The 71,493-nt window shown below is 47.8% G+C and overlaps 3 protein-coding genes across 3 annotated transcripts; 2 read left to right on the plus strand and 1 right to left on the minus strand.

Moving 5' to 3' along the window:
* Positions 1–4,036: 4,036 nt before the first annotated feature.
* On the plus strand, positions 4,037–23,519 carry LOC130126296 (probable carboxypeptidase X1). Its single transcript, XM_056295748.1, has 13 exons — positions 4,037–4,400; positions 5,620–5,729; positions 7,494–7,633; positions 8,914–8,998; positions 10,621–10,771; positions 11,580–11,668; positions 11,882–12,005; positions 14,833–15,029; positions 15,842–16,021; positions 19,834–20,128; positions 20,810–20,949; positions 21,877–21,979; positions 22,563–23,519. The coding sequence occupies exons 1-13, from the start codon at positions 4,097–4,099 to the stop codon at positions 22,886–22,888; spliced, it is 2,244 nt and encodes a 747-aa protein (XP_056151723.1). The 5' UTR covers positions 4,037–4,096; the 3' UTR covers positions 22,889–23,519.
* Positions 23,520–28,261: 4,742 nt separating this feature from the next.
* Positions 28,262–45,111, minus strand: wdr32 (WD repeat domain 32). Its single transcript, XM_056296074.1, has 7 exons — positions 44,064–45,111; positions 41,626–41,739; positions 40,969–41,166; positions 38,690–38,892; positions 37,620–37,700; positions 33,254–33,399; positions 28,262–30,544 (listed from the first exon to the last, which is right to left on the minus strand). The coding sequence occupies exons 1-7, from the start codon at positions 44,537–44,539 to the stop codon at positions 30,173–30,175; spliced, it is 1,590 nt and encodes a 529-aa protein (XP_056152049.1). The 5' UTR covers positions 44,540–45,111; the 3' UTR covers positions 28,262–30,172.
* Positions 45,112–53,322: 8,211 nt separating this feature from the next.
* Positions 53,323–61,296, plus strand: hhipl2 (HHIP-like 2). Its single transcript, XM_056295440.1, has 9 exons — positions 53,323–53,667; positions 54,447–55,099; positions 55,600–55,743; positions 57,261–57,592; positions 58,385–58,511; positions 58,812–58,957; positions 59,046–59,127; positions 59,364–59,446; positions 61,232–61,296. Exons 1-9 carry the CDS (start codon positions 53,323–53,325, stop codon positions 61,294–61,296), a joined length of 1,977 nt encoding a protein of 658 aa, XP_056151415.1.
* Positions 61,297–71,493: the final 10,197 nt, after the last annotated feature.

The following is a 71,493-nucleotide window of genomic DNA, read 5'->3' on the forward strand; positions in this document are numbered from 1 at the left end:
TTCTGCCTCCTTGCATGCATGACACGTTTGAGCTCTCTACACAGATTTTCAATCATACTGCAGCGTTCACCGCTATTAAAAAAGACACACTTTGAAACTTACAACTAAGCATTGCTTTATTCACAGCTGTTGTCGGCCACAGCCATGCCGTATACACCACCATTAAGCCCAACTCACAGGTCATCTCTCTCTACCTAGTCCTGACCCACTAACCCTTGACCCAGCAACAGTGTACCCCCCAGAACTGCAAAACATCTCTCCCAACTATATGCAATGAACACTTGTACCCCCTCGGTGAAGCTGAACACACTACAGTATACAAGTCTGGGGACTTTGGTGGCCATTCCAAAACCTTTATCCGTCTTTCCTGGAGGTACCTCGTGGTTGATTTCGAGGTATGCTTTGGCCAATACCTTGCTGGAATACCCTACCTCTCTTCAACTCCAATATCTGGACTGACCTTCGACCATGAGCCTCTAGAAGTTCTTGATTTATGGTGGAATCAATTCTTCCTTCCAGCAGCACAGTACTTCCTCTGCCCCCAGCTGCCACACAACCCCAGAGCATTATGGCTCCACATCCATGTTTAACAGTTGGCAAGGGGTTCATCTCTGCAAATGTTTCACCCTTTTTTTCTCCAAACATACTACATTCTTTGGGTGTGGCCAAAAAGTCCCATTTTGGTTTCATCAGTCCAAACCACATCATTCCAAAAGGCTTCAGGCTTCTCAAGCTTTTTTCTTGTTTTTTTTTTTTGCATACTTCAGATGCTTAATTTTGCATCGAGGTTGTAGGAAAGGCTGCTCTCTTTCTGACAATTCTGCCATGTAGGTCTTTGTTGTTGCAAGTATGTTATATTGTTGTCCTGTGAACAACAAGACCTGTGTCTGCTAATCTTTCTTGCAGCGATGCGTGACTTCACCTGAGCAGTGAGGACAGTGAGTCCGCGGTGGCGTAGCGGTCTAAGCATCGGCTTTGTGTCGATGCAGTTGCCCACTGGGGACCGGGGGTTCGCGCCCCGGTCTCGTCAGATCCGACTATGGCCGGACTCGATGAAGCAGCAATCATTGACACCGCTGTCTTCGGGAGGGGGGCGGAGTCGGCCTGTGTTCGTCACGTGCGTGTGTCGCAGTGGCATAACGACTGAAACCGGCGATCGGTTTCATATGCACATTGCTGTGTCCATTCACTAGAGTTACAATGGCCATGTGTACTATTCACAGAGGATCAGGGAATAGGTGCAATCACAGATGGTGACAGATGTACTCTTAGCCCCCCCCCCCCTCAGTTCAGGGACGGTCGTTCCCTCCTAACATAGATGGCCTCTTTGACTCCCCGTTCGGACCAGCGTTCCTCCCTGTCAAGGATGTGCACATCCTCGTCCTTGAAAGAGTGGCCACTGGGCTGTAGATGGGTGTAGACTGTGGAGTCCTGGCCTGACATGACGTGTCAGCTCCTCTGTGCTGTGCCATCCTCTTGGCCAGTGTCTTTTTAGTTTCCCCAATGTGCAAGTCACAGTAGCGAAAGTTGTTTTTTTTTAATGTCATTTCCATGACTAGGGTGCCTGCCAGCATTCTGACCAGACTCTGGCAGAAAGCAGTGGGAAAATCGAGATGCTGAACCAGCGGCTAACCGCTGCAGTGAGGTCTCACTCTGGAGCCCGAAGGACGCTTTGCAAGGAGAAGCTTGAATCCGCTAAGCTGCGAGCAGAGCTGATGAGGATGAAACATAATAGACAGCAAAAGGGTTAAGGATGACGTCATGACCTGTCAGACATCACAACAGGACTCTTGAGGGAAAGAAAATCACGTTCTAGAGATGGCTATAGCTCGTGCTCTCTGGAACTGGCATAAAAGACCACTCTGGTCACCCGGCAGATATACACAAAGGGTATCATGGCTGACACACACAAAAAAGCTCAATAAGTAGGAGTCCCTTTACTGTGTCACTGTTTAAGTTGTTGATACACCCCAAGACCAATTCACCACTGCATGCATGTGACGTCAGAACGGCTCCCTTAAAATTAGTCTGTTGTTTTGCGCGTCCGGCTGGCGGGGCGGTCTATTCCGCTGCCGACCAACACGGGGGTCGCCGGGTCGAATCCCAGTGTTACTTCCGGCTTGGTCGGGCGTCCCTACAGACACAACTGGCCGCGTCTGCGGGTGGGAAGCCGGATGTGGGTATGTGTGCTGGTCGCTGCACTAGCGCCTCCTCTGGTCGGTGGGAGCGCCTGTTCAGGGGGGAGGGGGAATAGCGTGATCCTCCCACGTGCTACGTCCCCCTTGGTGAAACTCCTCACTGTCAGGTGAAAAGGAGCGGCTGGTGACTCCACGTGTACGGGAGGAGGCATGTGGTAGTCTGCAGCCCTCGCCGGATCGGCAGAGGGGGTGGAGCAGCGACCGGGACGGCTCAGAGAGTGGGGTAATTGGCCGGCTACGATTGGGGAGAAAAAGGCTAGCAATGGACATCAGTGTATGGGTTCAATGCAGTCCACATGGACTAGTTTGAATGAATGAATGAATGAATGAATGAAAGCCACTTTATTTGACATTGTATTCTTACAATGAATTAGTTCTGTAAACTACTAATAAGACACGTTAGCCCCTAACTAACGGGTCTGACCCTTTAGTCGAGCGGTTAGTGATGTCGCCTTGTGGTGCAGTACACCCCGTATCAAATCCCGCACCGGGCAAGAAAATAACCGGTTACAGTTTTCTACATTTAACCCATCTTGTATGGGAGCAGTGGGCAGCTGCAGCAGGGACCAACTCCAGTTCTTCTTTCCATTGCCTTGCTCAGGGGCACAGGCAGGAGTATTGACCCTAACATGCATGTCTTTTTGATGGTGGGGGGAAACCGGAGAAAACCCACGCAGACACGCGGAGAACATGCAAGCTCCACACAGACAGGGCCTGGGACGGCCTGGGGTTCGAACCCGGGACCTTCTCGCCGCGAGACCACTGTGCCACTAAGTGCACTTTCAGTTTAACAAAGCATATCAACTGTCAAGATCAAATAGTTAAAATTGATACGATGGTCGATAGACCACTGCCCCCGCTATTGTGTCACAATATCTTGAAGCACGTTCTGGACGTGCCTGTGTGTACTGATGTGTCATAAACTACACCGCCAACCAGCGGACTCAGCAGCACTGCATCAGAATTTCTGTGATTCTTGACCACCACGGCTTTGTTACAGGCCAGGAGAGACCAGAACCACAACAACACAGTGGAGAAGTGGAACAAGAAAAACTGAGGAAGGCACGGAGGGAGGGAAGACGAGAAACCAGGCCAAGCCAAACAGAGGAAGGAGGCTGTCACGCGAGAGCCTCCATTAAAACGTGCCTGCTGATGCTCTGATGGAGGGAACGTTCAGCCTTCGCATTCGATGCGCATGTCCGTTGTTTGACCGTTTGTTGTGGGTCTCTCTCTCTCTCTCTCTCTCTCTCTCTCTCTCTCTCTCTCTCTCTCTCTCTCTCTCTCTCTCTCTCTCTCTCTCTCTCTCCCTCTCCCCCCCCCCAACACACACACACCTTTTCCACATATGTTGGGGGAGGGCTGGGGGGTGGGGGGGGGGCACGGTTTTGAGGCGAAGCGCGCAGAACAACGGATCCCCACACCTCAGTGACGTCATCACATTTGCCATATAAGGGTCTGCAGCCTTACTTTTCGTTAATATTCGCTATTCTTCTGTGTGTGTGTGGTGGACTTTAACACGTGGGATCTAATGGATACGTTTTACAAAATCCAGCCTTGGTAAAAAAAAAAAGAAAAAGAAAAAGAAAAGAGAGAAAAATCGTGTAGTTGGCAGTTTAGCGTGATTTTATCATACACATTTTGAAACATGACACACCTGAGCACGTGCTCGTTCATCGCCATGACCTACATAACCCACGTTATGTAAACGAAACTCTTGCATTTGCCTTTTCTGGGGGGTTTTGTTTCGCAGGAGGAGGGGGGGGGCTGAGGAGGAGGAGGGGAGGCGGCTGAGGAGGAGGAGGAGGAGGAGGAGGGATATACATGGGGTTTGGGTCTGTCATCTGAACATTAAGTAAGACTGCATTTTTCACTCCTCTGCTGCAAACAAAGAGCAAAAGATGGAGAGGTCCCTGTGCATCCTCCTCTGCGCGCTGTTCACTGCGCCGGGCTGGGCCGGTGTGGGCGCATCGATCAGCGGCGCGACGACCGGGCATAACCCCTTCAACACAAGCGCAGCCGCTACTTTTACCAGCGGCACCACTCCGTCCGTCCCACTGGCGACTGTTACTGGCCGCCCGGGCAACACGAGCGAGCCCGCGGCGGGCCACGAGCAGAACAGCACAGAAGCTGGTGGAGAACCCCACACCGGCAAAGACCGGAACCGAACCGCCGAGAGCAAGACACCAGATCCGAAGAGACCAGGTAGGCTACCGCTCAGGGGTTGCTTTTGGACTTTTGCCCGGTGGGCCACATCTACCTGTTATCTGCCCACCTTAGATACCCCTAATTAACCCCCCCCTCCCCCCACACACACACACACGCACACACACGCCTCATCTTAATTGCCAGAACGGGTGTGCGGGATAAATTGGGGGAATGCGCCTTTAAGCCGTTCACCCGCTTCTTCGTGCTCCATTCGAAACGGTTCGGCCCGGGGCTGCCTGGCTTTAAGGCGGTGCAAACCTGCCGGGTTCGAGACGTGTCAGTCAAGTAAACCCGCTATCTGCTCTTGTTCGGCCGCTCGCTGTTGTCCGTCTCCAAAAGTAACTCTGTAATAAGTTCACGGAAATATGTGTGGTTTTGGATTTCAATGTAAACTGCATGACACTGATGCCCAGCACATAGACTGGGCCACATGCAACCCTGCAAACTTAGATTTACTTGGAGTCACTTGGGGGGGAAGGGGGGAAGGGGGGGGCATTGCACCCAGTTTTCCACACCTACTTAGGTTGCGATTCAGTGGAATGCACATGCACAGAATCTGCAGAGAGGGTCCTGAATCAGGCAGCCTCCCTGCAGACCTTCCCCTTATGCGTCTGCTTTGTTTCGTTTAGAGGTGAAACCCCGTCGGTTTGCTTACACTTGGTGATTGATGGGAATGGTACCGCTCAGTCCTAAAGACGAAGCCATAACACCCCGCAGCTGCTTTTCTTTCTTTTTCTTTCTTTTTCTTTTTTTTTGTCTTCCTCTCTCCTCCGAGTTGGACACGACTCCCACCGGCCCCAGAAGCCATGTCTCCAATTACATGCAGGCTCTCTGGCTTTCCACGGGTTCACTTATCGGAGGTCCACCTTCCTCCACTCCCCCATATGTGGAAGGGGGTGGGGGTGGTGTGGGGCTGCTGGAGCCCCGAGGCGTCCATGGAACTGACCAGCAAAATATTCCACAGAGTGTGTGTGTTTGTGTGTGTGCGTGTGTGTGTGTTTAACCTTCTGACTGTGTTTTAGCGCTGGAAGTTGCATCAGATCTGAAGCTGCTTACTCAGAAGCAACCAGATGTGCACATTTAACCCTTCCACAGACGGTCCAGGGCATTTTCCCACCGCCTGACACTGCCTCACATCGGGCTCTCTAGACAAGCACAGACACGGGCGTGTACTGAAGATGTTATCTGGTCATGCTTTTTCCCCCCCCCCGTCCAGATTGTCCTCCTCTTGGCCTCGAGTCCCTGCGGGTTGACGACAGCCAGCTCCAAGCTTCCTCCTACCAGCGGACGGGCCTGGGGCCTCACAGGGGCAGGCTAAATATCCAGGTTTGTCCCATTTACCTTCACTGTCAGGAAACGAGAATTCACAGATGTGTCTCGGCGACACATCGACAAGTCGTAGAGAGTCGCGGGTGCCTATCGACACCTCCTACAGGGCGTAGCGAATTCAGGGGGCAGCCTGGAACCGCCGCAGCCAGGACGCGAACCCGGCTCTCCCGCACCACGGGCGACTAACGTTAACCGGTCAGCCAAAGGGTCCGACCCACGATCTCACCAGCCCACTTGTGACACCAGTGTAGCCCAGGTAGCAACACTGCTGTGGCCCGGACCCGCCCCACACCCGACACTTTCATCCGGCCCACATACCACGTGAGATGATGGCACTTGGGCGGCCCGCTCCTGTTTGCCAGATCTGGGCCAGAACCAAGCCATAGCAATTCCGTATGTGCCACATATTTGCCAAAGGTGGCCCATATTTGTGTTGTGATATTTGGGCCATATTCACCATTTACCACACGGGCCACTTCAGGGTCACATCCAGATTACATGTTGCCGACAGCACCGCATCTTCTCCAAAAAAGGCCCACATTTGATTTGGCACATTTGGGCCATATTTGCTACTATACATGTGGGCCACTTCAGGCTCACATCCATGTTGTCAGGGGCCAGAAGAAGGCCGTCAGTGCCGCATCACTGCCTGAAGTGGCCCACATCCGGATGCTGTCTGGGAGCAAATTCAGGGGGCAACTGGGACGCGAACCCGGGTCTGCCGCGCCACAGGCGACTGCACTGACCAGTCAACGAAAGGGTCCGACCCGTTAGCCAACCGGCTAGCGAGTCTACTCATTCATGCTGGTTACAAAGGACAAGAGGAAGCAGAATCTCTCAGACAAAGAGTCCCTATACACAGCAGACTATATAAGTCTGTGTGCAGTATGGAAATCAGTAACTGGACACAAAGGGGGGGACAACGCAGACTGTATTGATCAGTCCCTTCCTATTAATTCTACTATTCTGAGAGGAGACGCTACCGAGGGCCTCACGGTTTTCTGACAGAAAAGGGATCGGCGACCCTCCCCGTCACACCGACTTTGCTCGATAGAGGGAAACCAGTGCCGCAGTTGACGAGAACGGGTAACTTTTCCACAGGAAGCGTGCCTGGTGGGATTTCAGTCCTGTTGGTGTCGCTGCATCGCACTGGTTGCGGAGTCATGCAAATCATGCAAAGTGACCAAACGTGTAAAGGAATAAAGGGTTATTAAAACTCATTTCCTCATCCGCATGCCTTTCATTCTGAGGTAGACAACCACCTACAGCATTACATCTTACCATGGTCAAGTTATTGTATAGCTTAGTATAGAAATCTGTGTATGGGTGGGGGGGCGGCTGGTTGGCATGGCGGATATGGGTATGTGTCCTGGTCGCGGCACTAGCGCCTCCTCGGGGCAGCTGTTCGGGGGGTGGGGGGTAGTGTGATCCTCCCACGCGCTACGTCCCCCTGGTGAAACTCCTCACTGTCATGTGAAAAGAAGCGGCTGGCGACTCCACATGTATGGGAGGAGGCGTGTGGTAGTCTGCGGCCCTCCCGGATCGGCAGAGGGGGTGGAGCACGGCTCGGAAGAGCGGGGTAATTGGCCAAGTACAATTGGGGAGAGAAAAAAAGGTGAAAACAAAAAAATCTGTGTGTGGAATATAGACGAAGTCTGGAAACTCTGTGTCTGCTTGTTGTTTTTAGGATTTGATTTTTTTTTGGCCTAGTGGACCAAAAAAAAAAAAAAGAGTCCCTTTAACCAGAGCATGTATTTACAGTCCGGTATTGAGGATGGGGATCTGTACGACGGGGCCTGGTGTGCACAGTACAAAGACCAGAACCAGTGGTTTGAAGTGGACGCCATCCATCCCACCCTGTTCACCGCGGTCATCCTGCAGGGCAGGAACTCCATCTGGAGGTCAGGTGGTATCAGAGGAGCACCCAAAGAGCTCCCTTCCAAAATGAAATACCCACTTTTGGAAAAGAGTGACCGTGCTTTTTTACTCAGTAGTAGGTCACTTAAATCTTGGGTTGGCAAAAAAAAAAAAAACCCAAACATGAGCACACAAAAACCAAACTGACAGACCGAACCTCATTCCAGAGATATTGCATTTTAAACACGACGTAATGATTTTTTTATGGGTGTGAAGCATTTTGGAAATAAGCTCTTCTTCATTTCATCTCGATTGATGCCTTTTTGTATACTACTAATAAACATTCAGCTGAAGATGAAAACACATTTTTTGTAAGGTCTGGCCTCATGCTAGTCCATATTGGCAAGCTTTATGATAATATAATAATAATAATCATTATTATTATTATATCATAAAGTTTTATGATATTATTATAAATATTATTATTATACTGTAAAGCTTTATGATATTATTATCAATATTATTATATTGTAAGGCTTTATGATAATATAATAATGATTATTATTATTATACTGTAAAGCTTTATGATATTATTATTATTATTATTATTATAATTATATTGTAAGGCTTTATGATAATATAATTATTATTATTATTATACTGTAAAGCTTTATGATATTATTATTATTATATTGTAAGGCTTTATGATAATATAATAATAATAATTATTATTATACTGTAAAGCTTTATGATATTATTATTATTATTATTATTATTATATTGTAAGGCTTTATGAGCCAGTCTGCAGCCTCGTGTCCTCGGGCCAGGCCTTCCTCGAGTCTCCGAGGCTCTTCAACAACCCTCCTGATGAGTTTATTAAGCTAGCCAGTCGGTATCCTATTTTAAATCCCCCCTGAAAACCTACTGTTAAACACTTTTTGGGTCTTTATGGTACTGATACGAAAATCTACCCAGCTTTGCTACAGTCTGATTTACTTTTTACTCACCAACCACTGCTGTCTTTTAGGGGGGGGTCCATTGCTGTCTTTTAGGGGGGGGGGATCCACTACTGTCTTTTAGGGGGGGAGGGATCCACTGCTGTCTTTTAGGGGGGGTCTACTGCTGTCTTTTAGGGGGGGGTCCACTGCTGTCTTTTAGGGGGGAGGGAATCAATGATGGCACGTTTTCATTTGATGACGTATACGAGGACTAAGTGTAATACCGATCATATGATGGAGTACTCCTCTAATAGCCCGGTGCTTGTTGGCTTAATGACTCTGTGCTTCTTGCACTTCATCTACCCTGTTGGTGTTTTTCTTTACAGCTGGGACTGGGTCCATACTTATAAAGTCCAGCTGAGTAATGACTCAGTGAACTGGGAGACCTGCATGAACGGAAGTGCGGAAGCGGTAAGGAGCGGTTTTGGGAGTCAACGAGGCGCCAACGACACAGCGCCCACATGTCATGCGCAAAGACGTGGGAGACGAATGGGGGGGGGGGTTTGCCTCATTGGTGTTTATTTCTTTCAGAAGGGCTTAAGTGGGCTAGCTATCCATTTGTCTTTTTTTTTTTTAGTATTTTTGTTTATTGATGTAGTTTGAAGGCAGAGAGTAAGCGAGGGGCGCGGAAAGTAGAGTCAGTTCATCTGGCACACAACATTTATTGAGAGAGAAACGTTTCATCGTTGGGTTACAATGGCCCTGTGTGCCGCTCACGGAGAGTCGGGGAACAGCTGCAATCACAGCCTTGCGAGATGGTGACAGATGCACTCTTAGCCCCGCCCCCCCCCACCCCACCCATCTGTCTCCATCTACCGTGGGGTGATTGGCGATTGGGACCAGGTGTGGGACGAGGACGAGCCTCGCTCGTTCCCGCTGCCTCTTTGCGGCGGGAGCGCAGCTCTCTGGCAGCGCGCGCCGAGGTCCCGGGAACGCGCGCAGAGAACGCGCGCTAGGAGAGGGCCAAGGGGGGAGGCGGCGGAGCGGAGTGGGCAGTAGAGACCGCCGTAACATGATGGAACATTTCTCAATAAACCTCGTGTCCAGATGAATTTATTCAACTTTCTGCGATTCTTTTTTTTTTTTTAACCTGGATTATTGAGCATGCACAAAGGCAGAGTAAGAGAGGGACTTGGGTCGTGCAACGGTTGGGCTTTAACAGTACAGGGGATTGGATGTGTCAAATTGGCATGATAACCCCTCCAAAAAAAAAATCTGTATACTTATTGAGATATTAAACCTTTATGCGATAAAATCCCCATAGAAATCAACGGCAGAATATTTGAAATCTCTCACTGAGGAGCGGATTGAACATAATACCAGTTTAAACCACTGGCGCCACCTTGCCAACATTTCCAGCTAGCACACACATTATCTCCAGGAAATATGATTCCCAGTCCTTACCCCCAGTATGGCAAACAGACTTTTTACCCTGTTTATATGTTAAATCCTAAAAAATACATGGATGGATTCTAATGAAAGTCTGTGAGCAGGTCAGGCTTTGGGCGAGTAGGAATTGATTAGATTTTGGGATTTGGGATTTTTTTTTAAAGATTACAATTTATAAAAGTGATCCATAACAGCTGATACAGATTTCTGCCATTTATGCCAATTATTGTTTTCTTTTCATATTCTTAGAGACAAAAGATGATGTCTTGAATCCAGCTTTCAGGCATATCTTTTCAAGGCAAAAGGATATGATTATGTGAAAGAGTAAAGGGCAGGGGGGTTCATTGTGGGGGTGGAATGTTACTGGGGAGTTGTGCTGAATAGCTGTACTGTTCAGCCTTGGTGGAGGATTTTGCTGTTCAAGGGCTCTTGTTTATTCCTTTCTTTAAAATGGATAGCCTTTAGGAACCAACCAACCTCCCCCAGGATGTTGTTTTCATTTTCAAATGCTGAACAACGCCCCCACAAAGCCAAAATCAAGATACACATCACATTTTTTTCAGAGTTAACCATAGACAAGAAATTTTTTGTGGGGGCCCCTTGAAAATGGCTCAGCCCATGCAATGTAACATTGTCTTGTGCAGGTATTTGAGGGGAACCAGGACCCGGAGACTCCGGTTCTGGGTGTCCTGCCTGTTCCCAGAGTTGCCAGGTTCATCCGCATCAACCCCCAGACCTGGTTCATCAATGGCACCATCTGCCTCAGGGCTGAGATACTGGGCTGCAGCCTTCCAGGTACTGGTTACTGCACTGGGAATGGTTTGTTACAAGACATGCTCCAGGACACAACCACACACTGATTCAATAGGAAACATTCAGTGATCGTAATAGGAATTAGAGTGAATTGGTTAGTGCTGTCACCTCACAGCAAGAAGGTCCTGGGTTTGAACCCTGGGGTTGTCCAACCTCAGGAGTCATCTCAGGTCGTTCCTCTGTGTGGAGTTTGCATGTTCTCCCCGTGTCTGCGGTGGGTTTTCTCCGGGTACGCCGGTTTCCCCCACCATCAAAAGAAAAATGCATGTTAGGGTTAATACTCCTGTCTGTGCCCCTGAGCAAGGCAATGGGAAAAGAATTGGAGTTGGTCCCCGGACGCAGCCCACAGCTCCTAGCTACACAGATCACAGCTAGGATGGGCTAATGTGCGGTAACTGCATTTCCCCAAGGGGATTAATAAAGGAAACTTCATTAATAATAATTATTTATTTACTAAAACAGTTTTGTCCTAAGCAAACCATGACAAATAACACAAAATAAAAACTAGGGATGATCAAGGAGAGGTTGGTTACGTATGTCCATTGTTGTCCATCATTAAAAAGGTTAAATACGTTACCAGCCTGGGTTGCTCTGTATCTTGTAAATATTAAAGCATTAAATTCAGGAAATGTTGGTATTTTTTTGTCCAAAATGGAGGTAGGAAATTAATATTCCATTTGTTGCCTTTTGCTTGATATACGTCCGGATCAAACATCCAATTTACTTATGGTTCACATTAAAATCAAATTAAATCTCTTAATTGAAATATTTGACGACTGTCTCCACACAGATCCGGCCAACGGCTACTCCCCCAAGACAGAGTCAAGATCAGGAGACGACCTTGACTTCAGACACCATAACTACAAAGAAATGAGAAAGGTTAGAGCGCTTCAGTGAGACTCAGTGAGTTACTCAATGAGTTCCTCTGACCTCAAAACTCTCATTGCCCCAAACCTCATGCCTGCATCTTTATTCAGTCTATACAGACCGTTTGCAGATTTCCTTTTTAACAGTGTGGATTTAATCCTCTAAAGGCTTGAACTTTATTTTCCCCACCAAGTTCAGCCACTAACTGTCTCCTTAACCCTAAAGCTTATGAAGTCTGTGAGTGAGCAGTGCCCGGACATCACCCGCATCTACACCATAGGGAAGAGCTACACGGGCTTCAAACTCTACGTCATGGAGATCTCTGATAATCCCGGCAAGCACGAACTTGGTAAGAACACCTAAACTCAGGATTTCATCGTCTGTCTCTACCTTACCCCTAAGCCAACAGCCTCTGCGTCTGACGTAGAGAACTGGGGTCAGATCTTCAGAACCAACCGTCCATAATGTTAGTTGCAAGTGATCAGGTCAGACGGGATCATTAACCCATCTGCACTGGCTGGTGTGGTAACATCATAGACATATGTAGGCTAGCCGGAACCAAAAGAAGCTGAAGGCCATGAAGAATGAAGACATATCCTCCTGTTCTTCACAGCAGAACAGTGTCTATTCACGGTGCAGAGCTCCTCCGTCGGACCGGACAGTGTCAGCAACTTTGTTGTGTGCTGCAGTCACTGCTCAGCTAGAGATACGGTGCCATATATGTTGCACTGGGAGTGACGTAAAGGACGGTTTGACACCCGGTTTGAGCATCCAGGCTGAGGCACACATCAAGAAATCCCATTTGAACCGCATTTCAAGCCACCTTTGCATGTGTTTGAAATCTGTTTTGCGAAAATCTGCTTCACTGAGTTTCATCCACTGATCCCGACCAAGATATGCCCAGAATCAGATATGAGCTGCCAGTCACAACATAGACATGGGCTTTCATTCTGCCCATGTAGTGGTAGTGGTGGTGGTGGTGTTGGGGGGAGGGGGGGTAGTTTAATATGTTGGTTTAGCATTAATCAAGTTGTGTGTGTCAGCCGGCATGGAGAATTGTTTGAATTATTCATCTGTTGGCTTTGAGGATCTGGAAAAAGACTTAGTAACTGAGTTCCAGGCTTTTCAAAGACTGTTGTTTCAATAAGTCACACAAGTTGGAGTACCGTGTTCAGTTTGCCCCCCCCACCCCCACCCCCACCCCCACCCGAAGCGCCTTAACCCTGCCACATTTCAACTCGCGTTACCCCAGTATTGTGCGGCTCAGGGGCCCAGCTGAACTTCCCCGAGTGTTTACACAGGCTGTGCTCCACAGCAGGGGCCGGATAGCCGACCCCGGAGCGTCTCCGAGAGAAGACCTCCGCTTTAAAAACAAACTGATAATGGTTTGAAATTCAAGTCCGTCCGCTCCCTCACCAAAACAAGAACGATGTCTTTGTTGTATTAACTTCACGTGCATATTTTTATTTTATCCCAATATGCTGCAAGTTGGCTGTGCCTCCCATGAGCGGAGTCCAGCCTCTCCGCCTCTGTCCAAGAGTGGATAGAGTACATGGAGTGTGCCGTTTCTCAGAAGAACAACGTCAAACACATTTTGAATTTACTCCCTTTTTTGAAGGGAACGATGAAAATGGGAGTTTTTTTTATGTGTTTACGACTAATATTTTTCGTGGGGGTTTCACGGGTAAGTGAATCCCGGTGCCAAATTTTTTTCATTTTGGGAGGACAACTGCTGAAAAACCGACGTTGCGCATTTTACTTGTGCAAATTCGTTTGCTTTTAGGGTGTGTGACTCTAAAGAGCCCCGTATTCTAAGGGTCCTACAAGAACTCTGCACCGATTATTTGAGGGCGAAGTGCATTTGAAGGGGTTGTTGATAAATCACAGTGCGGGCCCTGGTGTTCTTAAGTCCTCTATAGTCAGGAATGTTCGGCATCATGTCTGGCCCAAACCATTTATAATCGTTGGCAAGGTACCGCGCTTCGACTATGCACTGTTGCTAAAGCACAACACACAAGGCTTGACGGTTTTATCTGAAACGCAGCATGTGTTCCTGGTATACCTCTGAGCTCTCGCCAGTGGACAAGGAGTCAAGGCCAGCGCTTCAGACGTTTGACATGTTGTGTGGCCAGTACACACATTACTCACGTGGCTTGCATGTCAGCACAGATTGTGTCTTTATGTTCTTGATGTGTCGTTGCACAACTGTCCCTGAGACAACTTGTTCTACGGTAGTGTTATTTGTGGTACCTGGTAGATTAGCTGTTTTACTTAAAAAGGCCTTTTCCTTCAGGGTTCCCATTCAACTTAACTGGATCCTTCTCTCTTTCTCCCCGTCACACATAATCCATTTGCACCATAAATGACATTAGCAAGGGGTGTACGGGTGGCGTGGCGGTCTATTCCGTTGCCTACCAACAAGGTGATCGCCGGTTCAAATCCCCATGTTGCCGCCGGCTTGGTCGAGCGTCCCTATGGACACAACTGGCCGTGTCTGCGGGTGGGAAGCCGGATGTGGGTATGTGTCCTGGTCGCTGCACTAGCGCCTCCTCTGGTTGGTCAGGGCACCTGTTCCGGAGGGGTGGGGGTGATAGTGTGATCCTCCCACGTGCTACATCCCCCTGGCGAAACTCCTCACCGTCAGGTGAAAAGAAGCGGCTGGCGACGCCACATGTATCGGAGGAGGCGTGTGGTAGTCTGCAGAGAGGGGGTGGAGCAGCGACCGGGACGGCTCGGAAAATGGGGTAATTGGCCAAGTACAACTGGGAAGAAAAAGGGGCAACTCCTCCCCCCAAAAAAAAGACATTAGCAGTGCTGCTACTTAGCTCTCAGAGCTCAGTACAGTACAACATCCTCAAGATCTGTACGTTTATCAGTTTGTCCTTTCTATTCCGGACTTCTGCAGCTTCTGCTCGGTGCAGTCGGTCAGACACGGTGCACATGTAGTATTAAAGAGATGCCCAACATTTCTGTATATTGCTATGTACTTGCTCGTTGCGTGTTTCTTATAAACTACTTCTGGAACGTTGTTCTTTCTGTGTTTAAAGTTGTCAATTTGAGCGACCCATTCTTTCCATTTCCTTGCACATGTGCACTTCCCCGGCTGTTAAAACCACCTCGGATGACTGCTGCCGTGCCATCTGATATGGAGTCTCTCTAATCGCCCCTCTTGGCAGGTGAACCAGAGTTTCGCTACGTGGCAGGGATGCACGGGAATGAGGCTCTTGGCCGGGAGCTGATCCTCAACCTCATGCAGTACATGTGCCAGGAATACAAGAAGGGCAACCAGCGCATTGTCCGGCTGGTTACGGAGACACGAATCCACCTGCTGCCCTCCATGAACCCTGACGGTTATGAGGCAGCCTACAAAGAGGTTCAGGGACTGGTTTATAACTCTGTGTGTGTGTGCGTGTGTGAGTGTGGTATTAGACTTCTAGAAGTATGTTTTCTTTCTTGAGACACTGCCAAGGCTGAGATGCAGACACAGCAGTACCAGAAAAGGGTGCAACTGTATCAATAAAAAGAGAGAAAAAAGATAAGAATAAAAAGTATGGGGCGTCCGAGTGGCGTGGCGGTCTCTTCCGTTGCCTATCAACACGGGGATCGCCATTTCGAATCCCCGTGTTACCTCCGGCTTGGTCGGGCGTCCCTACGGACACAATTGGCCGTGTCTGCGGGTGGGAAGCCGGATGTGGATATGTGTCCTGGTCGCTGCACTAGCGCCTCCTCTGGTCGGTCGGGGCGCCTGTTGGGGGCGGGGAATTGCGTGATCCTCCCACGCGCTACGTCCCCCTGGTGAAACTCCTCACTGTCAGGTGAAAAGAAGCGGCTGGCGACTCCACATGTATGGGAGGAGGCGTGTGGTAGTCTGCAGCCCTCCCCGGATCGACAGAGGGGGTGGAGCAGCGACCGGGACGGCTCGGAAGAGTCGGGTAATTGGCCAAGCACAATTGGGAGAAAAGGAGGGGGGGATTAAAAAGTACAAAGAGTAATTAACAAAATTGATGAATGGTGTACATATACCACCAGTTACAAGAAAGTTGTAACCAAAGGTGTCATACTTTAACATGACAGCTGTTGGCAGTAGTTTCACCATGTAACATACAGTTTGTCGAACCGAATCCTAGTCTCTTGTTGCTTGCGGCCGGTGAAGTTATTCTGACCCCAGCTGATGTTGTGCTGCAGGGCTCAGAGCTAGCTGGATGGGCTCACGGGCGGTACAGCTTTGAAGGGATAGACCTGAACCACAACTTCCCAGACCTGAACAACATCTTGTGGGACTCCCAAGAGGTGGCCGCGGAAAAGTCCAAAGTCTCCAACCACTACATCCCCATCCCAGAGTACTACACTAAAGAGGACGCCTTCGTACGTACAGTATCCCCCGTGCTCCGTTACACAATCTCAGGAACGAGGGCTGGAATGTAATCTACCCAAGGAGGGGCCTCCTCTGTGGAAACTGATAGCACATGTTGACAGATAACAAACAGCTACACAGCGAATGCAGGGGGGAAATTAAAGGAGGTTAATGAAATCCAGACCAGGGTGTCTGGTTAGCGTAGCGGGCATCGCCGGTTCGAATCCCCGTGTTACCTCCGGCTTGGCCGGGCGTCCCTACCGAAACAATTGGCCGTGTCTGCGGGTGGGAAGCCGGATGTGGGTATGTGTCCTGGTCGCTGCACTAGCGCCTCCTCTGGTCGATCGGGGCACCTGTTCGGGGGAGGGGGAACTGGAGGGAATAGCGTGATCCCTCCACGCGCTACGTCCCCCTGGTGAAACTCCTCACTGTCAGGTGAAAAGAAGACTCCACATGTATCGGAGGAGGCGTGCGGTAGTCTGCAGCCCTCACCGGATCGGCAGAGGGGGGTGGACCAACGACTGGGACGGGTTTGGAGAGTGGGGTAATTGGCCAAACAGAAGTGGGGAGAAAAAGGGGGGAGGGGGGGAATTACATCCAGATCAGTGTGTCAAGATGCCATTGTAAATACACGTCCTCTTTCACCAAACACCAACAATGTGCTACACTATAGAGCAGGAATGAATGAATCTGGTAACACGGCAAAACTGTTTTTCTTCTTCTTTATTTCTGAGGAAACTTAAGAGGTCACGGATGTTATGCAGAAGAATAGCCTTTGTGAGAAATGCTAATTATATTATCCAGAAAAAATGTATGATATAAGATAGAGACAACCGATTAATCTACAACTGTAGGACAATACTGTTCTTTTTTTTTTCTTGGGGGAGTTAAGGGACATCTTAAGGCAGTTAAGGGACATCTTAAGGCAGTTAAGGGACATCTGAAGGGAGTTAAGGGACATCTGAAGGGAGTTAAGGGACATCTGAAGGGAGTTAAGGGACATCTGAAGGGAGTTAAGGGACATCTGAAGGGAGTTAAGGGACATCTGAAGGGAGTTAAGGGACATCTTAAGGGACATCTGAAGGGAGTTAAGGGACATCTTGAGCTGCAAACAAAAAGAAAGGGTGTTTTCCTACTTGAGGGGCATGCCGAGCTCAGCATTTCCTCAGAACAGGAAATGGAGCTGGGGCCGCAGAAATTGAATCCCCAACTGAGGTTTTTGTGAAAAAAGAAAAAGGAAAAAGAAAAGGCGTACAGTCACCCGGCCTTCTGGTAACGTCCTGCTGTTAATGCCAAACATCTGCTGGAACGCCGCCTCTTGTTATGAAAGGATTTCACAATTTCCTCCGTGACTTATCTCCACTGCTGACTGAGAAGTTATTCAATTTAAAAGATCAGTGTAGTTTGTTGTTTGAGGCTCGAGTGCTCTGGTGCACGAGGCGACATTAAGTCTCACGATTACACATGATGAGGGACCTGGGTGGGCTATGGACCTTCTGCGTGGTGTTTGCACGCTCCCCCCATGTTCTTGTTGGCTTTCCTTATAAGGCAGCGGTTCTTGTTCCGGTCCGCAAGGACCCCAAGTACAAGCGGGTTTCTGTTCTGCCAGGTAGTTAAAAGGAAGAATGCACTACAAAAAAAAAAACACAAAAGCAAAAACGAAAACAAACAGTGGGCACAGTAATAGGGCGCCATATCGGTCTTTCGGACTTGGGCCGTTTCCAAGGGCAACGCGACGCCGGGCGCCATCTTCCAAGGATCAGAGGCATTGTGACATCACGACCGAAAGACCGGTAATCATATAGATGATGGCGATTTGCTTGAAAATACTTACTCCGTGTACATAGCTAAATCATTCTGTTTGCACCGCCAAAGGATAATTTATCAAATGACGTAATATATTTAAACTACAGGAGAGTGAGTCGATTCCGTTGCCAAGCAACACGGGCATCGCCGGTCCGGTTCGAATCCCCATGTTGCCTCCGGCTTGGTCGGGCGTCCCTACAGATACAACTGGCTGTGTCTGCGGGTGAGAAGCCGGATGAGGGTATGTGTCCTGGTCGCTGCACTAGCGCCTCCTCTGGTCGGTCGGGGGAGGAAGAGGAGGAACTGGGGGGAACAGCGTGATCCTCCCACGCGCTACGTCCCCCTGGTGAAACTCCTCACTGTCAGGTGAAAAGAAGCGGCTGGCGACTCCGCATGTATCGGAGAAGGCATGTGGTAGTCCGCAGCCCTCCCCGGATCGGCAGAGGGGGCGGAGCAGCGACCGGGACGGCTCGGAAGAGTGGGGTAATTGGACGTGTACAATTGGGGAGGAAAGGGGGGGGGGGCAACAACAACCATAACCATCCGCAAAACAACACATCTTCTGTGTGTTTGCCTCCCAGGCAGCTCTACATTTCAGAACTGCTTTTTGTTGTTGAGGAACGGCGGTGTATTAGTACGCACCGGAGCCTTTTCACCATGGAGATCACGCCGCCCGTCAGAGGACGTTTTAAAATTGAGCAGAGGAAATGTGCTTTATTAGCCAATCTGTGACCACGGGACCCTCGACCAACGTAATGTCCATGCATAGATAACACTAGCAGTGAGTAAGCCAAAACACCCTGTGTCGATCAATCCAAACTACCCTTGAAATAGGCAATTTGAAGGGGGTTGGACGTAATGTGCGTTGTCCGACGGACGAAAGAGAAACTACAGATTTTCGCCCTCAAAGCAGCCATGTGATGCGTCTCTTTCTTCTGGATCCCCCCCTTTTCCCCCCAATTGTACTTGGCCAATTAATCCACTCTGCTCCACCCCCTCTGCCGCTCCGGGGAGGGCTGCAGACTACCACGTGCCTCCTCCGACACACGTGGAGTCGCCAGCCGCTTCTTTTCACCTGACAGTGAGGAGTTCCACCAGAGGGACGTAGCGCGTGGGAGAATCACGCGACCCCTCCGTCCCCAAAACAGGCGCACAGATCGACCAGAGGAGGCGCTAGACCAAGCCGGAGGCAACACGGGGGTTCGAACCGACGATCCACGTGTCGGCAGGCAAACGAATACACCGCTATGCTACCTGGACGCCTGAGTCTCGGGTTTTTTTTCGTTTAATTTGTCATTAGAGCAACCGATGTTACCATGCTAGCTCCATACCCGCTGGCTGGCGGGTCGGACCCTTTAGCCGAGCGGTTAGCGATGTCTCCTGCGGTGCGGGCGATACGGGTTCGCTTCCCGGCCGCGGCAGTTTCGGTGGTTGTGTTGTCCCCCCAATTCGCTACAATACCAACGTGTTTTCAGTTCAAAAACTATTTTCAAACATTATTTTTACTTCCCCTTAATAACATTCCCCTACTGTGTCAGGGATCCCAGCCATCCACTCAATAAGATGAATGTAATGAACTACCTGGTAGAACAGAAAACTAGCGCTACTGGTGGTAGCCGAGGACCTGATTGAGAACCTCCACTTTCCCTCCCCCAGGTCCGAAGACGTGCACATTTTGGTGGAGTGGAGGATGAATTGTTCTGGATGGCGTGTAGGTTATTGTGGGACGAGTCAATGTGATAGACGGGCAACCTGTCCACGGTGTCTTCCTTGGTCCTACTCAGTGCCTGCTGGGCGGGACTATCCCAGCAGGTACTGGGTGGGATAGCCCCCCCCGTGCAACCATTAAATGGCTAAAGATATTACACATACAATTTTTCAAATATTTGCCTGAATCGACGCCCTTTGAAGAGAAATTGTCAAATGAACAAGAGAGGGGTTTTGAGCCACCTTTCTGCTCCTTCGGCAGCGACGGATGGCGCCATTGATCACTAACCCCATGAACCCTCCATCCCAGGTCAGTCCAGAGACGCGTGCGGTCATAAACTGGATGCAGGAAATTCCCTTTGTGCTCAGCGCCAACCTCCACGGGGGTGAGGTGGTGGTCACCTACCCCTACGACTGCACCCGTGACTGGGCTCCCAAGGAGTACACGCCCACAGCGGACGAGAGCTTCTTCCGCTGGCTGGCCACGGTCTACGCCTCCACAAACATGATGATGGCCAACCCCGAGCGCCGCATGTGCCACTATGAGGATTTCCAACAGCACAACAACATCATCAACGGGGGGGCCTGGCACACCGTTCCCGGGAGTGAGTATTTTCAATCAAATATGTTTTCCGAGTATTCCTCTCGTGCCCGTGTGTAAAGAAAAAAGAAGAAGAGTCTGCTGCACGTGAATATGCATTTTAAATAAAATGGTGGCTATCTGGTTAAGAAATTCATCATTCGTCGTCTTAATGAAAGTTCTGGAAACTGAGCGCCCTGTCATTAATGTCATTTTAAGACTTGTGCATAGGACGTCCGGGTAGCGTAGCGGTCTATTCCGTTGCCTACCGACACGGGCATCGCCGGTTCGAATCCCTGCGTTATCTCCGGTTTGGTCGGGCGTCCCTACAGCCACAACTGGTCGTGTCTGCGGGTGGGAAGCCGGATTGTGGGTATGTGCCCTGGTCGCTGCACTAGCACCCCCTCTGGTCGGTCACGGTGCCTGTTCGGAGGGGGAACTGGAGGGAACAGCGTGATCCTCCCACGCGCCACGTCCCCCTGGCGAAACTCCTCACTGGAGTTGAAAAGAAGCAGCTGGCGACTCCACATGTATCAGAGAGCCATGTGGTAGCCTGCAGCGGCCGCCCCCCCCCCGGGATCAGCAGAGGGGGTGGAGCAGCGACCGGGACGGCATGGAAGAGTGGGGGTAATTGGCCACACACAATTGGGAAGAAAAGAAGGGAGAAACAAGCCACAAAAAAGACTTGTGTATATGTTTCCTGCAGGTATGAACGACTTCAGCTACCTCCACACCAACTGCTTTGAGGTGACTGTGGAGCTGTCCTGTGATAAGTTCCCCCATGTCAGCGAGCTCCCCGTCGAGTGGGACAACAACAAGGAGTCTCTGCTGGTTTACATGGAGCAGGTCAGTGCACTCCTATCGGTACAGTCCTCTCTGTGTCCCATCCTCTTCATATGTCTATCTGTGCATCTGCCCTTCTCAACGTCTTCATGTTTCTATCAGTCGATCAGTCCATTTATCTGTGCAGCTTCCTTTTTGCGTCAATAAATCCACATCTGACCATCCACGTCAGTCAGTCTTACCAAGAGGTGAGTTGATCCTCAATCTCTCTATACACCCCGTCCGCCACCTTCATTTATCAGGAACACTTTATTTGTCATTTTACTTCATGCGCTTGAGTACATGAAATGAAACGAAACGCCGTTTCCCCCAGCCCACAGCAGCACAACACAACGACAAAAACACATCCAAAAACTACAAGAAGACACATGCCCAAACTAACACATACCAAAAAAATCACCGTCCAAGGGAACGAACGCCAGCCAGGATGACTGTCGGAACCGCCGGTCTGCATGGGTTAGCAGTTAGCTTAGCCCGCCCTGCTTCCGCGTCATGTCAGTCCTGTCATCAGGTGGTCCCTGGGCCCACCTGACCAAGCAGACCAAGCTCTCCCAGCCGATCCAGCGCCAGCTCCCCCAGCCAGACATCCTCGACACACTTGCCCGCACTCCTCACGACGACATCAAAAACACCAGTCAACGCCAGGCAAGGCCGCCGCCAGACCGCCCTCGGTGTTATTGGTACTGCCAGTCTGCATGGGCTAGCAGTTAGCTTAGCCTGGCCCGCTCTCTCAGCCATCAAACGAAGACAAAACCTAGATGCAGACATGGACAAAGACATTGCATGGACGACACTGGGTGAGGCCGTTGCAAATGCGAATTCGCGCAGCCATCTTACCCGCACCGGAAGTGGAAATGTTACCGAAATGTTACCAAATGTTATCAGTTTCTTATTAAAATTCTGACCATGCGGTCTTTCCTTGCCACTTAGATCCACAGAGGGATCAAGGGCGTTGTGAGAGACAAGATCACCAGGCAGGGCCTGGCAGAAGCGATCATCAAAGTAGAGGACCATGACCATGACATTCGATCAGGTTGGTGGAGTCTGCATTTTTCTCGTGGTGTTTGTGAAGGCTTCCTCCAGGTTCTGTGGTTCTCTACCGCACTTCAAACTAATGGAATTGGATGCTCGGTAGTGCCGGGAAGGCGTGGATGACATGTGAGCGATAGTGCGGGCCCTGAGATGATCTCCTTGCTTCCCGCCCAATGTTTGCTGCGATAAGCCACAGCTCCTCGTGACCCTGAACTGTGTCAAGCGAGTATAAATAATGAACTAAAGAATTAATGGATTTCATGTTAATAGTCTTTCTAACTGACCCAGATGAGAAACCCAAAAAGGCCACCATACTCTGTGGCCTTTTTGGGTAACTATTATTATTTTCTTGTTCTTTAATTAACAGGTGTTGTCAGTCCACATTTCTTAGTATAATGTCCTAATAGATAAAGAGGGAAAGAAAGGGGGAGATACACATTATGGAAGACATAGTAGAAACGGCTCTGGTGTGATCCTACATCAGCAGGGCGGGGAGTCTTAATCCAGTACCACCACTATGGAACCTCACAGAGCCACCATCTTGACATTGAAATTTGATCTTGTCCTTTGTCCCCATCCCACAGCTGCGGACGGCGATTACTGGCGCCTGCTGAACCCGGGAGACTACAAGGTGGTCGTGTCGGCGGAAGGATACTTCCCGTCCGTGCGGCGGTGCCATGTTGGCATGGAGCCCCACGCCACCACCTGTGACTTCAACCTGATCAAAACGCCCCAGCAAAGGCTGAAGGAGATAAGGGCCAAGGGGGGTAAGATCCCCCAGGACCTGCAGCTTCGACTGCGTGCCATGAGGCTGCGTAAGCTCCGCGCCAGCACCAAGGCCCTCAACCGCCGGCGAGAGAGTCTGCAGCAGACGAGGAGGGCGCGGTCTACTCGGGCCCAGAGAGCCTGAGAGTCCTGTGGGGAGTAAGGTGGAGTGGCCCACCTATACAGTAGTGTCTGTATTACTGGTAAATGAATGTCTGTGGTTCAGGTTAGAGGTTGAAGACATGCTTTAAAACGAGATGCCCACAATCTATAAAGAAAGGGACCATCTCAAAATGATTGTTTGCACACTGTTTCAACTCGTTTCGCGGTGCCTGTAAAATAAGACACACCCAGTCGTACAAAACACCGGCGAGGGTCTCAAAAAGAAAAATAAAGTCAGCCACTATTTGGAACAAACTATATGCAGTACGCTCCTAAAATGGCTGATAATTGAATATATGGACCTCTGGACAGGCACCCATTTACTGACGGGACATTTTTTGTTTAACTTCACTTTTTTATGGTTCAAAATGGAAAATTGTCATTTGTGAACTGTCAAAGACTTCTGCTTGGCTCGATGATTTTTAACTGATTTTGCATTCAGTGATCGAGGTTTGTTTTTGTAGAGACTGAGTTGAGGGTTATGGGTTATGCGTCAGCTGGTCTGATTTGTGGCACACGTTTTCCATAACACTACAATCGTAGGCCTGTTTTATAGTGACTAATCTATCAGGAGCACAATGTCACAAATAAACATGCTATTATCTTCCACCTGACGTCTGTGAATTTGTACCTTTGTGCAGAGATCAACAAGTTAACACAAATGATGAACAGTTCCTAAAATTCTGGACTGAGTGTAATCCATATATCTTGTACTCCTACTACTACCTTCAGCTGCTCCCATTAAGGGTTGTCACAGCGGATCATCTGTTTCCCTCTCTTCCTGTCTTCTGTATCCTCCTCTGTCACACCAGCCACCTGCATGTCCTCCCCCACCACATCCATAAACCTCCTCTTTGGCCTTCCTCTTTTCCTCTTTCCTGGCAGCTCCATATTCAGCATCCTTCTCCCAATATACCCAGCATCCCTCCTCCACACATGTCCAAGCCATCTCAATCTTGCCTCTCTTGTTTTGTCTCAAAACCGTCCAACCTGAGCTGTCCCTCTAATATACTCGTTCCTAATCCTGTCCGTCTTTATCACTCCCAATGAAAATCTTTGCATCTTCAACTCTGCCACCTCTACTGCTTGTATCCTCACCATTCTACCGTCCTCCCTTTTGTTCACACATATGTATTCTGTCTTGCTCCTACTGACTTTCATTCCTCTTCTCTCCAGTGCATACCTCCACCTCTCCAGGCTCTCCTCAACCTGCACCCTACTCTCGCTACAGATCACAATGTCATCCGCGAACATCATAGTCAATGGAGACTCCTGCCTGATCTTGTCCGTCAACCTGTCCATCACCACTGCAAACAAGAAAGGGCTCAAAGCCGATCCTTGATGTAATCCCACCTCCACCTTGAACCTATCTGTCATTCCAACCACACACCTCACCACTGTCACACTTCCCTCATACATATCCTGCACCACTCCTACATACTTCCCTGCAACTCCCGACTTCCTCATACAATACCACACCTCCTCTCTCGGCACCCTGTCATATGCTTTCTCTAAATCCACAAACACAGTGTAACTCCTTCTGACCTTCTCTATACTTCTCCATCAACATTCTCAAATCAAACATCGCATTTCTGTGAGGAGTTTGCATGTTCTCCCCATGTCTGCGTGGGTTTCCTCTGGGTGCTCCAGTTTCCACCCACCATCAAAAAGACATGCATGCTAGGGTTAATGCTCCTGTCTGTGCGCCTGACCAAGGCAATGGAAAGATGAACTGGAGTTGGCCCACAGGCGTTGCAGCTGCCCACTGCTCCTATATTATAGGATGAGTTAAATGCAGAGAACAAATTTCATTGTAACGTGTACAATGACAAAAAAAGTGGCTTTCTTCTTCATCTGTGGTGTTCTTTCGTGGCATGAAACCATACTGCTGCTCGCTGATTATCAGCTCTCCTCTTAACCTAGCTTCTATTACTCTTTCCCACATCGTCATGCTGTGGCTGATCAACCTTATCCCTCTGTAGTTGCTACAGTTCTGCACATCACCCTTGTTCTTGAAAATTGGTACCAGTATGCTTCTTCTCCACTCCTCAGGCATCCTCTCACTTTCCAGGATTGTGTTAAACAATCTAGTTAAAAACTCCACTGCCACCTCTCCTAAACATCTCCATGCCTCCACAGGTATGTAATCAGGACCAACTGCCTCTCTACCCTTCTTCCTCTTCATAGCTGCCCTCACTTCCTCCTTGCTAATCCACCGCACTTCCTGATTCACTATCCCCACATCATCCACCCTTCTCTCTCTCTGTCTTCATTCATCAGCCCCTCAAAGTACTCCTTCCATATTCTCAACACACTCTCCTCACTTGTCAGCACATTTCCATCCATATCCTTGATGACCCTAACCTGCTGCACATCCTTCCCAGCTCGGTCCCTCTGTCTAGCCAATTGGTACAAGTCCTTTTCTCCTTCCCTTAGAGTCCAACCTCTCATACAACTCACCATACGCCTTTGCCTTCACAACCTCTCTCTTCACTTTACACCGTATCTCCTTGTACTCCTGTCTACTTTCTTCATCTCTCTGACTATTCCACTACTTCTTTGCCAACCTCTTCCTCTGTATACTTTGATGTACTTCCTCATTCCACCACCAAGTCTCCTTGTCTTCCTTCCTCTGTCCTGATGACACACCAAGTACCTTCCTAGCTGTCTCCCTCACTATTTCTGCAGTGGTTGCCCAGCCATCCGGCAACTCTTCACTACCACCCAGTGCCTGTTTTAAGTCCTCCCTGAACTACACACAACAGTCTTCCTTCTTTAACTTCCACCATTTGATCCTTGGCTCTGCCTTCACTCGCTTCCTCTTCTTGGTCTCCAAAGTCATCTTACAGACCACCATCCGATGCTGCCTAGCTACGTTCTCCCATCGCCACCTTGCAGTCCCCAGTCCCTTTCAGATCTGTCTCCTACATAAGATATAGTCCACCTGTGTGCACGTTCCTCCACTCTTCTAAGTCACCCTGTGTTCCCCCATCTTCTTGAAATATGTATTCACCACAGCCATTTCCGTCCTTTTTGCAAAATCCACCATCTGTCCTTACACATTTCTCTCCTTGACATCATACCTGCCCATCACCTCCTCATCACCCCTGTTCCCTTCACCAACATGCCCATTGAAGTCCGCTCCAATCACCACTCTCTCCTCCTTGGGTACCCTCTCCACCACTTCATCCAACTCACTCCTGAATTCTTCCATCTCACACCCAACTTGCGGGGCATATGCGCTGATAACGTTCATCATCACCCCTTCGATTTCTGGCTTCATACTCATCACTCTGTCCGACACTCTCTTCACCTCCAAAACAATGCTGACATTCCTTCTTAAGAATGACCTCTTCCCATTTCTCTTTCCATCCTTCCATCCTTACTCCCCTTCCACCTGGTCTCTTGCACACACAGTATATCGACCTTCCTTCTCTCCATCACATCAGCCTGCTCTCTCTCTTTACCAGTCATAGTGCCAACATTCAAAGTTACGACTCTCACCTCCACACTGTTACCCTTCCTCCTCTCCTGCTGCCTCTGGACATGCCTTCCTCCTCTCCTTCTCCTTCACCCAACAGTACCATAGTTTCCACCAGCACCCTGGTAACCAACAGTACCGCTGGTGGTCGTTGGTAACCCGGGCTTCGACCAATCCGGTATGGAAATCTGATTTATGATCCGCATATTTGATTTGGCAAAGGTATTACGCCGGATGCCCTTCCTGACGCAACCCTCCCAATTTATCCGGGTTTGGGACCGGCGCTACGAATGCACTGGATTGTGCATCCTCAGTGGCTGAGTGTAATCCGCATATAAGATGAAAAACAAACAGGGCCCACAATCTTTTGTTAAAGCGAAATATGTGTGAGAGCATATTACTGCAGGATGCGTTCCCTCTGTATAAACTGGCTTTCATCCCTGTGATCATGACTCCCACCTAGTGGTTGGTTTAGTGCTTTACACTACGCCTGAACGTGTCATGGTAGAGTAGGGTGCAGCAAGAAAAAAAAAGTTAACTTTTATACCCATAACAGTGAGTATCAGTACAGTTTTAGTATCAATGGTGCGGTTACTCATACTCATGTAAAAACAGAGTATGTCTCGTTCGCCCCCTAAATTAAAAAAGCAGTGCAACGCTTCAGACGTTCACTCGAAACACGTGTTGTTTGAACACCACAGCAAGACAGAAACTTGACCAAATGTGTATTAAAAGAAAAACAACCGTGGTGGTCTATTCCATTGCCTACCAACATGGGGATCGGTGGTTCGAATCCGCGCGTTACCTCCGGCTTTGTTGGGCGTCCCTACAGACACAAAATGTCTATGACAAGAAACACAATTTACAGTATGTCTACTACTACCTTCAGCTGCTCCTGACTTCACCATACAATACCACACCTCCTCTCTCGGCACCCTGTCGTATGCTTTCTCTACATCCACAAAGACACAATGTAACTCCTTCTGGCCTTCTCTATACTTCTCCGTCAACATTCTCAAAGCAAACATCACATCTGTGGTGCTCTTTCCTGGCATGAAACCATACTGCTGCTCGCTGATCGTCACCTCTCCTCCTCTTAACCTAGCTTCTATTACTCTTTCCCAAATCTTCATGCTGTGGCTGATCAACTGTATACCTCTGTAGTTGCTACAGTTCTGCACATCACCCTTGTTCTTGAAAATCAGTACCAGTATACTTCTTCCCCACTCCTTGGTCATTCTCTCACGTTCCAAGATTGCGTTAATCTAATTTTCAAATACTTGAAATTGTACATTACAATTTACAGTAACGTAATGGACAATATTTTGGGAGTTATGTGGTACTCGCTACTCATCCACATTATTCTGTACCACTCTCAAGGCGTGTGGAATACACTTCCAGGATGGTAAACCAGCGGAACAACACCCATACCCTGGTTACTGCATATGGGATATGACCATCATTTACGTTCGTTTCCATTTTTCCTTGGAGTTTCCATAGGTGGAATTCATTGCCTTCACGACATTTACAATTTAGCACGAGAGTCTAATTAAAATGCTCTCCAAATTGTCAGTTTCATGTGATTGTTTTTGGTTTAAATGTGTTGTATTATCCTGTCCGCTGTCAGGGGATAATATCATCTGGTGGAGGGCCAGAGCCGGACTAAGGCACATCTGTAGAAATTGGAATCGCATTTCAAACGACCTTCAAATGTGGTTTGGACCCAACTTGCAAAAATCGCATTTCATGTGGGTTTTTTTTGCCATCCAGACTTTCTAACATCAATCTGGATACAATCTAGATATGCCAGACACACGGATTTGGGTTGGCTTTCTGAACAAAACTAAAATTAAGTTAAAATTAAGTTTCCTTTATTAATCCCCTTGGGGAAAATCTGCAAATGAACCCATCCTTGCTGTGATCCGTGTAGCTAGGAGCAGTGGGCTGCCGCCTTCATGCTGCGCCTGGGGACCAACTCCGCTTCTTTTCCCATTGCCTTGCTCAGGGGCACAGACAGGAGCATTAACCCTAACATGCATGTCTTTTTGATGGTGGGGGAAACCGGAGCACCCGGAGAAAACCCACCGCAGACACGGGGAAAACATGCAAACACCACACAGATGACGACCTGGGATGACCCCCCAACCCCAACCCCAACCCCAACCGAACCCAGGACCTTCTTGCTGTGAGGCGACAGAGCTAACCACTGGGCCACCGCACCACCCAAGGCATAACTAGATTCATTTCCCTCATTGTTATGTCATGAAATCACGAAATGAGGGGGAGGATGTTTTAATTGGGAACCGACTGAACTGAACGTGAACTGAACTGTCAGAACACATTCTGAGCAGGTCAACTGAGATAAATGGCTGTACAAAGTTTCCTTCCATGTTGCAGAAGCATATATTTTGCGTGACAATATTGTATCGATATACGAACACCAAGTATCGATCTTTTATTACATAAATTGCTAATACGAATTAAACTTTTGTACAGTACTACAATAATAAAATCAACTGCTTTTTAGTCCACTAGATGGCGGTGCTGAGTTTCTTTCTGGTGAGGTCATATATAAAACAGACGGTGACAAAGGTTTCCTATGGGGACATAAATTGCAGTTGAAAAAAGGTAATAAATCGCAATATATGCATCACAATACTCATCATATCGCAACATGTTGAAAATCGCAGTACTATTGTGTTGTGACTTGAGTATCGTGACAATACTGTATCGTGGGGCCTCTAGTGATTCCCACCCCTAGTGAATAGATGTTGATGGAGAGGTCCTTTCGGCAAGGGGTCAGAGTTCAGATTGCATGAAGCAGAGAAGCACTACCTATAGAAAGCCATGAAGCAGTGGAAAACGGCTACATGTTCAGTTCAGGAGGACGCTGAATGAGCCCGTCAATGACAGCGTAGGAGATAGGGGGGTGTACATCCTTTTCCACTTTTGTCTGTTCTTGGTTCTTACCTGTCCTTTGCATTCTTAGCTGGGTTTTTTTTTCTTTTGTCTCCCAGAAAGGAGCTTGTAACTTGGGTGAGCTACTGCTGTAGTTGTGGGTCTAGTTCATTAGTATGCAAAAAGTGGCAGGACACTGACAGACATCAGTTTACTTTTGAGAGATGAGGTTTTGTAACTCTTGATCTCAACAACGATGACCAAGAGATGCGAGATTCAGACTGCCAAAGTCCTTCCCTTGTTTTAAATTGGGCTTTTTAGCCAACCTTCAAAGAGCTGCTGCCCACTTTCTTGGAAACAGTTAGTTTTTCCACTTTTTAATCGGTTCAGGGTCATAAAGGTTACAGTTTTTATGGTTGGTTACAGCCTGACCTGAAGACGACTGCTGCAACCAGTCTGCTTAGGATCATCAGATGGTTTTCACCCCTTTATAACTTTTTTTTCCCATTTAGGTTTCCCACCTCCTGATGGTTCCAACCCACAGCTGAAGTCAGTGTAGCAGACGTGGGCCATTTTGTAGATGCAAATATTCCAATGGTTTATTTTATCATCCGTCAGGTCCAAGATGGGTGTAATTTGACACCAAAAGTAGGTGCCACAGTTTGCCAAAATGACACCAGAAGTATCCAAAAGTAAACTTAGTATACTGTGACTAACAAAGAACATGGCACTAGTTTATCTAATTAGCCGAACACAATAAATCCCTCACTCATCTGCTCTGCCAAGAACAGTAAATCAACCCCCAAAAACATCAAGAACAATCGCAACTAAAGTTCGATTCCAGTCCGGGATAGGGTCCCTCTTTTGACAGCCCCCCTTGTCCTCAAGCTAAAATTTGGGCTGGTAGAGGGCCACACGCCCACTGAGACACCCTGAGGCTAGCTGGCAGTGAGTCGGGGAGAACTTGGTGGTGAGCACCACATCGCTGTGTGAGTAGATGGAGCGCACCTCCTTAAGGCAGCTGGTCTGGACGGGCAGGCAGTCGGCCAGCTCTGCACAGCGCTGGTCGAAAGCCAGGAGGCGCACTCCGTAGCCGTAGGGCGAGCAGATCAAACGGCCATCGGGGCTGAAGCACAGCTCCTTGATGTAGCCCCTCCCAACGTTGGCCTCCTCGATGTAGTGGGTGAGGCGGAGGGAGCAGCGCGGGGAGACGGGGGGCCGTGTGGGGGCACCCTCCTGAAACTCATACACGCACGTCCACTGGAGGGGGAGAAAGCGAGGGGTTAAAACGTAAACTCACTCGTATACCTATACTTTAGAATTTGTTGTTACAATACACTTGTTCCTCTTCTTCAGGGAACGTTCCAATGTAGCTTCAACACAAACACCACCAAAATTACCAGGGACAAAAGGGGCACAAAGGTCAGGGCCTCAGTGTCCTTACAGAATATCATAACCATTACTCACAGAACACTATATTCACCTTCTTGGGCTGTATTTGTCTTAACCTATGTCTGCCTTATTTTTTCTACTACCTTCTATATCTGATTTTCATGATCTCATATTACCCCACTCTTCCGAGCTGTCCCGGTCGCTGCTCCACCCCCTCTGCCGAGCCGGGGAGGGCTGCAGACTACCACATGTCTCCTCTGATACATGTGGAGTCAGTCGCCAACCGCTTCTTTTCACTTGACAGTGAGGAGTTTCGCCAGGGGGATGTGGCACATGGGAGGATCCCGCTATTCCCCCCAGTTTCCCCTCCCCTCTGAACAGGTACCCCGACCGACCAGAGGAGGCGCTAGTGCAGCGACTAGGACACATACCCACATCCGGCTTCCCACCCGCAGACACAGCCAATTGTGTCTGTAGGGATGGATGCCCGACCAAGCCGAAGGTAACACGGGGATTCGAACTGTTGATCCCCATGTTGGTAGGCAACGGAATCGATCGCTATGCTACTGGGACGCCCCTTAGGACTGATTTTTTAAGGGAGACCGGGGTCTCCCTTGTTTGTCTCAACCTCCCAAAAAGCACCAGGAACAGCAGAAGGTTCAGGTAATCTCAGCAAAGTCTCTCTTATTGTACAGCATCAGCTGAGTAGTTGAAATAATTTCAAAGGCCACAGTATTTACAGTGCTGCTTGAAAGTTTGTGAACCCTCCAGACAGCGTCACTGTTTTTGTAAAAAACATTAAAATAAGCTTATTACACATACATCCAAATCCCAATTTGTAAAGCACACCTTCCAAATAATGGACACACACACAAAAAGAGATATATTTTCATTATTTAATTCAACAAAGGTGGTTTTTTTCACAAAAACTGAAAATTTAACATGTGCAAAAGTATGTGAACCCTTGTATTAGTAGCTTGTGGCTCCTCCTTTTGCAGCCATTACTTCAACCAAACGTCTTCTGTAACCACTAACCAGTCTCTCGCATCTGCTTATGGGGATTTTTGCCCACTCCTCCTTGCAGAACTCAGCCAGTTGAGAGAGGTTGGAGGGACATCTGGTATGTACCAACTTCTTCAGGTCTCGCCACAACATTTCAATTGGATTAAGATCCGGACTTTGACTGGGCCTATCCAGAGTACGAATCCTCTTTCTCTGAAGCCATTCCTTTGTAGTTTTGCTGGAATGCTTTGGGTCATTGTCTTGTTGCATAATCCATTTTCGTCCCAGCGTCAACTCCCTGACTGATGGCAGGAGATTCTGGTCAAGAATTTGTTGATATGCCGGAGAATTCATGGTTCCTTGGATAATATGGAGTCGTCCAGGTCCAGAAGCAGAAAAGCAGCCCCAGACCTTCACATTTCCACCACCATGCTTCACTGTTGGGAGGAGGTTCTTTTCCTCATATGCAGTGTTGGCTTTTCTCCAAACATGTTGGTTTTGATTGTGACCAAATAATTCTATTTTGGACTCGTCTGTTCAGAGAATGGACTTCCAGAAGGTCTCTGGTTTGTCCAAGTGCTCTCTGGCAAAGTTGAAATGGGCAGCTTTGTTCTTTTTTGAGAGCAGAGGCTTCCTTCTAGCAACCCTCCCATGAATGTCACGGCTATTCAATTTTCGTCTGATTGTAGACGCATGCACATTTGTCCCAGATGCTACCAGAGAGGTCTGCAACTCTCTAGAGGTGATGTGTGGGTTGGCCTTTACCTGATTTATTATTTTTCTGGTGCTTCTGGGTGATAGTTTTGATGGGCGTCCACTTCTAGGCAGAGTTGCTGTCATGTTGAAGGCCCTCCATTTGTAAATTATTTGTCTTACAGTGGATGGATCGAGCTGGAATCTTTTGGAGATGGTCTTATATCCCTCCCCAGACTGATGGGCTATCACTACCCTCTTCTTCATGTCCTCGGATATCTCCTTTGCTCTCGGCATTGTTGATTTGTATGGGACCACAGTGGTTTGGTTGGTTTCCTCTCTCTTTTAATTCGTGCAGGCCAAACCCTTTCCCAAGGATGTCTCATTTCATTGGTCTGCTTAAATGATTAATTAAGCACCCAAATGTGTTTCACTCGAGTCTGTTACCTGCTTGACTTAACCAATGCAGCTGGGGGTTCACTTACTTTTGCACATACACTAATTCCATGTTTCATGTAGTTTTTGGGCTACTTAAACAAGTCCCACTAAACAAGTACATGCAACTGATAAACATATATCTGACATTTCATACATAAAAACTGGTGATGATAGAATAAGAAAATCATGGTAAAACAACAGAAAAATCTAAACTGCTCAAGGGGTTCACATACTTTCAAGCAGCACTGTACATAGAATTCAACACAGGATACCCTTCCGAGCCTTTGTTCCCATGTCAATTTGAAACTCATATGAGTTGATGGTTGATATAAAAGCTGCTGTTTTATAACTGGACATTAAAAACATAACAATGTTTGAAAATGGCAACCGTGGCAGTCACGGTTTGTGATATTGGGCTATACAAATAAACTGACAGTCACTCACCTCCTGGTCATCCATGTTGCTGGAGCAGCGGATGAGCGTGGCCCAGCCTTTGGGGTGGAGCTGCAGGGAGGTGATGCAGTTGCCCCTGTCCCTCTCTCCGGGGATCTCTGGGGTCAGCACCTCCAGACTGTTTCTTGGAGAAAGACCTGAGAGGAGTCAAAACGGACTGATCATCAGGCTAGAAAGAAGCCATTTCCATCATTCTCGACATTTCCAAACACATTCAGCTCAACATTTCAATGTGAAAACGGTTGGGCATTATGGCGTTATACGCCTTTTTGATATACTTTCCTTACCTAGGTTTATAGAGACTCTTCTTTTTAAAGTGGCAAAATAATGCTTTTTGGGGTTTTTCCCTTTCCTTTAGTGTGTTATATAGCTGAGAGGTGCACGTAAAATGTCTACAGGGTTACAAAGCCCAAAGTCCACACCAAAGGGAGTTATTCTTGCCGACAGAAAACTGCCTAAAACGTCTTGTCGGTAGTCCAGCGTTTTCCTCCGTTACTCATCTCTGTCACTATGTAACACATTTTCATCATCCCTGCCTAGCTGCTCGTTTGGCCCACCCTCAACCAGAATTAGGTACAGCGCAGGTGGGAGGACTCAGTTTGGTTGAGCGGAGGCCAGGAAGAGTGTGGCTAGTGGGTATCGCAATGTCGAGAAGATGGTATTTTCTTCAGTGCGAAGGCAAATTCCCTTTGTATGGACTTCCAAAGAAAGGCAAAATGAAAAAGAAGTGCTTAAAATTCCTTTTTGCCAAGGCGATCGGGTGGCGTAGCGGTCTATGCCATTGCTCTATCACCATGAGGATCCCGGTTTGAATCCCCGTGTTACCTCTGGTTTGGTCGGGCGTCTCTACAGACACAATTGGCCGTGGGGGAGGGGGGACTGGGGGGAGTACCGTGATCCTCCCATGCGCTACGTCCCTCTGGTGAAATTCCTCACTGTCAGGTGAAAAGAAGTGGCTGGCAACTCCACATGTATCGGAGGAGGCATGTGGTAGTCTGTAGCCCTCCCCGGATCGGAAGAGAGGGTGGGGCAGTGACCGGGACGGGTTGGAAAAGTGGGGTAATTGGCCGGATACAATTGGGGAGAAGAAAGGGGAGGAAATCCAAAAAAAGAAAAAGAAAAAATCCTTTTTACAACTATTCCTCAGCAGTACAACGCCAACCTTTTGTTGTGTTCCTGTCATTTTACTGAGGACTGCTTCCTGAACCTGGCTCAGCTCAATGCTGGACTTCCGCTTTGTTTGGCTTTCCTGAAGAAGAAAGCGCCAGACAACACTGGATACAGTTTCTTTTTCTGGCCCACTACAGCCATATGCCAATGCCTTTGTTTGTTCACGTCTCTCTCCCCAACAGAGCCCAGTGTAAAGCTGGATTTTCGGCTTTCGGCTAGGCTAGTGCTAAAAGACGGGGCTGTTCCATCTGTAAAGGGCTGTGTTGAGGAGTCAGAAGAGCGAGCTGTAAGTAAAATTATATCACTGAAATGTCTGTCTTGATCGGACCAAAAGGCCGAATACAGTTTCAGTGCAGACAATTGGCTTATACAATGAAACTGAAGTTATGTAGGTAGCCAACGGTGACTTGCACAAAACAATACAGCTGTGCACCGAGCAGTCAGATATATTACTTTATTTCAACCATATCCGCTCAAAATCCCAGTGTTATTTTCACAACGGCCGAGGATAAACGTCCCCATCCCCCAAACACCATTTTTTTTTTCAAATAATAAGCGATCAACGATAATCTTTATGATACCGAAAGCAGCTACGCTCACGCAAAGATATTCCAAAACAAAGGCTTGTCAAACTACGGTCTTCTCGGTACACATTCTCACAAAACGGTCTACTTGAGTAGTATTATAGGCTTTTAATGTACTCCAGCATACAGATAACTGATGATGCAGGGAGATACTATACAGTCGTGTGGGGAGAGCAAAATAACATTTTACTCGCTACGCAGCCTTTATTTCCTGACAGCAGACGTTGTCCACTTCAGTCGGCATTTTAGCGAATTTCTCACACGTACACCGATAACAAGGGCATATATAGAACATTTTTTACATAAGGCTTGTGACTGAAAGAGTAAAGCCACTGTTAGCCTATGTCGCACAATAAGCAGGTACTGAGCGTAGTATTTAGACGTGCTGCTGTAATCTTCGTTGCTGTGGATGTTCGTGCCATCTACTCACATATTCTGGATCGTATTCAGGCTCAAACATGTACGGATGGGTTTGAGAAGTTGCCATTGCCAATCAAGAATGAGAAATTACGGGCGTCCGGGTAGCATGGCGGACTGTTCCGTTGCCTACCAACATGGGGATCGCCGGTTCGAATCCCTGTGTTACCTCCGGCTTGGTCGGGCGTCCCTACAGACACAATTGGCCGTGTCTGTGGGTGGGAAGCCGGATGTGGGTATGTGTCCTGGTTGCTGCACTAGTGCCTCTTCTGGTCGGTCGGGGCGCCTGTTCGGGCCGGGGGGGGGGGGTAGTGTGATCCTCCCACACGCTATGTCACCCTGGCGAAATTCCTCACCATCAGGTGAAAAGAAGCGGCTGACGACTCCACATGTATCGGTGGAGGCACGTGGTCGTCTGCAGCCCTCCCCGGATCAGCAGAGGGTGTGGAGCAGCGACCGGGACGGCTCGGAGAGTGGGGTAATTAATTGGGGAGAAAAAAAAAGGGGGGGGGGAATTATGTTACTAGGTAGATTTATAGGTTGCTTACGGAACCGGCTTGTCGTGATTTCGATACAACAAGCACTGGGTGCTGCCCCGGGGCAGGCTTCCGGAAGTTGGCCGATCAGAAGAAAGTGGGCTTTCAGGCAGGGGAGCCTAAAGAGAAAATAGGCCTAACAGACTGTTTCAGACAGAGAATGAACTGTGGGGCGGGAAAAGGGCCAGTATAAGATGGGGATTTTTTTTAAAACGCTGAATCATGCAAAGCTACTCTAGTGGAGCACCAGAATAAAAACAGAGAACGGGAATGAGCATGATATGGCCACTTTAAGTATTTTTTACCCCATAGAAATGAAATGGTGGCGATTGACTGGTGATGTCTGGTTGTAAAACTGCTAACACCTTGACAAGATTAACTGCTAAAAATTCCAATTTTATTCAAGCAGTATGTCCGCTTTCAAACAGCCAATGCAAATTTCACACGGAAACATACTTTTCAACTCATCAATATGATTTCATTTGATGACTCACTCAGCAAACTGACTGACGTTTTAATTATTTAATTAAGTTTCCTTTATGAGTTGAGGATGGGGATGGGTTGGGGACGAGTTGTTGCCTCAAGTATCACGGGGTCTTGTTCACGAGTGAGGGTAGGATGGAGCGGGAGATTGACAGGCAGATTGGTTCAGCATCAGCAGTAATACGGACGTTGTACCGGACCATTGTGGTGAAGAAGGAGCTGAGCCGGAAGGCAAAGCTCTCAATTTACCAGTCAATCTTTGTTCCGACCCTCACCCATGGCCATGAGCTTTGGGTAGTGACCGAAAGGGTGAGATCGTGGATACAAGCGGCTGAAATGAGTTTCCTCCGTAGGGTGTCTGGGCTCAGCCTTAGAGATAGGTACGAGGAGCTCGGACATCCGGAGGCAGCTTGGAGTAGAGCCGCTGCTCCTTCGCGTCGAAAGGAGCCAGTTGAGGCGGTTCGGGCATCTGGTTAGGATACCTCCTGGGCGCCTTACTTTGGAGGTTTACTGGGCACGGCTAACTGGGAGGAGACCCCGGGGTAGACCCAGAACTCGCTGGAGGGACTACATGTCCAATCTGGCCCAGGAACGCCTTGGGATCCCCCGGGAGGAGCTAGAGGGCGTTGCCGGGGAGAGGGACGTCTGGAATGCCCTACTTAGCTTGCTGCCACCGCGACCAGACCCTGGAGAAGCGGCTGAAGATGAATTATGAATGAAAGTTTCCTTTATTAATTCCCTTGGAGAAATTCAGTTACTGCAAATTAACCCATCCTAGCTAGGAGCAGTGGGCTGCCGCCTTCATGCTGTGCCCAGGGACCAACTCCAGTTCTTTCCCCATTGCCTTGCTCAGGGGCACAGACAGGAGTACTAACCCTAACATGCATGTTTCTTTTGATGGTGGGGGGAAACTGGAGCACCTGGAGAAAACCCACCGCAGACACGGGGAGAACATGCAAACTCCACACACAGCCCCCAAAGTTGGACAACCCCGGGGTTCGAACCCAGGACCTTCTTGCTGTGAGGCGACAGCGCTAACCACTGGGCCAACCGTGCCGCCCAAGTGGACAGTAATGTTCTCTGACACATAATGTAAAATGTATGTGTCAGAACTTTGTGTCCATTCTCATTAAAACATAACTGTGAAATCCCAGAAGTTTTTCTTACCTTCTCTGTGAGGGTGGATTTTGCTGGAGTCGTTTCCCTGACGAGGAGTGCCAGTGGACCTGGACGCTGATGTGCCCCCATCTAGAGGAAGAACAAAGAGGGCAGATTTCATCCTTAAATTTGTGGGAGTTTCAGGCTTTGCTTTGTCCGGACAGTAGAGAGAGACAGGAAGCAAAGGGTGAAGAGGGGCAGAGGGGAACATGACGTTACTTGCAGCAAAGGTCCTGAACTGAAAGTCAAACTCCAGTTAGCTACTATCAGGTTGGAGCCCACAAGGCACGCACTCACCCAGTCAAGCCACCAGAACAACCCAAGATAAAAGACTGATCTGGAGACTAAAACACATTCAAAATTACTGCGGCAAAAAAAAATGAATTGTATTCATATGTGTTTATTTAGAGGAATGAGTCGTGAACAAAAACTGTTCACCATGCACCTCCTGGCTGAGAATACCTGTTTCATAACAAAACTGGTAAGACACTGAATTTTCTGAGTCCAGAATGGCTTGGCTAGACAACAGCAAAACACCCCTTGGTCAATGATTTAAATCACTATTCAGAATAAACGATCAAGGGGCATCCAGTTGGCGTGGCGGTCTATTCTGTTGCCTACCAACACGGGAATCGCCGGTTTGAATTCCCGTGTTACGTCCGGCTTGGTTGGGCATCCCTCAAGACACAATTGGCCGTGTCTGCAGCTGGGAAGCCAAATGTGGGTATGTGCCCTGGTCCTCTGGTTGGCCTGGGCGCCTGTTCGGGGGGGACAGTGTGTTCCTCCCACCCGCTACGTCCCCCTGGCGAAACTCCTCACTGTCAGGTGAAAAGAAGCGGCTGGTGACTACACATGTATCGGAGGAGGCATGTGGTAGTCTGCAGCCCTCCCCGGATCAGCAGAGGGGGTAGAGCAGCGACCGGGATGACTCAGAAGAGTGGGGTAACTGTCCGGACACAATTGGGGGGGTGGAAAAAAATCCAAAAAAATAATAAAAAATGATCAAGACTAAAAGGTGCGTGAACAACCCAAAGGAAAAAAAGGGAAAATACAAACCGACGGGAAGTTTCTGATCTCACCTGAGCTGAGGGGAGTGCGTCGTGCTCGCAGCATGCGGTAGCTTCCCACCTCCAGGGACTGCGTGAGGTCCAAGTCATGGAGGATGAGCAGATAACCCGAAGAGGTGGAGATGAGCATCTTGGAGCAGTCCGACGTCAGGCGCATCCTCATAAGGTAGCGCGTGTGGAAGAACTTTTTGTGAGGGCAGCCGTCTTCTGTGAACCTGCAGAGGAATGAGGATTAAAGAAGGTTCTTCAGAATCGGTTTCATCTCCCCAAAGCAATTCCCACATACCCACAATGTGGCAAGTTGCTCACTGCAATGCTTAGAGTTGAGACAAAATTGAAATAAAAAAAAGAAAAAAGTTCTCAAGTTAAAAAAAAAGGATGAAACAACGTAAAATGTGAGTAAATATAAGAAGCAACAGATAATATAAAAAGCCTGTCTCATTGCTTTAGTTGTAATACATGAAATGGACTGGGGAAATAAACATGTATATGGAGTCACACGAGGAACCAGAGCACTCATAAGCATGTAAATCAACTGTAAATTGAATTTAAATTTCACCACTTATTAAAACAAACAACAATTCAGTGTTGCCTGGCCTGGAGGGCAGAAGAAGTCCCATTGTTTCCCTCTGAGCAGGGCATTGAATCTATGATGATTTGTGGTTGGGTGGCAGCCACTCTCAAAGGAAATAATTGTTGACGTAACAGGTCAGTAATGATACTGAAGCTGAAAAGAAGTTGGATGTTTCAGCAAGGCAGTGACCCGAAACCCACATCAAAGCAAACTATGAATGACTGACAGCAACAAAATACGAAGGTTTCGAATGTTTGTCTTGCTGCATGATCAATAATCCAGCTAAGTAAATCAAAGAAGGTTGAATCAGTTCTTTTGAATACAATGTTTACAGACAGATACTTTGCATCACTCATCTAAGTGACCTCTTCAGTCTAAACTTACTGCAGGTATCCCCACCCTTATAAACAATACAGTGGCATAGGGGCATTTGGGTGGTGTGGTGGCATATTCCGTTGCCTAGTACCGACATGGGGATCTCCGGTTCGAACCCCCATATTACCTCCGGCTTGGTTGGGCGTCCCTACAGACACAATTGGCCGTGTCTGCAGGTGGGAAGCCGGACGTGGGTATGTGTCCTGGTCGCTGCACTAGCGCCTCCTCTGGTTGGTCGGGGTGCCTGTTCAGGAGGGAGGGGGAACTGGGGGGAATAGCGTGATCCTCCCACGTGCTGTGTTCCCCCGTTGAAACTCCTCACTGTCAGGTGAAAAGAAGCGACTCCACATGTATCAGAGGAGGCATGTGGTAGTCTGCAGCCCTCCCCAGATCAGCAGAGGGGGTGGAGCAGCGACTGGGACGGCTCGGGAAGAGTGGGGTAGTTGGCCAAGTACAATTTTCAATGTTAAGATGTTAACACCACTGGCTGCTCTCAAAAATGCATGCTAAAAGACAGCAGGACATTTCTGAGATTGAGGAGTTCTGCACAGCGAAAAGGGAAACCCCCTGAAGAATAGAAAGACTCTTAACTGGCTATAGGAGATTTCTGGAAGCTGACTCATGACACAGTTGTTATTACCAATTACTCATTCACAGGATGCCCCAACTTTTGCACTTGCCACTAATTTCTCTTTCATTCTTTTAAATGTCAGAAAGCAAACGGTTGCTAATTGTGGATTAAAATGTGCAAGGATGACACATATAAGATTGTGCCCTACAGAGGTTTTCAACAAAACATGCAATTGATCAGAGGTGCTACATAAGTCATATCTGTAAATGTCCATCCATCAGTTATCCAAATCGCTTATCCTGCTCTCAGGGTCACTGCAGCCTATCCCAGCAGTATTGGGCGGCGGGCGGGGAGACAAGCTGAACAGGCCGCCAGGCCAACACAGGGCCGAGAGAGAGAGACAGACATAAGACAGACAGACAGACAGACAGACAGACAGACAGACAGACAGACAGACACACACACACACACCTAGGGACAATTTAGTACGGCCGATTCACCTGACCTACATGTTTTTAGACTGCGGGAGGAAATCCACGCAGACACAGGGAGAGCATGCAAACTCCACACAGAAGACGACCCGGGATGACCCCACAAGGATGGACTACCCCGGGGGCTCGAACCCAGGACCTTCTTGCTGTGAGGCGACTGCGCTAACCACTGCAACACAACACCGTGCCACCAATACCTGTAAATGTAAACCGCGGAAATATATCCAAGCCAGCACACTCACTCACACTCCAAGTCCTCGATATGCAAGCATACACACACCTATTAGTGTCCCAGGTGATGACGTTGCCGTCGAAGCCAGACGTGACGAGGAGACGCGTGGTCGTGTCATACTCAATGTTCTTCACCCAGCTGGCGTGGCCGTGCAACGAGCAAACCTTTGAGTTCAGTTTGCGGAGGTCCCATAATGCAATCGTAGTGTCATCGGAACAGGTGGCAAAAAGGCGATTGTCCAAAAATCTGTGAGGGGCAAATAAAAAGAACCATTTGAAGGGCTGAAAAGCAGAAATCCTGTCATTTACATAGAAGAGGGGCGCCTCTTCACCAGTGATACTCTACTGTGTGCCATGGAGGGCCATGTGTTTTTTTTTTGGGGTTTTCTCTCCAACAGGCAGGGAGACCTCTCTATCGCACTAGGCTAAAGTTTGAGTTGGAGACTAAACAGCCCACACCTAATTCAGCTAACATACATGTTTTTGTACTGCCAGAGGAAGCCAAAGCAAACATGCTGAGGACAGAAGGGCGAAGATTTAACCCGTAACTCTTGCCATGAGGCAACAATGCTGACAATTAAGGCATAGTGTAGTTCCAAAGGCCCCCCAAAAAAGTCCCTGAAATCCTGAATGAGAAAAGGAGCAATACTGTAAAGAGGAAGGCTGAGTGGTAAATGTGCCCCTGAAAAATGGGGGAAAAAAATACCTTATGTTGTTGACACAGTCTTCATGGGCCTCCACCAGGGTTTTTATGTGCTTGGATGAGATGGGGTCAAACAAGAGCACCTCGGTCTGCTCGCAGGCCACGGTCAACACAGACCTGATTGGAAAAGACAAGCATGAAGAAAACATTCTCTACAGCACGATATTTATCATGTCATAACTCCTTATTTCACATGTAAGATATATTAGATATGTAGATACTCTCACATATAGCATTAGATACTCTTAGTTTTCCTCTACTTTAAAGTTTTGTGCTAATCTACTACTACCACTACTTTCGGCTGCTCCCGTTAGGGGGCGCCACAGCAGATCATCCGTTTCCATCTCTTCCTGTCCTCTGCATCTTCCTCTGTCACACCAGCCCCCTGCATGTCCTCCCTCACCACATCCATAAACCTCCTCTTTGGCCTTCCTCTTTTGCTCTTGCCTGGCAGCTCCATATTCAGCATCCTTCTCCTAATATACCCCATCTTTGTCTTGTTTGACCACACCACATTCTTCCAGTAATCTTCAGGCTTCTCAAAATGTTGTGTAGCAAACTCCAAACGAGCTTCAGCATGTCTTTTCTTCAGTAATGGGTGGTCGTGCATGGAGACCGTGGAGTGCAGTGCTTATTGTTTTCTCTGTGACAATTGCATACCCATTATGAGACGGTTCTCGCATGACAGTGCCTATCCCTTGCCTATCCCAGCAGTCATTGTGCAGCAGGCGGGGAGACACCCTGAACAGGCCGCCAGTCCATCAAAGGGCTGACACACACACACACACACACACACACACACACATACACACACATACATTCATTCATACCCAGGGACAATTTTAGTATGGCCGATTAACCTGACCTACATGTCTTTGGACTGCGGAAGGAAACTGGAGCACCTGGAGGAAACCCACGCAGACACGGGGAGAACATGCAAACTCCACATACAGGACGACCTGGGATGACCCCCAAGGTTGGGCAACCCTGGGGCTCAAACCCAGGAGCTTCCTGCTGTGAGGCGACCGCGCTAACCACTGTGCCACCGTGCCGCCTCCTGTACTTGATTTCCCATTATCTATGACTTCTCAGTTGCTAAGTTGTTGAGCACTACCACCTACAGTAAGTATAGACTGATCATTCATGCAAGCTGAACCAGGAGGTAGCACAGCAATGTAACTGACAACTGATAATAACAATAACATTTAGGACATTTTGTTTTCACTTCCAAATGCATGGTTTCGATAATTAAGTTGAATCAGACTGCTTGTGTTCAGTTGTCTCATTAGACAGCATTGCAAAGCGGTGGTCCTGTATATCCAAGATCTCCACAATGAAGCCAGTGAGTAAAGTTACATCATAACTGATATGCATGATAGCAAAAACTACAGAAATATGACCTGGGTTATGTAAAACCAGAATTATTCTTTCACCTTTTGTAACACAAAGCTTAGAATAGATACATTTCGTTGGTGCCTTTTAAAAATCGTCATGTCAAATGCAAGCGTCTACTACAACAACTACTACTACTAGATCATCCGTTTCCATCTCTTCCTGTCCTCTGCATCTTCCTCTGTCACTCCAGCCACCTGCATGTCCTCCCTCACCACATCCGTAAACCTCCTCTTTGGCCTTCCTCTTCTCCTCTTCCCTGGCAGCTCCATATTCAGCATCCTTCTCCCAATATACCCAGCATCTCTCCTCCACACATGTCCAAACCATCTCAATCTGGTCTCTCTTGCTTTGCCTCCAAACCGCCCAACTTGAGCTGTCCCTCTAATATACTCATTCATAATCCTGTCCTTCTTCGTCACTCCCAATGAAAATCTTAGCATCTTTACCTCTGCCACCTCCAGCTCCACCTCCTGTCTTTTCATCAGTGCCACTGTCTCCACACCATACAACATAGCTGGTCTCACAACCATCTAACTCTTGCTGTCACAAATCACTCCTGACACTCTTCTCCACCCACCCCACCCTGCCTGCACTCTCTTCTTCTGCACCCCCTGTTACTTTGAATGTCAAATGCAAGTGTGATATTTGGGAAAATCGCAGTTATGTAATGAATCGGTAAACATTAAACGAACTTGCACTTAAAGAGCACGTTTCCAGTGGACCGACCACTCAACGCGTGGTTCACATTCACCTATGCGACACACACCGATGGTGGAGGCTGCCATGCAAGGCGCCAACCTGCTCATCGGGAACAGTTAGGGTTTCGGTGTCTTGCTCAAGGACACTTCGGCACGCTCTCTGGAGGAGCCGGGGGATCGAACCAGGAACCTTACGATTACTATACGACCCGCCCCCCCCCCGGAGCCACGCCGCCCCACACCGGCACTAAAACATCGTTGTAATATCCCTTTTTGAGGTACCCGTCGCTCCCAGGACCCCGCTAGCCAGTAAGAACTACAGCTGTGAATGCGCGGGCGCTTCCTTACCCATCCGGAGAGTACTCCAGATTAAACACGGCCCCGTGGGTCTGAGTGCTCAAGTTCACCGAGTCCGCGGCCGGATTCATTGAGCTGTACAAGTTCGTCATCGTCCGATAGTTATCCCTGGCTGGGTCCACGAAGAGACCTCTTCTAATAGTCCTGCTTTGCAACCACAGAAACAGGCTGTTACCGGCGTTGCTGACCGGACTAGCGCCGGCACCCTTCCCCGTCTTCGACCCGGTGACAGGCGGAGCCTGCGAGTCGGTCGCCGGCGACCTCGCACTGCGGTCGCGACCGTCCTCGCCGCTACACGCCGGGGCCAGAGAAATCCCCCGAGGGCCGTCCTCCTCCTCCTCCTCCACCTCCTCCACATCGTCCGAATCGTCGATGTCGGGGTCCTCCTCCTTGTCGGACACGCTGCTGTTGGGCCTGTCCTGCGACTCGTCGGCGTCCTCCGCGTCGCTCTGGCGCTCCGAGCTCATGGTAACTCAGCCGGGGGGACCCGTTTCGCTCCACTTCTGGGGCGCAGGGGGTCCGAGAGTCAAACCGTAAAGTAAAAAAAAAGAAAAAAAAGAGAAGTACCGTTGTTTTATCCAGCGGGCGTGTGACGAATTGTCAGAATTTTACCATTTCGTTTAAGCACACGCTTTTATGCGTGTGCTAAACGAAGAGTTAACAGGATACCAGTAAGACTCTAGTCAGGAGGCGACAACGCACGTAAGCGCCACAAAACTAGGCTCAAGTCCGAACCGTTGTAGCCGTTTACGGATTTAACGGCACACGGGGGTGGCTTTCCAACAGAGTGGGCAACATTAGCCAAATTAAACGGAACTGTTCGACCTGCCAGCGTCCCATCATAAACAAACGCTGAATAACATTAAGTGACGAGTTTCCGTTTCCTTCCTACGTCACACGCGCTCGTCGCGGCTGGTTGAGTTGACTGCTGCCACCTGCTGGACAGTCAGGAGGCGACAACGCAAGTAAGCGCCAAAAAACTAGGCTCAAGTCCGAATTGTTGTAGCCGTTTACGGATTTAACGGCACACGGGGGTCGTTTTCCAACAGAGTGGGCAACATTAGCCAAATTAAACGGAACTGTTCGACCTGCCAGCGCCCCATCATAAACAAAGGCTGACTAACATTAAGTGACGAGTTTCCGTTTCCTTCCTACGTCACACGCGCTCGTCGCGGCTCGTTGAATTGACTGCCGCCACCTGCTGGACAGTCAGGAGGCGACAACGCAAGTAAGCGCCAAAAAAAAACTAGTCGAGTTTCTTTGTATAGCCCACATTCACAAGGTTCAAGTCTGCATATTTTAGAAACAGCACCAGACTCCCGATCCGCGGCACTTCGTAAAGGATAAAGGTGAGGGGATTTTCCATGAGGCCAGACCAAGTCTCTGCCAACCAGCACCGGGCACCAGGGACCAGCCCTTGGACTCCCATTAACTCTGATCCAGAGTTGCAGCGTGCTTTGCTTCAGAACTAAGACACAGCTTGTTGGGCTTATACATACAGTATAAGCCTTATACATACAGTATAAGGCTTATACATACAGTATAAGCCTTATACATACAGTATAAATACAGTATAAGGCTTATACATACAGTATAAGGCTTATACATACAGTATAAGGCTTATACATACAGTATAAGCCTTATACATACAGTATAAGGCTTATACATACAGTATAAGCCTTATACATACAGTATAAATACAGTATAAGGCGTATACATACAGTATAAGCCTTATACATACAGTATAAACACACAGACATACATGTACATGTCTAGACACACAGATCTATTTTATTGTATATACTAGAAGAACCCCGCTACAATGTAGCGGTTTGGTTCTCCACCCGTCTAAATCTCCCTCCTCTTCATCCTGTCAGCTAACCGCCTTCCCTCCGCCCCTAAACCCCCCCCCCCACTCCAACCCCCTCCCCCCAAATGCTCAGAATCACCTGAAATGCCGAGAAAAGTGGGTTTTAGCCATTTTTAGAAAATGCATAATTATGCATAATTATTATAATTATATTTGAATTTTCTGCTATTTTTCTGGTCCTCTCTGGAACAATACCTACCACCTCCAAAAAAAATTAGGATCATAAGTGCATTTTTGCAAAAATGCATATCATTTTGCATAATGCCAAAACATTTCTGTCCCATAACATTTTTTTATATATAGGTGAAAAAAATCAAAGTTGCTCAGAATCATCTGAAATGCAGAGAAAAGTGGTTTTTAGCCATTTTTAGAAAAATGCATATTTTGCATATTTATGCATAATTATGCATGATTTTAATTTTCTGGGATTTTTCCCATACTCTCTGAGACAATATCTACCACCTCCAGAAAGAATTAGGATCATAAGTGCTTTAGTTTTCGGTCCCGCTGTAGATTGTTCCTGTTGTATCTTGTTTTATTTTATCTTGTTTTGTACTTACTTTTTTGACGTATAAAGTCAAGTTCAGGACACGAAATCCACCCTTGAAACTCCGATAACATGTATGTAAATTCTGTTCATACATCCGTCAAAACAATCTGAAAAAGGGTAGGAGACGAGATATGGAAGTTTAGTTTGTTTATTTACATAATTAGATCACAAGGGACAGTTCAAAGAAAGGCTGGACTGGATCTAACAGGCTCACAGGTTAACAGTGTGTAATGCAAGTTCACCGAGACCCACCTGCGGAGGTGTTTTTTTGTGGCGGACTCACCAAATATTGAGTTCAAAGAATGAAATTATGTTAAGAGTAAAATTACGGTTAAAACAGTGAGATAACTTAAATTTCACAGACGGAGGCGGACTAACATATCAGTTCTGTAATTGTGCCCAAATCAGCTGGTTTAGGAAGAACACCCGAAGCTCTCCATGAGCTCCTACTGGACCACGGCAGGATCGGCATCGTTAAGCAGGGCTTCAGCATTCTGAAAGACACAATTTGGAAACATACAGTGGCTCGCAAACCATGTTCCTAAGCAGCACGGTGGTGCAGTGGTTAGCGCGGTCGCCTCACAGCAAGAGGGTCTTGGGTTCGTGCCCTGGAGTTGTCCAGTCTTGGGGGTCGTCCCGGGTCGTCCTCTGTGTGGAGTTTGCATGTTCTCTCCGTGTCTGCTCCGGTTTCCTCCCACAGTCCAAAGACATGAAGGTCAGGTGAATGGGCCATACTAAACTGTCCCTAGGTATGTGTGTGTGTGTGTGTGTGTGTGTGTGTGTGTGTGTGTGTGTGTGTGGGCCCTGTGATGGACTGGCGGCCTGTCCAGGGTGTCTCCCCGCCTAAGGCCCAATGGATATAATAATAATGGATGAATATAATATAATATATAATGAATAATATATAATAATAATTATGGATGGAAATGGATATATATATGTATATATGTATATATATATATATATGTATATATATATATATATATATATATATATATATCCACTATCCAAGCCACTTATCCTACTCAGTGCCACAGGGATGCTGGAGCCCATCCCAGCATATATATACACACACAAACACACACACACACACACACACACACACACACACACACACACATATATATATATATATAGTCTATATATATATAAACTTTGTTAAAAGAACCACTCAACGGTAGGGAAAGTGCTCAACAAATTTAGGAGCAAAATAATCCAGTGAGTCAAGGGAATTCTTTATGAGACAGTACAAGCCTGTTTCTGCCATAAGCAATCATATATCGCCACCCATCCTTGTTCGGCTTTAACTCAACAACAACAAATAGACTCTTAATAACGAGGCAATGTTTTAAAAAAAACACTTTACTACTACTTACGGCTGCTCCCATTAGGGGTCGCCACAGCGGATCATCCGGTTCCATCTCTTCCTGTCCTCTGCATCTTCCTCTGTCACACCAGCCACCTGCATGTCCTCCCTCACCACATCCATAAACCTCCTCTTTGGCCTTCCTCTTCTCCTCTTCCCTGGCAGCTCCATATTCAGCATCCTTCTCCCAATATACCCAGCATCTCTCCTCCACACATGTCCAAACCATCTCAATCTTGCCTCTCTTGCTTTGTGTCCACACCGTCCAACCTGAGCTGTCCCTCTAATATACTCGTTCCTAATCCTGTCCTTCTTCGTCACTCCCAATGAAAATCTTATCATCTTCATCTCTGCCACCTCCAGCTCCACCTCCTGTCTTTTCGTCAGTGCCACTGTCTCCAAACCATATAACATAGCTGGTCTCACTACCATCTTGTAAACCTTCCCTTTAACTCTTGCTGATACCCTTCTGTCGCAAATCACTCCTGACACTCTTCTCCACCCACTCCACCCTGCCTGCACACTCTTCTTCACCTCTCCTCTGCACTCCCTGTTACTTGAGACAGCTGACTCCAAGTATTTAAACTCCTACGCCTTTTTCACCTCTACTCCTTGCATCCTCACCATTCCACTGGCCTCCCTCTCATTCACACATCTTGCTCCTACTGACTTTCATTCCTCTTCTCTCCAGTGCATACCTCCACCTCTCCAGGCTCTCCTCCACCTGCACCCTACTCTCATTACAGATCACAATGTCATCTGTAAACATCATAGTCCATGGAGACTCCTGCCTGATCTTGTCCGTCAACCTGTCCACCACCATTGCAAACAAGAAAGGGCTCAGAGCCGATCCTTGATGTAATCCCACCTCCACCTTGAACCCATCTGTCATTCCAACCGCACACCTCACCATTGTCACACTTCCCTCATACATATCCTGCACCACTCCTACATACTTCTCTGCAACTCCTGACTTCCTCATACAATACCACACCTCCTCTCTCGGCACTCCGTCATATGCTTTCTCTAAATCCACGAACACACAACGTAACTCCTTCTGGCCTTCTCTACACTTCTCCATCAACATTCTCAAAGCAAACATGGCATCTGTGGTGCTCTTTCCTGGCATGAAACCATACTGCTGCTTGCTAATGATCACCTTTCCTCATCTTAACCTAGCTTCTATTACTCTTTCCCAAATCTTCATGCTGTGGCTGATCAACTTTATACCTCTGTAGTTGTTACAGTTCTGCACATCGCCCTTGTTCTTGAAAATCGGTACCAGTATGCTTCTTCTCCACTCCTCAGGCATCCTCTCACTTTCCAAGATTGTGTTAAACAATCTAGTTAAAAACTCCACTGCCATCTCTCCTAAAAATCTCCATGCCTCCACGGGTATGTCATCAGGACCAACTGCCTTTCCACTCTTCATCCTCTTCATACCTGCCCTCACTTCCTCCTTGCTAATCCACCGCACTTCCTGATTCACTATCCTCACATCATCCAACCTTCTCTCTCTCTCATTTTCTTCATTCATCAGCCCCTCAAAGTACTCCTTACACCTTCTCAGCACACTTTCCTTGCTTGTCAGCACATTTCTGCTTCTTTACTTGATCACCCTAACCTGCTGCACATCCTTCCCAGCCCGGTCCCTCTGTCTAGCCAGTCGGTACAAGTCCTTTTCTCCTTCCCTTAGTGTCTAACCTGTTATACAACTCACCATACGCCTTTTCCTTTGCCACCTCTCTCATCGCTTTTTCTTCATCACTCTGACTATCCCACTTCTTCTTTGCCAACCTCTTCCTCTGTATACTTTGCTGTACCTCCTCATTCCACCACCAAGTCTCCTTGTCTTCCTTCCTCTGTCCTGATGACACACCAAGTACCTTCCTAGCTGTCTCCCTCACTATTTCTGCAGTGGTTGCCCAGCCGTCCGGCAACTCTTCACCACCACCCAGTGCCTGTCTTAACTCCTGCCTGAACTCCACACAACAGTCTTCCTTCTTCAACTTCCACCATCTGATCCTTGGCTCTGCCTTCACGCTCTTCCTCTTCTTGGTCTCCAAAGTCATCCTACAGACCATCATCCGATGCTGCCTATCTACATTATCCCCTGAAACCACCTTGCAGTCTCCAATCCCTTTCAGATCGCGCCTTCACCATAAGATATAGGCCACCTGTGTGCACTTTTATCCACTCTTCTAAGTCACCCTGTGTTCCCCCCTCTTCTTGAAATATGTATTCACCACAGCCATTTCCATCCTTTTGGAAGGATGGAAATGGCTACCCATCACCTACCATTTACCTACCCAATCAATACCTACCCAATGGCTACCCATCAATACCTACCCATCACCTCCTCATCACCTCTGTTCCCTTCACCAACATCCCCACTGAAGTCCGCTCCAATCACCACTTTCTCCTCCTTGGGTACCCTCTCCACCACTTCATCCAACTCACTCCAGAATTCATCAACACACCTTCGATTCCCAGCTTCATATTTATCCCTCTGTCTGACACTCTCCTCACCTCCAGCACACTCTTCCTTCAGAATGACCCCTACCCCATTTCTCCTCCCATTCGCACCATGGTAGAAGAGTTTGATCCCACCTCCGATACTCCTGGCCTTACTCCCCTTCCACCTGGTCTCTTGCACACACAGTATACCTACCTTCCTTCTTTCCATCATATCAGCCAGCTCTCTCCCTTTACCAGTCATAGTGCCAACATTCAAAGTTCCAACTCCAACCTCCACACTCAGCAATACACTACACTTCCTCCTCTCCCGCTGCCTCTGGACATGCCTTCCCCCTCTCCTTCTCCTTTGTTCAACAGTAGCATAGTTTCCACCGGTACCCTGCTGGCCCACAGTACCAGCGGTGGTCGTTGGTAACCCGGGCCTTGACCGATCTGGTATGGAAATCTGATTTATGATCCGGATATTTGATTTGGTCCCTGTGATGGTCTGGCGGCCGGTCCAGGGTGTCTCCCCGCCTGTCGCCTAATGACTGCTGGGATAGGCTCCAGCATCCCCACGACCCTGAGTAAGGATAAGCAGTTTAGATAATGAATGAATGAATGAATGAATGAATATTTGATTTGGCAAACATTTTATGCCAGATGCCCTCCCTGATGCAGCCCTCCCCATTTATCCAGGCTTGGGACCGGCACCAAGAATGTACTAACTTGTGCATCCTCAGTGGCTGGGTTAAAACAATACTTTCCATCTGCACAAAAAGGCTGCAGCTTGAGCCACCCTGCTGTTCGGCAACTGGGACTTTCTGGAGGGTCTCAAACAAAGTTGAATCAGTTCATCTGGATACAACGTTTATTGACGGATACGTTTCATCACTCATCTAAGTGACCTCTTCAGTCTCAACTGACTGCAGGTATCCCACCCTTATAAACAATACAGTGGCATAACGACCGAAACCAACGACCAGTTTCACATGCAAATTACTGTGACCATTAACTAGAGTTTCAGTAGCCATGTGTACTATTCTCAGAGGATCTGGGAATGTTTTCAACCACAGCATTGTAGAATGGGGACAGATGTACTCTTAGCCCCCCCCCCCCCGCCCAGGGATGGTCGTTCCCGCTTCACATAGGTGGCCTCTTTGAATCCCCGTTCAAACCGGCGTTTTTCTCCCTATCAAGGATGTGCACATTCTCATCCCTGAAAGAGTGGCCACTGGCCTGTAGACGGTGTAGACTGTGGAGTCCTGGTCTGACGTGTTAGCTCTCCTGTGTTGTGACATCCTCTTGGCCAGCGCCTGTCTGATTTGCCGTGACTTATACCACGGGGAAACTAAACAGACGCAAGATGCAAAATGTTTGTGAGTTCTCATCTTAAAGGGTGACTAGTTTGAATATTTCCTGTTTGCTCTTCCTCAAAAAAGCTTAAATAGTGTCCTTTAAATGACCTTAAACTTGGATTTTTTAGATGATCATACCACACATTAAAACCCTTATTTGTCTGATGTTTTTTGGAGACCTACTTATCAAACCTCTGAGAGTCTGTAGTCTTGAACATTTCAGATTTAATACAAGTTAGACTATAGAAACCCGTTAGGTGGAACGGGGAGGTGAACGTGAGCAACGGCCTTGGTTAAAGTCACAAAGTTAAAATCAGACATCACGCGTTTGCCTTATTTTATCTGACGATCGGTAACACAACCAAGTCAAGTCAATTTTATTTGTATAGCCCAATATCACAAATAACAAATTTGTCTCAGGGGGCTTTACAGCAACACAATATCCTGTCCTTTGACGCTCGCTGTAATACAAGTGAAAATGGAGATTTCAGCAATCTTATTATTTTAGGCCAATTGTATCTGGCCAATTACTCCACTCCTCCGAGCTGTGCCGGTCGCTGCTCCACCTCCTCTGTCGATCCTGGGAGGGCTGCAAACTACCACGTCTCCTTCAATACACGTGCAGTTGCCAGCTGCTTCTTTTCACCTGACAGCGAGGAGTTTCACCGGGGGGGACGTAGCGCGTGAGAGGATCACCCCAGTTCCCCCTCCCCTCTGAACAGGCACCCCAACCGACCACAGAAGGCGCTAGTGCAGTGACCAGGACACATACCCATATCCGGCTACCCACCCGCAGGCACGGCCTATTGTGTCCTTAGGGACGCCCGACCAAGCCGGCGGTATCACAGGGACTTGAACTGGTGATCCCCGTGTTGGTAGACAACGGACTAGACCGCTACGCTGCCCGGGCGCCTTTAGTTGGGTTTTTGAGGTGGGGGAGAGGAGATTTGGGTTAACAGATATTATGTGTGCTCAAGCCCCTCAGCACCCACAGGGCTGAGGCCTGTCAGATATAATCCCATCTGCACACAGCAGCTGTTTTACAGCCTGTCAGCCGACATGCTGAAGCTGCAGCAGCAGCAGCAGCAGCAGTATCAGTACTGAAGTACTAGGAGTCCACTACAGGCCTCATTTTGTTAGTTTGAGTGGAGTTATGCAATCCCCCGTTTAGCCTATACCCTTCACTCCGCAGCCAGACGTTTGGCAAGTTCAGCGATGCTTTTTCCCTGTTTGGCAGTATGAAAACAATGCCACAGTCACATCTGACCATGTGCCTTTACGCGAAATGTCCGACATGTCTTTTCACGAAGACGGTAATTCCGTGTGAAGGTGCTCCTGCGCCGGCGACATTCTTCACCAAACAGCTCATCGCCTGGGGCCAAAGGCGCACAAGTGGGGAGCAAAATTACAGTTTGCCGTATTAATCTGTGCATTCCTCAACGCCTTGCCTCGCTATGTGTGTGTGCACCCCCTCATCACCTCCTGATCACAAACAATCTTCCCTGCCCCCACAAATAGCTACACCTTTTCTGAGTCACCCCCCACACACACACATACATGTCTGCATGTCTGCATGCACATACACACACACAGAGGTCATTAAAAGCAAGAAGAGCGAACAGTCCAACACGTTGCGAGTCACAGCAAAAATGACGGGGACGCGGGACGCTGCCCCCCGTCCCAACGGAGCCCGCTGCGCACTTTTACGCGCGGATAAAAAGGCACAACTCTTCCCCGACCTGGTCCTGTTTATTACGCCAGTCCTTTTGCTCGTCCCAGTTCAACGGGTACGTTCTCACCCTCAGTGCCTGGACTTCGAACCGCCTTTCAGACCTCCGTCCCACCTGGAGTTTTGCACCCAGTATGAGCGGTTCGGCTGCTGTGACCAGAAGACGGACAACGTCATCGCCGAGAGGTACTGGGACATCATCGACCTCTTGGGCGTCGCGGGATATGAGCTCTGTGGCGACGTGTTGAAAGAAATCATGTGTCAGGTAAGTAGAATTTATGAGTTACCGGTGTGCTTTGAAGGCGTAGACTCTACAACCGAATAAGATTCACTGTTTTAAAAACTCAAAATCAGATGCTGATGAATGCAGCCGACTTGTTCCACGTTTGAGGAGGCTGTTTTTGCGGGCATGCTTTTAACCCACAAGTAAGAAATAAAAGTTTAAAGTCGTCATAATGACTAAGGTATGAGTTATGAAGTAAATAATGATGGAACAAAATGAAGTATGTGGAAATGACCTCAAAACCCATGTTAGACATTATACTTGGGGAGGACTTGAACCAAAGGTTATTGTAAATTGAAGTGGCAATTTTACAGCACGGCGCTTTAATAATTGTTTGAGGAAGTTGGGCACATCTGACCAGGATTTTCCAGCATTTTCCATTTTTGTTATTTTGCTTACGCTCTTATCCAGAGTGACTTAAGAGGCAATTCAATCTTAGAGTTGTGGATCGTATACTATATCGTGATGACTCTTATCCATGTAGGCTACCCAGAAGATCAAGTAGAAGAGAGGTGGCTCTTTGTGTTCACTTATTTCCAGAGATTAAGTAACTTTACATCTTTACAAGGGAAATCTAGATAAGAAGAGTTTGATTTATAAAAAAAAGAAAAAAGAAAAACCTAAGGCTATGACTTGTCATGTTTTATTCAAGTAATGATTATTTAGGGCAAATGAAGCCTGTTGAGTTGGATGTACTTAGGAGAAATAAGTAATCCTGCATCCCTTCTAAACGCATGTTGCCTCATGCCTCCTCCATGTAGGAGTGCTCTCCGTATGCTGCTCATCTCTATGATGCCGAGGATGCCCACACCCCCGTCAGAGAACTACCCGGGCTTTGCTTTGATTTCTGTTCCAAATTCCACGCCAAATGTCGCCCCACGGTGAAGTATTTAACAGGGAACAGGCGACTTCAGGAGGCCGCCGAGCGGGATGTGTTCTCGTTCTGCAGCATGGTCAACCTGGCCGACCGGGACTACTGCTACCCCAACGTCCTGAGGAGCGCTGACCTCAACAGCAACCTGGGTAAGGTGGCAGAAAACCCCGAGGGGTGTCTCCAGCTGTGCCTGACCGAGGTGGCCAACAGCCTCAGGAACCCTGTACTGATGCTCCACAGCCAGGACGACACACACCGCATGTTCGTCGGCGAGCAGGTGGGCTTCGTGTGGGTCTACCTGCATGACGGCAGCCGGCTGGAACAGCCGTATCTAGACCTGAGTGGGGAGGTGCTGACTACGCCTTGGCTGGGCGATGAGAGGGGTTTCCTGGGCATGGCTTTCCACCCCCAGTACAGACACAACGGCCGCTTCTTCATCTACTACTCAGTCCTGGTCAACAGCAAGCTGGAGAAGGTTCGCATCAGTGAGATGAGAGTTTCTGCCCATGATATGAACACGGCTGACCCTCATTCGGAGAGGTAAGGCCTACTTGTTGGGACTTTTTGCATCCACTCCTGTCAGTGCTTGTGTCTGTAAGGCAGTAATTCTTCACTCCCCCTCAGCCTGTGATTGAAGTACCCATAACTTGCATGAGACGCCCTTGGCATAACATAAACCATGACACTGTGAAGGTGGACTTACAGTTAAACGTATAGGTTTGTTTGGAACTGTGGGGCAATGCAATGGTGCAGATCGGTCCATAGGCATTTGCCTCACCTAGCACTTGCTTTTACAACTCCAAATTACACAGGAATAGCCAAAGAAATCTGGAAACACAAACAAGGACATATATATAGACTATGGCAAAGTGTCGGTGTCAGATGAGGTAAAGGTGAATGTAATGGTGCCTTTGGGAGGGCGTTTTCTCTAGAGCAAGAGGCTTCCTCACGGGAATGCCAGTCGGACACTGGGTTCTACAATTACAGAAATCTCAGCTAAGCATGTGGTTACTGTTCAGTTGCCAGTTTCTCTCCTTCAGAGTCATCCTAGAGATCGAGGAGCCAGCAGCAAACCACAATGGAGGTATGCTCCTCTTTGGCCTCGATGGATACCTATACATCTTTACTGGAGATGGCGGAAAAGCTGGGGATCCATTTGGGAAGTACGGCAATTCACAAAACAAGTAAGACCCCAACTCAAGGCAGAGTTAAGTCATTAAAATGCAGTGAAACACATAGTTTCACAAATTTTTTTTTTTTTTTCAAATGCAGCAGTTTCAGTCCACCGACATGGTGGATCTTACATGAGACTAGGTCTGATCTCTCCCTCGGTGAAATGAATTTAGAAAAAAAGGTGGACCTGCCCAAAATGTGGACTGTCCAATCACAACTTTGAAAATTGATCGAGAGGGCTACCAGCAGCTATACCAACATGTACCCTAGTTCTGCTGAATGACAGAAGCTCAGCAGTTGTGGGCTTGGCTAATATTTGGGTGGAAGACCTCCTGGGAAACTGAGTTGCTGCCGGAAGTGGTGTTGGTGGGCCAATAGGGGGCAGTCTTCCCTCTGGTCCTAATAAAAACAACAAATATCAAATTCCAATGCCCCAGTGCAGTGACGGGGACACTGTGGTGTAGGAGATGCCGTCCTTTGGATGAGACGTTAAACCGAGGTCCTGACTCACTGTAGTCATTAAAGATCCCATGGAACTTATCGCAAAGAGTAGGGGGTTCCCTGTAGGTGGCCAGATGGAGAGAGCCATCTGGCCACCTAATCATCCCCCCATGTAATCGGCTCAATGATTCCTCCCTCTCCACCTCAAGCTGATGTGTGCTGAGTGTTCTGGTGCAAAATGGCTGCCGTGCATCACCCAGGTGGTGCTATACATTGGTGGTGGTTGAAGTGAGTTACCCCCTTCAATGTGAAGCGCTTTGGGTGTCTAGATAAAGCCCTATATAAATGTAAACCATTAATATTATTGTTACAAAGGGTATGTACACATGCAGACTGATGACCTGATCATAAACCGATTACGTATTACTCCGACTTAAGAAAGAACATTGACACACCTTCATCAGAATATCTTTATCTGGATAAGTTGAGTCAAGTCAAATCAATTCTGTTTGTATAGCCCACTATCACAAATAAGGTTTGTTTTGGATAGTTTGTTTTGGGTAAGGTTTGTTTGTTCAAAATTAGAGCATTACATGATTAAGGCACCAAGCTCAATCTTCTCATTTATTAGTGCATGAAAAGGCTACTCTTTGGTTAGCTCTCTTTCAGCTTTTTGTAATTGTGTATGCAAAAGGTCACTAGATGCAGTGACCTGGATTGTGTATGAACAACACTGTAGTGAATTCAGGGGGCAGCCGGGAACTGCCGCAGCCAGGATGCAAACCCGGGTCTCCCGCACGACTACGGTAACCAGTCGACTAAAGGGTCCAACCCGTTAGCCAACTGGCTAGCGAGTCTACACATCCGTGGTCATTACGCTACCCCCCTCCTTCAGGAAGCACATCCCCGTGCTTCAGCATACCAGCTCCCTTACGCCTCTGGGCGCACGCGCTTCCGATGGCCTCACAGTCTCACCATCCCACCTGTGACACCAATGTAGCAGATTCGGGGGGCGACGAGGCCAGACCCAACGTAACAAAAGGTCAATGTTCAAAATGCCAGCTAAAACCTCTCTGATCCCATACAGGAGCGCGCTACTCGGAAAAGTCCTGCGCATTGATGTGGATGGAAGTGACATCAATGGTAACAATTACAAGATACCGCCAGACAATCCTTTTATCGGCCATCCTGACGCCCGGCCTGAGGTGTATGCATATGGGGTCCGAAACATGTGGCGCTGTTCGGTGGACCACGGAGACCGGGTTAGCCAGTATGGCAGGGGTAGGATATTCTGTGGAGATGTTGGCCAGAACCGCTATGAGGAGATTGACATTATCGTGCGTGGAGGAAACTATGGCTGGAGAGCCAAGGAGGGATTTGAATGCTATGACCTCAAACTTTGCCACAACTCCTCACTCAGTGAGTATACTGAATACACTTTGGTCTCGCGTAACAAATTAAGTATGATATCAATCAATCATCTAGCCATCCATTATCCAAACCGCTTATCCTGCTCTCAGGGTCGCGGGATGCTGGGGCTTCAATCCTTTATTCATACGGTACATCTTGTCAATCAAAATGTATATGTACGGGTGGCATGGTGGTCTATTCCGTTGCCTACCAACACGGGGATCGACGGTTAGACTCCCCCGTGTTACCTCCGGCTTGGTCGGGCGTCCCTACGGACACAATTGGCCGTGTCTGCTGGTGGGAAGCCGGATGTGGGTATGTGTCCTGGTCGCTGCACTAGCGCCTCCTCTGGTCAGTCGGGGCACCTGTTCGAGGGGGAACTGGGGGGAACAGCGTGATCCTCCCACATGCCACGTCCCCCTGGTGAAACTCCTCACTGTCAGGTGAAAAGGAGCGGCTGGCGACTCCACATGTATGGGAGGAGGCATGTGGTAGTCTGCAGCCCTCCCCGATTCAGCAGAGGGGGTGGAGCAGCGACTGAGACGGCTCGGGAGAGTGGGGGTAATTGGCCGGATACAACTAGGGAGAAAAAGGAGGGAGGGGGGGGGTAAAAAACAAAAAAGAAAGTGAATGGGAGAAAAGAGGTTGATGAATTTGTTAGGATACATACATTTGGAAGAGAAATCATGCTTTGATTCTTATATTGATACTTTCACCAGCCACCCATGCTGCACTGTGTCTTCGGCTAGCGTTTGTGGTACAGGCCACACGTAAATTCCTACATCTTTCTGCGCTTTACAGACGACACCCTCCCTATATTTACATACGCCCACCATGCTGGAAAATCGGTGACTGGCGGCTACGTGTATAGAGGATGTGAATCCCCTAACCTAAATGGCCTGTACGTTTTTGGTGACTTCATGAGCGGGTGAGCCACACCTAACATGGCACGCTGGCAACAGAACTGTGCTAAATGTTGTTTTTCTCATTCAAATGATCTCACGCAAGTGCCAGTTGGGGAGGTTTTGCCCCCTAGGATCTAAAATAATTTGTGGCAGAAAGCTGAGACCATCCCAGCACGCTGGGCAAACTCCATTTTAAAATATACCCCTTTGATTTAAAGCTCACTTGGAAATAACCTGAAGTGTCGTGACGCCTCTCTTCTGACTGACATGTTTAAAAAAAATACCTAATGTTGAATTATATCCCATTCTTACGACTACGTCAGCCGGATTGTGGCTTTGCAAGAGGATAGGACAACGGGAGAGTGGACAGAGCGGAGTGTATGTATGGGCGACACAAGGACGTGCTCTTTTCCCAGGCTGATCAATCACCACCACAAGTTCATCATCTCCTTCGCCCAAGACGAAGCCGGTAAATACCAATCTCGGACATACCTTACGCTTCTGCACCATCCGTAAAAAATCTGCATTCCTCTTTCTTGTCTTTTCCTTTCCTTCAGGGGAGCTGTATCTCCTGGCTACCTCGTATCCAAGTGCCATGTCTCCTTCGGGAACCATTTACAAATTCGTGGATCCATCCAGGTATTGTATGGTTTACCTGAGAGCCTGTGATTGGTGATAGGGTATCGTTCAACTCTATAAAAAAATCAGTTTTTCACTGGTTTTTAGTATTTGTCTGGGGGCAGCGCTAACCACTGCGCCACCGTGCCGCCCAAGATCTGCTCCTGCTGTCTTTTCTGACTGATATATCTCCATTTCAAATGTTGAATAATAATCCCCCCCCCCCACTTCCACTGATTTGTTGTCAATCCCCGCAGGAGAGCCCCTCCGGGCAAATGCAGGCATAAACTGCTCCCTGTGAAGGTGAAGGGGAAGAAGTTTCCTTTCATACCCAGGGAATGTAAGTTGCCCCAATTACTTTCATGCTTTTATCAGCTCCTCTCATACACATTATATACATATCAGACCTGGTGAAGATAACAACAAAAAAACATTCGGAGGAACAACTTTCTGAGAAAGCTTGCTTGATTAAAACGAGCCGGTGGATCAGTACCTTCCACCGACGGAAGTGCGCGGATAAAATATTCAAGTAACGTTTCAATCAGGGTGCTTGATAAACAGGTGTTATGAGGTCAGCGGTTAGTATCGAGAAAAAAGTATTTGAGACCTGAAATTCTTTGGAAAGGTATTTTATCATTTAAACCCAGTTTTCTCTACAGTAGATGCTCATAGGGCGCTACAGATGTGATGTTTGTTTTGAGAACGCTGACTGAGAAGTATGGAGAAGGCCAGAAGGAGGCACATTGTGTCTTTGTGGATTTAGAGAAAGCGTATGACAGGGTGCCGAGAGAGGAGGTGTGGTATTGTATGAGGAAGTCGGGAGTTGCAGAGAAGTATGTAGGAGTGGTGCAGGATATGTATGAGGGAAGTGTGACAGTGGTGAGGTGGGGGGTTGGGAAAGACAGATGGGTTCAAGGTGGAGGTGGGATTACATCAAGGATTGGCTCTGAGCCCTTTCTTGTTTGCACTGGTGATGGACAGGTTGAAAGACAAGATCAGGCAGGAGTCTCCATGGACGATGATGTTCACGGATGACATTGTGATCTGTAGCGAGAGTAGGGTGCAGGTTGAGGAGAGCCTGGAGAGGTGGAGGTATGCACTGGAGAGAAGAGGAATGAAAGTCAGTAGGAGCAAGACGGAATACCTATGTGTGAATGAGAAGAGGACAGCAAAATGGCGAGGATGCCAGGGGTAGTAGAGGTGATGAAGGTGGATGAGTATAAATACTTGGAGTCAACTGTTCAAAGTAACAGGGAGTGCAGGAGAGAGGTGAAGAAGAGAGTGCAGGCAGGGTGGAGTGGGTGGAGAAGAGTGTCAGGAGTGATGTGTGACAGAAGGGTACCAGCAAGAGTTAAAGGGAAGGTTTACGAGATGGTTGTGAGACCAGCTATGTTGTATGGTTTAGAGATGGTGGCACTGATGAAAAGACAGGAGGTGGAGCTGGAGGTGGCAGAGTTGAAGATGCTAAGATTTTCACTGGGAGTGACGAAGAAGGACAGGATTAGGAACGAGTATAATAGAGGGACAGCTCAGTTTGTTTGGATGGGTTGGAGACAAAGCAAGAGAGGCAAGATTGAGATGGTTTGGACATGTGTGGAGGAGAGATGCTGGGTATATTGGGAGAAGGATGCTGAATATGGAGCTGCCAGGGAAGAGGAGAAGAGGGAGGCCAAAGAGGAGGTTTATGGATGTGATGAGAGAGGACATGCAGGTGGTTGGTGTGACAGAGGAAGGTGCAAAGGACAGGAAGAGATGGAAACGAATGATCCGGTGTGGCGACCCCTAACGGGAGCAGCCAAAAATAGTAGTAGTTTCTCTACAGTAGATATATCCTCATAGGAATCCCCCCACCCCCTGCATTTCAGGGGCCCACTTGCAGCCAAATTGTATATCGTGCCCGAGGTCACATATAAAACTATCAACGTCACTCTCCGAGTTAACATCAACGATGATGAAAAGATAAGAGACAAAACAGGGACGTATTCCGAACATTTAAATCCCCGTTCAGAGCCAAATATTGAACGCTGTCTTGTCATATGCAACACTTTGGGCTGTAGAAATCTCCCCTTTTTATGCATAGGGAGAGATGAAAATGGGGTACTTACTGACATCTGTGCCATTTCAGTGACTGTGCTGGACGGAAACGAAAAACCAACGAGACCTCCGCCTAGAAAATTCAAATCACCATAAGCCACCACCTCCCATGAGCCGGGGCCAAACCCTCCACAGCTTCTGCCACTGCGACGACTGTCTGCACTACAGTGATGCCTAAACAGACATCTGACGACACGACGATGTCGAAAAAGAGGAACTGACGGTCTAATTAGAAATAAAAGGAGAAAAAAAAAACAAGACCACTTTAAAGCGGGGGTCTAAGGGGGGGTCTAAGAAGAACAAACCCAACAACAAGAAACAGCAAGGCACCATCAGGGAAGAACCCTTTGCAAAATGGCAACAATCAAACAGCCATGGCAAAGTTAAAGGAGACTCACCTGACAACCCCCGTCCACCTGAAAGACGAGAGTCCACGCCAAGAAGACTGCTTTAGAGGAAGGTGTGCGGAAGCAACTCAAAAACAAGGTTAAAAAGAAAAGTAAAAGCACCGAAGTCACCAACGTTAAGGACGGAGCCAACACAAACCCGAATGTCAACGCTGAGAACATACTGCCGAACAACGTGCAGGCAAAGAACACCAAACCAAAAGACGTGAAAGTACTTTGAAATATAATTCCTTTCTTTTTGTAAAGTTTTTTTGTTTTTGTGTGGCCTTTTTGCCTATATTGGATACAGGATGGTGAAGCGGCAGACGGGGAGAGTGAGAAATGCAACACAAGTCACTGGCTGGAACTGAACCAGGGATGTTGCGGTTATATGGCATGAGCCGTAACCACTCGGTTACCGGGGCGCCATAATTTCTTTTTCTTAAGATTGTTATTATTTTGCATTTTCCACCTTTATTGGGCAGTGACAGTGGAGAGAGAGAGAGACAGGAACGGCAGGAGAGAGAGAGGACGACATACCGCAAAGGGCCTGGTAAGGACTCGGCCTTATGTGGTACCACTCTACCAGGGGCGCCCCCTGCCATAACTCCTTTCTTAAAGGGGGCATCCACATATTCATTGTGATGAAGTAGAAAGAAGCATGTTTTTAAGAATTATGCACACAACTGTTTTACGTGTAGCTACAAGAATTAAAGTTCTCCGTCGCTATGACGGATTTCCTTCAACTGGGTTCCAGAGAGGCCGCATATGAGATCAGTGCAGCGTTTCCTTTATAAGGCTCGGCATTTTTGCACAGCGCCTAAACCGACTGAACAGAAGAAACTGTGCTGAGTCCTCTGCTGCTCTGGAGAGGGAGGATACTGTATTGGCCCTGGGGGTTGTTATAGTGCTTCAGGACTAGACAGTTACGTGTTCATGCATTACAATGGGTATTCTTTGTGAATGGAGAGAGTACCAGAGTCACTACAGTATTTTACACAGTGTTGCATTCAGGGTTGATCGTAGCCTTAATGTTGGTAAGCTAGCGAGTGTTTGTAGTCCATTTAGTGACTCTTTCAGAGTCAGTCGGCACTGAAAGCTGTTCCATTGGTCCATTTTAACCCGCAGGAGTTTCTGAATGCTGCTGTAACGTGCTTTGCCGCCAGCGAGGAAATAAGCTCATGATGAGTAAATAAAGGAAAAGAGAGTTCTTGGCGTCTCCTGACGTCCACTCCAGAAATGAACCAGAGGGAAAATCTGTCAAACAGCCATTTGTCTGTCACAGATGATGAGCTCAAAAAGAGTCTGGAAAATGTTGACTGTCAGAGAAAATAGTTTAAGGAGACGAGAGAGGGGAAGCGACTCGCTGCAGTACCTAGTGGCTGCGGGGAAAGTGAGCCGTCTACAGACTCGGGTAAGCAGCCAAACGCCGTTTCGTTGTCAGATGACAATGGGAGGATGAGAAAATTGCAGTTCAAATCCATTCACTACAAGTATTGGTTCGCCAGTGTTATTTTGTATGGTGCACAGTGAGATCGCTCACAAATATTTGAAGGATTACTTCAGGACATACAGTGCCTTGCAAGAGTATTCAACCCCCTTGACAGTCATCACTGATTCCTGGATTATAAAAGATACTCACACATCTGTTCTTGAACAACGTTATTTTTGTGGACCCATAAGCTCTAACAGCATGTTCCCAAAGCCAAAACAAGTTGTGTTTTTCTGACTTTTTGTAAATAAACTAAAAACTAAAATATTGTGCATCCACAAGTATTCAGCCCCCACATATCAATATTTGGCACCCTCTTACTGCAATAACAGCCATGATTCTCAAGCTTTGCACGTTCTTCCGGGGTAATTTTTGCCCATTCCTGGCAGAATTTGTACAGGCCTTGCAGGTTGGTGGGATGGCGCCTCTGGACTGGGATTTTCAGTCTGTGCCACAGATTTTCAATGGGGCTGAGGTCCGGACTTTGGCTTGGCCACTCCAAAACATTCACCTTTTTGTTGCTTTAGCCTTGTGTTTAGGATCATTATCCTGCTGGAAGCTGAACCTTCTCCCAAGCTTCAGTTTTATGGCAGACTGCAACAGGTTGTCTTCCAATATTTCCCTGTATTTAGCGCCACCCATTCTTCCCTCAATTTGAACAAGGTTCCCAGTAGGGATGTCCCGATCCGATCCACGGCATCGGTATTGGGTTGATACTGGTCCAGAATGCTGAATGCGGGGGAAAAAATATGATCCGATCTCTATCCGGTACAATCCATGGGGAAATATAGCTTAAACCATCGCCTAAATGCTTATATATTATTTCTTCTTCTTCGTCATCTTCATCTTTTCTTCTTCCTGTTCTTTCTGGCTTCTTCATTTTAGCACTTCCTGTGCCACGCACCCTCGGTTAAGACAGGGAATGATGTTGCCACTTGGTACATGGCGAGGGGGGGGGGGGAGACTCGGTACGCTGTTATCAGTTCTGGTCCGTTCTGGTCGGTGTGAATGAAAGAGCACTCCCGGGGTCGTGCGGTGTATGAGCCACGGTAGATGCGACTACAAAGAGATCTCTACCTCTCCACTTGATCCAGGGGCGGGACCAGAGGGGGCCCCAGCTGAAATCTGATTGGCCCCTACATCAAAATTTGAGTAAGAGTTAAGTAAGTCTTATTTCATTTGCTTCTTTCCAGACATTTTCCAATATGTTTTCTATGCACCCTAGTTTAAAAGGAAATACATATGAAAATTAAGACTGTTTGTTTATTTTCCAAGCTTTTGTGACATACACAGTGTGCTTGAACAAGGCACAGTTTGCAAAATATATTCAACGACGAGCCTCTTTGCTCAAAGCCATAGAGCCAACAGCAAACAGGGAATGATGGGTGAAATGTATTTACAGCTTATTGAATAAGGAATGGTGCATGGATGTTGGACATATTCTTGGCCCCTCTGTGTAAAATGTGGCCCCTTTACGGCCCCCGCTTTAGAAAAATCATAGAGCCGCCCCTGCGACTCATTCTTCCACGCCGGCTCGCCACAATACTTTTCGTTTTAGTTGGCAGCCCCCCTGCTTAAACCATCTTCCCGCGCACCTGACTATCCCCCCTTCACGCTCTGCGATGGAGTCGGAAAACTATAACAGGAAAAGGAAACATGGAAAGTGAAAGGAGCATGCATTGTAATCGTGTGGCTTTGCCACTGGGCGGGGTGGGGGTGGTGGTGCACAAACCAGGTTCTGAAGCACAAGAGCAAATGGCCACTTGGGTGTTTTCTTTGGTCCTCCATAGGCTGAATCAGTCTCCCTTTTTGTGTCAGAGACAGTTCAGTTAGCTCTCTGCCATTCCCCAAGGCTGTGGAAGAGAGAGAGAGAAGGAGAAAGAGAGGAGACGGAGAGAGAGAGAACATGAACAAAAAACCCAGTATGACTAAATTAACTTTGATAATGCTTCCTTTGGATATATTCCAGGAATGGGAAAAAAAAGACGAAGTGGGTTTTAGACCACAGGGGTGTGTTCTTTAGAAAGCAGGCCTTGCCATAGTAAATTCATGTCCCGAGTTTCTTGATGCAGAAAAGCTCTTATAGGGTGGACCTATATACCGAACAAACAGAAGGTTTGACATTAACATTGAGGAAAGGTGAATCGGTTGCCCCCTGGTAGTCCACGAAAAAGGTCATTTTATTCCTATAGGGGGGTTTCTCTTATTCGTTTTAAATGTTTAAAACAGGAGAACTGATGAAGGCTGGCGATGCATTAAAGCAGCAAAACCCAGTCTCGTGACATGCGAGTCCTTTCAAGTTGCCTCATCAAACAGAATGTGCTGTGCAAGGTAAAGAAGGACGGCATCAAGACGATTTGAGAGGCGAGACTGACGGTCGCCACGACAACCTTTGTGCGCAAACCACTTGACTTATAAACAGCCTGTGGCCTTTTACACCTGTGGAACAGCACTGAACACAACATTCAAGGCAGTAGCTGCAGAGTGCAGCGTGGAAAGCTGTACTTTGGTGTACGTTAAGGTCAACGCTCAAAGTGTTAATTGTCATGCTTAGTTTGTTTGGCATCATGCAACGTAACCACAGGGGCTCTCTTTAGTGAAAGGGCAGACTCCCTCCTGCAAAATAACAAATATTTTATGGCAGACCTTTTCCTGGCATTATGTGTGAGAGGTGGGGGGGGGTATTAGTACTTTGTTCGTATAACTATAGGCAGAAAGCCAGAGTCTGGCACAAGATGACGTCGTGGCAATTATTGGATAGGCTATAGGTAGTATATATGTGTGTGGGAAATTATACATTTGGGTTAAGACAATTACTCCATAAACAATCCTGTACAATGTGTGTTTCAGTTTTTACTCATCTTACAAATCAGTGTTACTAGAAGCACAGCCTGTGGTGTGAAACCATTATTACTGCCTTGTTACCTGCCCTCCTGTCGTGTTTTGTAGTTGCTGGAATTTTTTTTCCATGTCATGTTTTACAATGTAGGGATCAATATAGGCTATAGTCTCGTGGTGATTTACAGTTAGCCTACATTCCAAGAGCATCAATAGGACTATACCTAGAATTATACCTGCCTCCACAGGTATAACTCTATTCTATTCTGTTCTGTTCCACAGTATTTCAAGTCTAGGTAACACCCTCATTAAGTACTTGCAGCTCCACAGACCCAGATAATGATGTGTTGGCAGGTCAGATGGCTCCCCGTGATTTCCTGAAAAGCAACGGCACTTTAAGGTGAGAACGCTCTCATGACTGCACAATTTAAATGATCTGAAAACTGTAGTTTCTCACCCCACACGATTAGCTCCTAAAATAGGACTTTTAAGTAAATAGGCCATAAGTTGTGTGCAATTTATAACCCGGCTTATGAAAGCAGCAAAGAAACATAAGTTGCACACAAGCGCTGCAGCGTTTTATAGTATGCACCATCTTACAGCCCGCAGCCTTTAGTAAGGGTCATGACTCGTTGCAGACAGTTATGTCCCTTTTTTTTTTTTTTGGTTTTATTTTTGAAGCAACTTGCATTAAACATCAGGAGACCCAACTGGGGTCCAACTAACGCTGGCAAAGCCTGCAACAGCTATCAAGACACGTTATTTCCGCATCAACACCGACACCCTGCGGTGGAGATAGGAATTGCACAATACTGCCACAATACATAAAACAGTATAGTATATTATTCAGAGTCGATGATAATGTCCCGAAAATAAACTGGCTTCTCACCCGCAGACACGGCCAGTTGTGTCTGTAGGGGCACACACACACACACACACACACAAAGAAAACTACTGCATGAAATTTAAATTCACTGTCGTGACATCTATTTTCACTGCATCATGATTATTCAAAATGCAATGCAAAATTCTATTCTAATGCAGTGACATTTAATTTCAGGGCAGTTGAATTATTTCAAATGCACTGAAGTACAATTTCACTGCAGTTCAATTTCATTTCAAACCATGGCCATCCTCATATCAGCAGATGGCAGCAGAGGATGGCTTGTCTAAAAAGAGCTCCAACTGGAAAAAGGCAAACTTTTATCCACCAGATGGAGCGTTTCATACATTAACTCCCTCTCTGTTCAAAAGCCTGTGTAAAGACTTCATAAATCTGATGAGGTGCCACATTACTGAATTGCATGTAGTGGCTGATGTAAGTGTAAATGGAGAGATGAGCATGAGTTGAAGAATGGGCTTTTATGGCTTAAGACAATCGAGATATGGATTATATATTTTGGGGGGTAAGGATTGGCAAGAAAGAAGATAAAAGTACCTTTTAGCAGATCAGCATGATATGTGCTGACATGAATGTGTCAAGAACGGTCGCTGGGTTTCTGGCTTTCTGCAGTGTCCTGTGTGTTATGTGGAACGGCCCGCCACCCACAGGACACCCAGACATCAGCTGGTCGGTGGCTGGATACAGTTTCTCGATGAAAGAGGTCAGTCTACAGTCAACCGATTGACAATCCAGCACAACATTGGAACAGACAGACTCGGATGCAGTAATGCAGAAGACATCACACCGTTACACGACGAGGATATGGCAGGTTCTACTTCTTTCAGTAAAACAAAAAACAAAAAAAGACTGGGCATGGTAAGATGAGAAACAAAATAAATATTGTTGTGGTAAAATCTGGTTTCGGCTGTTTCTCACTGATGGCTGGACAAGAGACAACCATGCTGTTTTCACGTGGGTTTATGTGTCCATTGTGTCTCATGTCGTCCCTGAGGAAAGCTGAGCTTTGGTCTGAATGAGGATGCACTGATTGTGAAAATCTGGCCTGATACTGATACCAATGTTGAAATAACAATTTGGCCGATAGCTCATGCCGATACCGATGTTTGGTTTTTGCTTATTTTGTTTTTGTTGCTATTTATTCCAATTGCCTATCGCTGAATTTTCTGTAATTGGCTATTTGATTTCCTGACAGACAGGCCCCAGACTGCGAGAATAGGTAAAACACATGCATCTACATGGCCAGGAACTCTAACCAGTGGGCTGGGTAGTTCTTTCGGGACTGAGATAATGACTTGCTGGCGAAGGCAATGGGTCTGGCTCGTGTTTCACCCTCTTGGACTTGAGATAGGACAGCGCCTATGCCATCCAGGGATGCATCAGTCGCCAGCATGAAGGGGCGGGAAGAGTCTGGATGAGCCAGGACAACACTGTGAACCAGAGAAGCCTTCAGGTTTTCAAAAGCCTTTTCCTGCTCGTGTCCAGTCAGACGCACACAACTTCCTGCTTGAATGTTGGTTTTTCTGTTGTTTGCCTTTTCTCTTCTCACCCTTTAACAGATCAAGTAGTGGCTTGGCGGTGGCAGAGTATCCAGGCACAAAGTATTGATAGTAATTTATCATCCCTAGGAAGGATCTTATCCGCTTCTGGGATGGGGTCACACCATCAGGCTCCATGAGGTCAGCGCTTGTCATGTTTGTTATATTCTCAACCTTTCTGGGATCTGTCGAAACACCCTTCTCATCTATTATGTGGCCAAGAAACTTGACAGACCTCCTGAGGAAGAAGCACCTTTTGGGGGCCAACTTCAAGCTGTGGCCACGCAGCCTGTCAAACACCATCTCCAGGTGCTGCAAGGCAGTCTCTTCATCAGGCGCAAACACCAGCAGATCATCCAAGTTGCACAGCAGACTCAGATAGCTTTGGTCGCCAAATGTACCGGTCATCATACGCATAAAGCTCCCAGGGCTGTTGCAGAGGCCTTGGGGCAGACGGTTATACTCATACAGGCCCATGGGAGTGGTGAAGGAAGACTACTTCCTGTCGCCCTCATGGAGTGGCATGTTATAATAACCGGAGGTCACATCCATCATGCTGAAAAGGCAGTTGCCTCCTAGTGCTGCCAAGCAGTCTGCCTGGTGGGGAAGGGGATGATCATCCCTCAGGGTCCTTTTGTTCAACCAGCGAAAGTCTGTACAGATGTGTTGATCTCCATTTTCCCCCCACACAAGCCCCAATGGGGATGCATTTCACTTTTTGATTTTCGAATGATCTCCTTTTCCTCCATCACATTCAGTACTTGGAGCAGTTTTTGGTACTGGCCAGGGGGCACTCTCCTGTATGGGAGCCTGAATGGTCTGTGGTCTGACAGGTATATATGGTGTACAAAGCCCTTTGCCTCCCCACAGTCAAGACAGCGGTGTGAAAAGACAGCCTCGTACTGCAAAACAAGGTCAACCAACCTCCTCATAGTTCTCTGGCACGTCACATGACTCGATGTCAACAGTACTGAGCCCAACTAACATGAGCTGGTCTTTGACGGAGTTGACACCAGCAGTAGGTGGCACAGCAGATTGGGTGTAACCGGCCAGGGGAACATCAGGGCTCTCAGCAACATCCATGTCCTCAAGCGCTACACAGGAGTAGACATCAGCCAGCTTTGCATTGTGCCTCAACAGCACAGGCCTGTCAGATGTATTGATGAGCTTCAGTAGGACCCACCTGTCTCCCCACAGTGATGTCACAAGCTTCGCGACCAAAACACCTCTGGGAGCTGAGCGGTACGATGTGGGCTCTGTCATGACTGTGCTGCCTGGGGAAACTGCAGTGTTTTTGGGCAGTTTACCCCAGATGAGATACTCACAACCAGGCTCGAGACAGGTAGCTGAGTTACACCTGACTGTACCGACCTTATCAGGGACACCTTCACCTCTCCAGGGGTCCAGACCAGAGAGCATGGACAGGAAGCATTCAGTGTCTGGGTCATTGGTTGAACAGGGTCCGAACAATGTCTTCCAATAGGAATCACAAAGCTCGGACTGACAAAGGATGTATTTTATAACATTGGTCCTCAGTATCAACTCATCATGCTGTCCTGGAACAACAAGTGTGGGAACCAGCATCTCCCAGCCGTACACTTCCATCTCCATGCCAAAAGCACACTTGGGCTTAACACGAAGTCCGCCACATCCAGCAAGGACAACATTCATATCAATTCGTTTCTGGTCAGTTGCCACTCCAGCCTCTCTCAGCTTCATTTCAGCTGTTTCACTGATACTGCATGCCACTGAACCACTGTCCAACACGCCACCCATTGTCACTGTCCCATCCATCACCACAGGTCTGAAGAAAAGACCGTCACTGCTGCCAACTCTGTGAATATTCTGATAAACAACTTTAGAGTCCGTACATGACTCTTTCACAGATGTGTAAACTGATTCAGCATCAGACATGTCACCATTTTGGGAGTTTGTGGTGCGACCTGTACTGCCTCCCTCCGAATACAGGTCAGCTAGTTTCCCTCAGGCTGGGGCTGGGTGGAGTTGTTGGCACGGCAACTTCGTCTGGTGTGGCCGGGGGCGAGGCACGTAAAACACAGTCTCTCCGACATGCAGCGTGAAGTGGTGGTGTTTGGCTTGAATCATCACACACTTTACAAGCTGCCTCTCTGGGACATCTTTCGCAGGCGGCACACTGAAACCTCCCTGAGTGTTTGTCTGGCCTGAGTGTTTGTCTGTGTTGTCACTTCTGAATGTCTGGAGTACTTTATCAGACTTAACGTGGACAGTCACATGTGGAACATCATGTCTGTTAACATCACAGTGTGTGTTTTGGGTTGTGGTAGTAGTCTGGTTGTCACTATTCATATTTATAACACCAGATGACATTAACTTTGCTACAATGGATTCACCAGTTTGAGCGCCTAACTTCCCTACCATGTCTGTAAGATGGAGAATGGCGTCGGCATCACTACCAGGAGCAGAAGAGTGGGAACCCCCCCCCATGAACCCTCTAACAGGAGTATGACCTGAGTTCTCACTTAGCCCTGTATCTGCACAGTTATTACTCATGAACCTTGAATGTCCCACATCCCTACTGTTGGCAATATGACCGAGCCAAGCACCCCTACCTTTTGGAAAACTGGGAGGCGTAAACTCATTCGTTTCCATTTTAGCATTAGCTTTAAATCATTAAATGTACTTGCGTTGTGTATTAATATTTGTTTCTTCCACAGAATCAGCGTGAAGTAAAATAAAAATCAAGTCAGCACATGTATGAAAAAAAGAGCATATACACGAGCTGTTAATGGTTATCATTTCACTGAAGAAGCGTTATTTAAACACTATACCCTAATCCACAGTGTTTTCCTTCATTTTTCCAGGACGGCAGCACAGCATCCACGGCGACGAGCATCAAGCTGGTCTGAAGATCCCAAGGGTCACAGCACCAGTGTAACGGTTTCAAACGGGTCTCAGCACCGGTATCGTGGATGTGGACCGGGCACAGAAGGAGGCAACTCTCAAGGACTGTTTCTCAGCATCCATTGGCTCTGCAGAAGACAATGATAACACATTTTTTTTGGTCTCTCTTCTGCACCTCTGCTCCTCATCAATGCAATATGGCACTATCTTATTACATTTTTCTTAAACTACATGCATTTCTTTAATTAACTTGAC

The sequence above is a fragment of the Lampris incognitus genome, chromosome 16, assembly GCF_029633865.1.
Source record: "Lampris incognitus isolate fLamInc1 chromosome 16, fLamInc1.hap2, whole genome shotgun sequence".
NCBI lineage: Eukaryota > Metazoa > Chordata > Actinopteri > Lampriformes > Lampridae > Lampris > Lampris incognitus.

Excerpts from the sequence above, each read along its gene's own strand:
- wdr32 (XM_056296074.1), bottom strand. The coding sequence starts at position 44,539 with ATGAGCTCGGAGCGCCAGAGCGACGCGGAGGACGCCGACGAGTCGCAG. Across the intron at positions 41,740-44,063 it reads CTGGAGTACTCTCCGGATGG|GTCTGTGTTGACCGTGGCCT; the intron begins GTAAGGAAGCGC and ends TTTTCCAATCAG. Across the intron at positions 38,893-40,968 it reads ATCACCTGGGACACTAATAG|GTTCACAGAAGACGGCTGCC; the intron begins GTGTGTGTATGC and ends ATTCCTCTGCAG.
- LOC130126296 (XM_056295748.1), top strand. The coding sequence starts at position 4,097 with ATGGAGAGGTCCCTGTGCATCCTCCTCTGCGCGCTGTTCACTGCGCCG. Across the intron at positions 12,006-14,832 it reads TCCCGGCAAGCACGAACTTG|GTGAACCAGAGTTTCGCTAC; the intron begins GTAAGAACACCT and ends CCCTCTTGGCAG. Across the intron at positions 15,030-15,841 it reads ATGAGGCAGCCTACAAAGAG|GGCTCAGAGCTAGCTGGATG; the intron begins GTTCAGGGACTG and ends GTTGTGCTGCAG.
- hhipl2 (XM_056295440.1), top strand. The coding sequence starts at position 53,323 with ATGACGGGGACGCGGGACGCTGCCCCCCGTCCCAACGGAGCCCGCTGC. Across the intron at positions 55,100-55,599 it reads GCTGACCCTCATTCGGAGAG|AGTCATCCTAGAGATCGAGG; the intron begins GTAAGGCCTACT and ends TCTCTCCTTCAG. Across the intron at positions 59,447-61,231 it reads TCCTTTCATACCCAGGGAAT|TGACTGTGCTGGACGGAAAC; the intron begins GTAAGTTGCCCC and ends GTGCCATTTCAG.